This window comes from Hydra vulgaris, chromosome 05 (assembly GCF_038396675.1).
Source record: "Hydra vulgaris chromosome 05, alternate assembly HydraT2T_AEP".
Taxonomy (NCBI): domain Eukaryota; kingdom Metazoa; phylum Cnidaria; class Hydrozoa; order Anthoathecata; family Hydridae; genus Hydra; species Hydra vulgaris.
This window is the reverse complement of record NC_088924.1, coordinates 33,878,141-33,950,229: the sequence shown is the minus strand read 5'-3', so window position 1 is coordinate 33,950,229 and position 72,089 is coordinate 33,878,141. Positions and strand designations below refer to the sequence as shown.

Here is a 72,089-nt window from a genome sequence, read left to right as displayed (position 1 = left end):
TGCTCTGTTAAAGAGTCAAACTTTTTTATACTGCATGTACCTGATTCACAGAGTTAACTTTATGCTATCCATCAAATATAAAAATCATGTTTTTATTGCAAGTATGGTACCATAAATTCTCAATCTGAAATAACACTGAAAAAAAAATGACAAAAAACAAGTGGCTTTTAATTCAAACTCAACTTTTATTAATTAATACAATTGAAACATTTTCCATAACATGATAGTATGTTATGGAAAAGTTGTTGAACTTTTGCTTATGTTTTCAAAATGTTTCTTGTGTTTCTGACAATAGAAATTTTGTTTATAAATAGTTTCAAATATACTAGAATGCAATCAAATGTATTTCTTGAATTTATTGAAGCAATTTCTTTATTTGATGAAACTGTCATTCCCTATTGCAAGTAAAAGTGTTTTGATTCAAGTCAATTAAATGATAAAACAAGACCTCTGAAAAGAAAATTTAACAATTATCATGATGTTTTCTTATACCTTAGGGTATGGAGAAGTAAGAATGAAAACAAGAAGTTAAAAAAAACACTTTAGTCTAGCACTTCCATTATTTTATGAACGTGAAAGTTTATGCTTAACTAAAGTACTTTATTTTAACTTCCTGAAGCAATGCAAGATAAGTTGCATGATCTGATCAGGGGTGAACCCAGACCTTTTTTGGTACTATAGGACCGGTATGAGCGCCAAAAAAATGACTCAAAATATAAATTTCATGTTGTTTTTCTTTTTCTTTTTATATTAAAAATAGAAAAGATAGTTCTTTCAACTGGTAGTTTTCTGCATATTTTAGCTAGTTTATTTAGCCAGTAATGTTTACAAATAAGGTTCGCTGCAAGTTTAGAGTTAGGGTTGAATAAAACTAATGGTCATTCACTGATGGCATCATACAGGAAGCCGAATAATTATCTTATATAAGCCAAGGATAATACAATTTATATTTCCCATTTGGATTTGAATAAATATGCCCGAATTATTTCTTAATGAGTGCTTGTAATATTTATATTTAAAATAATAGATGTGTAGCATTTTGTTAATAATCGATATCTCATTTAAAAAACCAACCGGCTCCTATTTGTTCCATTTTTAATCCAATTATTAATTATTTTGATTATTTTGCTAATAGATATTTAAAACAGATTGAAAGAATGTTTAAGCTATGTATGCTATTACTTTTAAAAGTAATTGCATGTATATGCTATATGGGGCATTTCAAAGACAAAGAAACACTTTTTTGCTGTTTTTTGACTCCCTTCTTAGTATATGTAACATTTTAAACAATCTCTCCCCGCCCTATTTGAAACGTGACATTATTTTTCAACAAATATATCTTTGAGTTTGTACTTTTATGCTAAAGGCTTACTATTCCGCTGTGATTAGAATACAAATTTTAAATATTTTGTCATGTCACACTGTGGCTAACCATCCCATCTCCCATGTGATATTTGGTGACACTTTTAAACACCTCCACCCCATATAAGAATACGTATTATTTGAATAGCCCCTATATAGTTTTGCTACATTTTTTAATATAGCAACAACAAAAACAAAAACAAAAAAATTGTAAGTAAAATTAAGCCCTGTCATTAAAAAAGAAACATTCACTGTTTGGTCACATTGCCCTGTGTGTCTTAATAAAAAAAAAAATTATTTATACTAACTACTTTCTTTATACAAATAGTTATAAAAATTTGCCTTAAATTTTGGGTAAGTTTTTGCGTAAGTTTTTGCCTAAGTTTTGCGTAACTCATACGCAACCTTAACTTTACGCAAATGCTGCGAAAAAGTTGTGAATACCAAATAGCTACGCAAAAAATATTTTGCGTAAGTTTTTCGTAACTTTAGCTCAGCTACGCAAGAGTTACGCAAAAGTTGTGAATCCGCACCCTGAGCAAAAGTTACGAAAAACTTACGCAAAATATTTTTTGCTTAACTATTTGGTATTCACAACTTTTTCGCAGCATTTGCGTAAAGTTAAGGTTGCGCATGAGTTACGCAAAACTTAGGCAAAAACTTACGCAAAATTTAAGGCAAACATTTTATAATTATTTGTATAAAGGAAGTAGTTAGTATTACTAATTCTTTTTTTATTAAGACACACAGGGCAATGTGACCAAACAGTGAATGTTTCTTTTTTAGAGTCAGGGCATAAATTTACTACAATTATTTTGTTGTTGTTGTTGCTATATTTAAAAATGTAGCAAAACCATATAGGGGCTATTTAAATAATACTTGACATTCTTATATAGGGTGGAGGTGTTTGAAAGTGTCACCAAATATCACATGGGAGAGGGGGTGGTTAGCCACAGTGTGACATGACAAAATTTTTAAAATATAAATTCTAATCACAGCGGAATAGTTAACCTTTAGCATAAAAGTGCAAACTCAAAGATATATTTGCTTAAAAATAATGTCACGTCACAAATAAGGCAGGGAGATATTGTTTAAAATGTTACATATACAAAGAAGAGAGTCTAGCAAAAAAGTGTTTCGTATTATTTGAATAGCCCCATATAGCATATACGTGCAATTACTTTTAAAAGTAATAGCATATATAGCATAAACAATCTTTCAATCTATTTTGTATATCTATTAGCAAAATAATCAAAATAATTAATAATTGGATTAAAAATAAAACAATTAAGAGTCGATTGGTTTTTTAAATGAGATATCGATTATTAACAAAATGCTACACATCTATTATTTTAAATATAAACATTACAAACACTCATTAAGAAGTAATTCGGGCATATTTATTCAAATCCAAATGGGTAATACAAACTGTATTATCCTGGGCTTATATAAGATAATAATTCGGCTTCCTGAATGAGGCCATCAGTGAATGCCCATTGGTTTTATTTAACACTAACTCTAAACCTGCCGCGAACCTTATTTGTAAACATTACAGGCTATATAAACTAGCTAAAATATACAGAAAACTAGCATTTAAAAGAACCATTTTTTCTATTTTCAATATAAAAAGAAAAAGAAAAACAACATGAGATTAATTCTTTGAGGCATTATTTTGACGCCCATACCAGTCCTATAGTACCAAAAAAGGTCTGGGTTCACACCTGATCAGATCATGCTACTTGTCTTGCATTGCTTCAGGATGTTAAAACAAAATACTTTAGTTTAGCAAAAATTTCACGTTCATAAAAAAATAAAGTGCTAAACTAAAGTGTTTTTTTTTTAATTCTTGTTTTCATACTTACTTCTCATACCCTAGGGTATAAGAAAAAATCATGATAATTGTTAAATTTTCTTTTCAGTGGTCTTGTTTTATCATATGATTGACTTGAATCGAAAACACTTTTATTTACAATAGGGAATGACGGTTTCATTAAATAAAGAAATTGCTTCAATAAATTCAAGAAATACATTTGATTGCATTCTAGTATATTTGAAACCATTTATAAACAAACTTTCTATTGTCAGAAATATAAGAAACATTTTGATAACATAACCAAAAGTTCAACAACTTTTCCATAACATATTATGAAAAATACATTGTATTTTTCATAATATGTTATGGAAAATGTTTCAATTGTATTAATTAATAAAAGTTGAGTTTGAATTAAAACCCACTTGTCTTTTGTAAGTTTTTTTTCAGTGATATTTCAGATTGAGAATTTATGGTATCATATTTGCACGAATAAAAACATGATTTTTATATTTGATGGATAGCGTAAAGTTAATTCTGTGAATCAGGTACGTGCAGTATAAAAAAGTTTGACTCTTTGACAGAGCAAGTATTGATTAAATCACAACAACAAGTATTGTAGTAGGTTTTCAAGACACCAAATACAGTACAATCTAATAGCTACAACCAGTGTGAACAATATGCTGTCATCTCAAGAGTTGTAATACAACCACAGCAACAGTTAATAGTTCTACTGAATTGTGAAAAGCGCTATTACTCCATTTGGACTAACTGGTGGATCAAGGAACTTTTTATGTGCTCTTTGCAATAACAAAATACAACAATGAGATTTCATATAGAAATACAAAAAAAAAGATCTACCAAAACAGTTTAAACTATTACAGAATATGTTTATTATTTGCAAATAACAATATTATTTACCAAGAAATTAGGCTTTAAAAAACAATGCTCTTTTTTTTAATAATTTAAATTATCCATAGATATTAATATCTCCTGATAATTGAAATAACTAAAAATAAAGCATTATTATTCAAAATAATCTTAATATTGTTAATACCGTTGAATAACTGAAATTTTTGAAAAACATAGCATCGTTATTCAAAGTAAGTTTAATATTTAGGTTATAATACTTTTTTACTTCAATAGCCTGATTACTCAGAGATAACTTTAGCATTATTATACTTTTATATAGTCTTGTTCACATTTATGAATTTAAAAAAATAGATATCTGAAAAAATAATGAACTGATTACATATTTTTGTGAATATTGTATCTATGTTAGCACAAATATTTTTTCACCTTAAATATAAGGTTAAAAAAATATACACTCAATCTATATAATGGATGGTTCACTCTCTCATAGCCTAGATATGAGAGAGTGTAAGAGAGAGTCTCTCTCTAACACAGAGAGAGTGAGAGAGATGCTCTCTCTTTATGCTAGTTATGCAAGTTAAAGTATATACTTCAATAATATTATTGTATATATTTTTGTATAATATAGTATAGATAGTATAGCATAGATTTGCACCATAAGTTAATATAGTATGGAATCATCATATAGTTTTGATGTATGACAATAACTAGTTAATATGTTAACTTAACTTATTTAATAAGTTATTGGCATACTACAAAACTATATGATATTCGTACTATGGTCGCTCTCCTTGTTTTAGCTAGGCTATGAGAGAGTGAACCATCCATTATACAGGTTGTGTGTATATTTTTTAACCTTAAATTTAAGGTGAAAACAAGTTTTATAAAATAAGTTTATGTAGTACATCTAAACTTTTGGTAAATATACTGCTATTGTTGTTGTTGTTAAAAAGAAAAACTATAATTGTATTATTTAAATAAATAACTTAACGCATAGCAGTATAAAATTAAGATAAAATTATATTTTATTGGCAATAACAAACAAAATCTGAAATGTTTCATAATAATAAAAACGCCATTTTTAAATATTATTAGATGATTTAAAGTTACGCCAAACTTAAGTCAGAAAATAGCAGACGTAACTTTTCTTGCGTAAAGTTTGCTCAGCACTTTTTAGGAAAATGTTGTGAATACCGTTTTTTAGACTTTTTGCGTAAGTAATAACTTACGTAAAAACTTAGGAATTTCGTAAGTTTTTGTTTACGCAAGGTTTGTGAATACCACTTTGCGTAACTTTGAACTTAAGCAAAACTTACGCAAACTTTACGCAAATTTTGGACTTACGAAAGTGTTGTGAATCCGCACCCTGATGATCAATTGTTTTCATTTTAATATTTTTAAATGTACTAATTGCTAAAAATATCGATGGTGCTTGCTCAATGCAATTGGCCTGATAAAAACCTGTAACACTTGTGTGCATTAATAATTTTTTGTAGGCAGAAATTCTTTTGATGTGGTATTATTGTTATATCCTCCATTGCTCCTTATGGCACTAAAAAAAACTCCAAAATGGTCTTGGGATAATTTACAGGCAGAAAAATACTTTAAACTACAATCACCAGTTTGAACATAATCGTTCCATATTCCCATAAAAGGCTTACAATCATCCCAATAAAGCCTGTTTTTCTCTGACTTAAATGTATAGGTTCTCCATTGTTAGCACATTTAAGTGTCACTAAATATTCTATTGACTCTCTTATTGCTTTGAAAATAGTTTCTTTATTATATTGTTGAAAACTTTCTTTAAAATTCTTAGCTAATAAATTTCTGCTATTTAAAATGTCAAAAATGTTCTTAATGTTAATGATAAATTTTTCTGTTGCTTCACTGTCTTCAAAATCTTTTAAGTACTGACTTTCTCTTAAATATTCTATTGCTTTTGCAACTTTTTGACTAAATGTTTTTGTTGCTAAATGGAAACCTTCCTTTTCTTGAATAGCTACTAATTTTTCAATGTAATCCCATTTTATTGGTTCATTCTTACAATCGAATATTATTTTGTACATACCAAATGTATTTCTTATAAGTTTTAACATGTGTGGAGGATCCATTATAATATAAACTGACTTTTTTGTAACTGGATGTGCAAGTAGAGTTAACTGATAAATCTGCTCCAAGATGATCAGCCATACTAATATTAGAAGAAACACCATCAAAAGTTAAACTAGCTATAGTAATGTAAGTTTCGCCTAATATTTTTAAACACATTTTTACGAAATTACTTTTTTGAACTCCTGAGATTTGATTAATTAGAAAGGAGCCAATTGGTAACTTCCATGCATCATTTAAACTATTAATCAAAAACATGATTGCTTCTTTTGCTTCAACTTTAGAATTGCCTTTTAGTTCCGAACCAATATCAACATAACTAAAATATTTGTAAAATTTTTTATTTATATAAATAAAAAATTTAAATTTTGTGTATCTAAATATATTAACACAACCTACCCTAAAAACTTTTCTCCATACTATTCTATTTTCTTATGAATTGCCATTTCATCAATCATTAATGAGCAGATACATGATTTTCCATTTTCTTTTAGTTCTACTGATTTCAGTTTCAATACTTTAACTGGTTCAGATTGAAGTCCAGGTCCACATGTGATTACCAGATACCATTTTTGAAGGGTTCTTGGATGAGGAAGCATGTTAGAAAATGCTTTTCTGATATATAAATAAGCTTTTGGAGAATAAAAATTTAGAGTATATGCAAATTTTTTCAATTCCATTGGATACGCTATAATGCAATTAGATTTAAGCAATTGTTTAAATAGGATTGTATCCTACAAAATAAAGCAAGTAATAAACTATCAACTAAAAAAATAAAAATAAACTCAAATGAATGGAAAGCTTAAATACATACCACAGTCTAATAAAAATATGTATAAACCATCTACAATAAATTAACTGATCACCTACAATAAATTAACTGTAATAATAAATCACCCACAATAAATAACCTATAAAAACTTACAGAAAGTTTAAGGGAGGATTCTTCATCAATCATTTGTATTTCCTTTAAATGTTTAAGCAAAGAGTTTGAGTTAAAAACTATGTGTTGAAGTCGTCTGTTTCATTGCTGTAGAATTTTGATTTTTTTTTTGCTTTGAAATTAATTTTAAAGCCTCGTTAAAAGAATGACCATCTCGTAAAAAATGTTTTTTCAAATCATTTGTTAAATATCTTCTCTTTTTTAGAAGAGGTTTTAAGGCTGTTTTTTCCAAATTCTCAAATAGTTCGAATAACTTCTCTCTGTCTACAGGTGTAGCTTCTTCTATTGTTTTGATTATGTTTTCACTTGTTTCACTTATTGTTTTATTTGTTTATTGTTTTGATGTTTTTACTTTCATTTGTGATAATTGCTCTAGTTTCTGGAGGTTTTCTAGATTTCACTAGCTTCACTAAACTGCTTGGAAAATCAAAAATACTTGGTATAGCATCTTTTTTAAGTTTCTTATTTGAACTCCAACCACAAACAATACAAGATTCTTGAGTAAAATGCTTGGAACACATTTTTGAACTCTTTGTTGGATTAAAGTTTTCTCTACGCATTGCAGCAACCCATTTATTCCAAATTGATAAATCTTTTGGAAATCTACAACATAATTCGTCAATAAAAACAACTTTTAACTTTTATCAATAATAAAAATTTAGTATATTTGATTATTAAATATATATGTCATATAATAGTAATTATAGTAAATATAATGAACATTATTCCAAAAAAATGCTCTATTCTATGTGTATCTTTATTGGTTTGAGGAAAATAAATTCAATTTGTCATTAATCAAATTAATGTTTGTTTATACTTTAGCTATAAATAAACAGCATTTTGATTAATGACAAATCGTATTTTTTTAAATTAAGTAATAACTAATTTTTAATTAACTTTTTATTAACTTAAGTTAGAATTTATTTAAATAACAATCATAAGTATAACTATTGTTTATGTATAATTAAAACATTTTAAACAAGCACCAACATATGTAAACAAGCACCGTCAATTGCAAAATCAGGAATTATCACTAAATCTTGTTTTTGAATTTTTAATTACTAATTTTGCGATTAAAACAGTTATTAAAATAAATAATTATTACTGTTATGCATAAGAATATAAGATTCTTGCAAGATATCAAATCATTCTTTATTTAATAAAAGTCTTACCCATGAAAAGATATATCTGTACCAGTTTTATATCTTTCTGTGCTGTTATATGCACTGGAAGAATGCACCATAGTTAAAATTGATAAAAAATGTGAGGTAAATACTAGAGCCAAGAGCTCTTGGTTAAAATATGTTTTTGCCTCAAACTGACGTCACTTCGCAGAATTTATTTTGGCTTCACTTTTAGAAGAGTATTAGGCCGGGTGAATAAAAATTAGCAATTGCTTTTACTCAGTAATTGCTCAGCTTTACGTGAATAAAAACTTTAGCAATTTGGATTGACTCTTTATTCACGTAAAGCTGAACAATTACTGAGTAAATTGCTTAACTTTACGTGACTAAAAATTTAAGCAAAACTGCTTAGTTTATATTCACGTAAAGCTGATCAATTACTAAGTAAGAGCAACTGCTCATTTTTATTCACCCGGCCTATTATTTAACTTGCGCCGTGTCTATTAGTGATCTAAGCTCAGAATTTTGCCGTATTTTTCGGTTACCGGATTATTTTTTATTTTTATACAAATTAAAAACTATTTTTTATTTAAAATAAAAAATTATTTCAAATTATTTTAAATAAAAAATTATTTTTTATTTTTATACAAATAAAATTTTGTCGCAATACTTTAGCGGGCTCTACGTCCCACAGTGGGCCAGGTGGTGGAAAAAAGTATTAAAAAAAGATTCTCAAAAATGACATTATTATATACCATTTTATAGCTTAAACATCCGTCTTTTACAAAATGTATATGTTTCTGTATCTATCATGTCGTAACTGTCTGTAACTATCATGTCGTTTGCATTTTAAGCTGTTAATAAAAAAGGTTTTTTTTTTCAAATTTTTTTTTTTTTAAATTTAATAATATTTTTCGTGTTACTAATAAGCATAAAATTATTATTAATTTTTAAAACTTCATTTTTTTGTTGCATAATTAAAGAAAAACTAAAAGTATTATCTATCATATAAGTTGATTTCTAATAATGGCGTATTTAAAGCACTTTTTTTTTAAAGTGAAAATTTCACTTAAATAATGAAATACTTTTGCGGTCCAGTGTGCTCCAGAAATTTGAGACTTGAAATACCTCAAAAAAATATTGTAGAATGTCTAAAGATGAAGCTCTTTGTTTTCTTTTAGATGCCAGACTGACAAAAGTTTCTTACCAAATTATTCGAAATCAAGCAGTTGAAAAGGGAGTTGATGTATATCCTCCATATAATAATGTTCGGGATGCGAAGCTGTTATGCTACTCTTCAGATATATCTGTCTTAGATTTTTTAGCTGAAATAAAACTGCAAGCTTTGGTGGATTATACAGCAAATAGAATATGCAAGACACAGTATGATGTCCTTAGCACTGAAGGCACTCCAAATGGACTTTCTCTGAGATACAAAATAGGCTTTGATGGTGCCATAGGACAATCCATATATAAATAAACATTGCAAGGAACAGTAAAAAGAAATTTAAACAATGAGCAGGCACTTTTTATTACTTGCTTACTGCCATTGGACTTGAGTGGCTTTTTAAATGGAAAACGGTAGCCAGCTTGACGAAATCTATGACCATCATCAACAATGTACTGTAGACCTCTGGGTTTTAAATTTGAAAAAGAAACGCCACCAGTTTCTAAATCGGAAGAGGATTTTATTAGGCTTGAGATTTTAAGCTTGCAAGATACTGAAGTTGATATAAACAATAAAAAAATCAAAATAAACCATATAATAAAAATTACTGTGATTGATGGAAAAGTTTACACTGCTCTTTCTGATGTTACGAATTCTAGTCAATGCTATGTCTATGTGGGACAAGTCCCAAAGCAATAAATGGTATTGAAAGGTATAAGAATATATATATATATATATATATTCTTGCATAGTAGTTGAAAAGTTAACTGAAACCATAAACTGTAGTTTTAATAAATTTAAAAAAATTAAAATAGTACAAAAACATATATATGTTTGCTACAACATTCAAGAAATATATATATATATATATATATATATATATATATATATATATATATATATATATATATATATATATATATATATATATATTGTTGTTTTGATTATGTAATAATAATCAATTTTTTCGATTTTAGAGTGATCAATATAAAGTGAAATAATCACAAAATAGATCAATAAATAATTAAAAAAGTAAGATGAAAAAAAACAACTTTTTTACGGTACTTAAAGTTTCATGCCGTTTGCGGCACTCATCAGCCATATATTTAAATCAAGAGAAAACCGTTCAAAAATACAATTAAAAAACCGTTACAAAATTAAAGAAAAACAATGGAGTGAGTTCTGACGTCAAATAATAATAATAATAATAGTAATAATAATGACAATAATAATAATAAAAATAAAAATAATAATATGGAAAAACATCTTTTTTAATCGCCAGTGTCATATTGGGACAGAAGGAATCTGTTTCTATGTCTACACTTAGAAAAAATCTCACTCCTTTTATTCAATAAATTAGTACTTTTATAATATAGAATTTCATATTTTTCGGTGAGACATAATTTGCAAGATTTAGATGTTGGATTATATGCTTTACATCGCCTGAGAATTTTCCACTTGACTATAGGGACTAAATTAGCTTCTTTTAACTTCCACACATGTTTTGAGAGTTCAGTATCATTTTTGTATTTAGCAATGTTAAATGATTTAACGTGATTAGCGTATCTTAATTTAAAAGGAGTCTCACTTATCCCAATGTAGGATTTTTCATTAGAAGATGAATCAAGATTATCAGTTGTAACAGTTGCTTGATATACAATGTTGCTTGTTAAACATTTATTAAACAACGGACAGAGATTTTTATTATAGCAGTTACAGTCCTGTTGATTAAGGTTTGTATTGTTGCATAAAATGTATTTGTTGTGCGAATTTATAATAGATTTTACACTTGGCATACAACTGTAACTAACTTTGACTGTGTTCCTGTTAAAGATTTTATGCAGTTTATTATTATTAGGAAAATGTTTGTCAATAAGTTTCAAAAAACATTTTCCCAGGTTGGTGCTAACGTTTTTACTAAATGGAGGGTTAAACCAAATGATGTTGCGGGCTCTTTTCCGTTTTGGAGTTGATATTGTTATAGGATTATATGTTAGACTATATTTATAACCAGACTTTAATAAAGCTTCATTATATAGAGGAATAGTATTTTGAAATATTTCTTTGTTAGATGAATTTGTAGACAATCTAAGTTCAATCGAACGTGGTATTTGTTTTAATATACTCGGCGGGTGATTTGAATCAGCATGGATGTAATTTAATGTATTATCAGGTTTGATATAAGGTTTAAAAGTGCAGTCACTAAGATTTAGAGTCACGTCAAGGTAGTTTACAATTTTCATGTTGCATTGTATAGAAATCCGTAAGCCATTGCATTTAAATATTTCGACAATATGCTTTTTTATTTTTTCCATTTGAGGGCCGCTTTTATTACTAAAAACTGCCAAGCCGTCGTCACGGTATAAACCAATCTCAAGCTTGTTATAAAATTTTGAAATTTGAAAAAGAAGAAATATTCCTACCAGCTCACAAACCTCTGCACCGTCGAACGCTCCCATGGAAACATCAAATAAACCGCTTGATTGCTTTATCCAAACTTGATCATTATTAAAAAGCAAAGACTTTCTTGCATGAAAAATTAGTGATATGTTTTCTTTATTTAATGTTAGGTGTTGCTTCGCAAAATTGATAGAGTTTTTAAGAAGTGTTTCACTGATAGAAGGGTAGAAGTCAATAATATCAAAAACTAAAAATTTATAAAGGTGTTTATCTTTTATGGCTTTAAACCAATCGGTAACATTTCGAGTGTTTTTCCATTGATTTAATTTTAATATATTTCTTAGGTCTGTATTAATTTTAGAAAGAATATCTTTACTAATTCTACCAACCTCGTTTTTAGCAGGATTCAATAAACGGACAGTCGGATTGTTTTCAAAATTATCTTTATGGTCTTTTAAGGTGATAAAGCAATCGGAAGATGTGTTAATGTCAATTTTATTGAAAACTTCATGATTTTTCAAAAGACGTTTACCTTCTAAGTTTACTTTATTTATTATGTTTGAGTTGGATAATTTGTAGTTTGAAGTGATGGCATTTCTTAACAAGTGGTTGTAATCATTCTTAGATAGATTGTAAAGATTGGTCGTTTTATCAGCATACGTATAAGTTAGGTTAGATTTTCGAATACTGTTTATATCTTTATTTAATTTGGAAACTGCTGTGCACCTTTCGAAACTTAATGTGTTTTACAAGATCAATGAGTTCATTCTCAAAAGCTATCATTTCTGTAATTTGTTTTGGATGATTAGATGTTTTTAATCCGTAGTTATAATAAAAATTGTACTTACTATTTGAACTCTTGTTTAAAAAGAAAAACGCTTTCCATCGCATTCTTTTAATTAATGTTTCAGTTTTATCCAATAACTGTATTTTGAAGTCTTTAATGGATGGTATCGGAATGTTCTTGACTGAATATCCAAAGTTTATTTTTTCCATCACATATGCGACTTGATTAGAGTGCTCAACGTATGGAGCAAAAATATTGTTGTTTTGATTATGTAATTACAATATTTTTATTAATATTGTATTACAATATTTTTGCTCCATACGTTGAGCACTCTAATCAAGTCGCATATGTGATGGAAAAAATAAACTTTGGATATTCAGTCAAGAACATTCCGATACCATCCATTAAAGACTTCAAAATACAGTTATTGGATAAAACTGAAACATTAATTAAAAGAATGCGATGGAAAGCGTTTTTCTTTTTAAACAAGAGTTCAAATAGTAAGTACAATTTTTATTATAACTACGGATTAAAAACATCTAATCATCCAAAACAAATTACAGAAATGATAGCTTTTGAGAATGAACTCATTGATCTTGTAAAACACATTAAGTTTCGAAAGGTGCACAGCAGTTTCCAAATTAAATAAAGATATAAACAGTATTCGAAAATCTAACCTAACTTATACGTATGCTGATAAAACGACCAATCTTTACAATCTATCTAAGAATGATTACAACCACTTGTTAAGAAATGCCATCACTTCAAACTACAAATTATCCAACTCAAACATAATAAATAAAGTAAACTTAGAAGGTAAACGTCTTTTGAAAAATCATGAAGTTTTCAATAAAATTGACATTAACACATCTTCCGATTGCTTTATCACCTTAAAAGACCATAAAGATAATTTTGAAAACAATCCGACTGTCCGTTTATTGAATCCTGCTAAAAACGAGGTTGGTAGAATTAGTAAAGATATTCTTTCTAAAATTAATACAGACCTAAGAAATATATTAAAATTAAATCAATGGAAAAACACTCGAAATGTTACCGATTGGTTTAAAGCCATAAAAGATAAACACCTTTATAAATTTTTAGTTTTTGATATTATTGACTTCTACCCTTCTATCAGTGAAACACTTCTTAAAAACTCTATCAATTTTGCGAAGCAACACCTAACATTAAATAAAGAAAACATATCACTAATTTTTCATGCAAGAAAGTCTTTGCTTTTTAATAATGATCAAGTTTGGATAAAGCAATCAAGCGGTTTATTTGATGTTTCCATGGGAGCGTTCGACGGTGCAGAGGTTTGTGAGCTGGTAGGAATATTTCTTCTTTTTCAAATTTCAAAATTTTATAACAAGCTTGAGATTGGTTTATACCGTGACGACGGCTTGGCAGTTTTTAGTAATAAAAGCGGCCCTCAAATGGAAAAAATAAAAAAGCATATTGTCGAAATATTTAAATGCAATGGCTTACGGATTTCTATACAATGCAACATGAAAATTGTAAACTACCTTGACGTGACTCTAAATCTTAGTGACTGCACTTTTAAACCTTATATCAAACCTGATAATACATTAAATTACATCCATGCTGATTCAAATCACCCGCCGAGTATATTAAAACAAATACCACGTTCGATTGAACTTAGATTGTCTACAAATTCATCTAACAAAGAAATATTTCAAAATACTATTCCTCTATATAATGAAGCTTTATTAAAGTCTGGTTATAAATATAGTCTAACATATAATCCTATAACAATATCAACTCCAAAACGGAAAAGAGCCCGCAACATCATTTGGTTTAACCCTCCATTTAGTAAAAACGTTAGCACCAACCTGGGAAAATGTTTTTTGAAACTTATTGACAAACATTTTCCTAATAATAATAAACTGCATAAAATCTTTAACAGGAACACAGTCAAAGTTAGTTACAGTTGTATGCCAAGTGTAAAATCTATTATAAATTCGCACAACAAATACATTTTATGCAACAATACAAACCTTAATCAACAGGACTGTAACTGCTATAATAAAAATCTCTGTCCGTTGTTTAATAAATGTTTAACAAGCAACATTGTATATCAAGCAACTGTTACAACTGATAATCTTGATTCATCTTCTAATGAAAAATCCTACATTGGGATAAGTGAGACTCCTTTTAAATTAAGATACGCTAATCACGTTAAATCATTTAACATTGCTAAATACAAAAATGATACTGAACTCTCAAAACATGTGTGGAAGTTAAAAGAAGCTAATTTAGTCCCTATAGTCAAGTGGAAAATTCTCAGGCGATGTAAAGCATATAATCCAACATCTAAATCTTGCAAATTATGTCTCACCGAAAAATATGAAATTCTATATTATAAAAGTACTAATTTATTGAATAAAAGGAGTGAGATTGTTTCTAAGTGTAGACATAGAAACAGATTCCTTCTGTCCCAATATGACACTGGCGATTAAAAAAGATGTTTTTCCATATTATTATTTTTATTTTTATTATTATTATTGTCATTATTATTACTATTATTATTATTATTATTTGACGTCAGAACTCACTCCATTGTTTTTCTTTAATTTTGTAACGGTTTTTTAATTGTATTTTTGAACGGTTTTCTCTTGATTTAAATATATGGCTGATGAGTGCCGCAAACGGCATGAAACTTTAAGTACCGTAAAAAAGTTGTTTTTTTTCATCTTACTTTTTTAATTATATATATATATATATATATATATATATATATATATATATATATCATATAATATATTTATATATATATATATATATATATATATATATATATATTTATATATACGATGTTGTTTTATTGTACTTAGTTATGATACAAAGTCTCTTGTTCGTTTGAGAGTGATCAATATTAAGTAAATTGTTTACAAAATAGATCAGTATTAATATATAAGGAGTTTGATTATTTGAAAAAATACAATTTTATGATGGAACTTAAAGTTTCATGCTCTTCGGCAATCATCAGCCATATTTTATTCTTTAAATTAAGAAGAAACCGTTAAAAAATAAAAAATAAAGAAATTGACAGAAAAAACATAACAAAGCAATGTAATGAGTTCTAATAATCCTACTAACACTCCTGACAACAAATCCTACATCGGTATAAGTGAAACACCATTCAAAATTAGATATTCCAACCATATAAAATCATTTAACTAAAATACAAAAACGAAACCGAATTATCAAAGAATTTTGGAAATTAAAAGATGCCAACTTAAACCCAGTTATGCTGACATTGAAGAACTTTTTGAAATATCAACCAAAAATGCATCAGAATTCATAAAAAACGATGAAGATAAAGCATTTTTACATCAGCAGCAAGAAGATCCATTAAGTTGTAGATGGCAGGAATTGATCGGAATTTAACAGCTAGGGAGGCACGGAAACGAGTCCGAGAAACTAAAATAGAATTGATGCGTCAAAGCAGTAAAGCGGAACTGATGGAATAAACAAAACTCATTTCTTCTTCATCAGCAGCTGACATTTCAAGTGCTGTGAGTGAGTGAAAGTTCAAGTTCCTCGGATGATGACGAATATCAGACTCCTTCCGCTTCCAGCACATTGAGCACAAATGGTTCAACGAAAAAGAAGGTGAAATTTCTAACAAATAATGTTGTATCGTCTCTTGATCGTGTTAATATTTCTGATTGCCGTGCACTCTTCGTGGTTGGAACAGTTGCTCAGGCTCTTGGTCACTCCCTAAAAGATTTATCATTGTCGTACAGCACAATCCGCAGAGAAAGGCGATCTGTTCGTGAAGCGCTGACTACAGCTGACAAGGATGATTTCTCTCCTCATGATCCACTTCTTCTGCATTAGGGTGGAAAGCTCTTACCTGATATCACTGGTCAAAAAAAAGTGGATAGAATTGCCATCCTTGTGACTAGTGATGAGGTAGAAAAATTGCTAGGCGTTCCAAAGATTGATTGAGGTACAGGTGACCAACAGGCTGATGCTTGCATGAAGGCTCTTAAAGATTGGAAATTGGAAGAACTTGTTTAGGGACTGATTTTTGACACTACTTCATCCAACACTGGGCTTAACATTGGTGCCCGCACAATTATAGAGCAGAATCTTGACCGTAATCTCATATGAATAGCATGCAGACACCATGTCTTTGAAGTCATGCTTTCCACCATTTTCATAACTGCATTTGGAAGCAATGGAGGACCTGAAGTTGAAATTTTTAACCTTTTCCAGAAGCAATGGCCAGCTATCAACAAGGAGGTGTTCACTATAGGGAATGAAGAATTGTATAACTGTGATTTTTTTCTCAAACTCCGTAAAGAAATGGTAGTGTATTATTGTGAAGCAATTAAAGGTCAACAACCCATGGATGATTACTTGGAACTCTTGAATTTGTGTCTTATTTTTCTTGGAGGATCAACTGCAACATCGGAGTTGAATGTAAAGTTTCGGGCACCAGGTGCAACAACAATGAAAATGATTGATCTATTATTACCTAGTGTAATTACATAGTAGTACAGTACTATATTACTGTTTGTTTAACGTTAAACACCCACAATCCATCACATAATAATAAGTAATTGATAATAAATAATTAGAAAATAATTTTTTTTTTTACTTTTTTAACCTCATTTTAAAATGTGACAAAACATGGCAACCCCTAAATATCATCCGATTTGATTCAAATTTTGGAAAATAATTACTATTGTCATATAGAACAAGGGCAAGCTTGGGGACAACCAAAGTTTTGAACCTAAAAATTTTGCATCACCCTAATATATATATATATATATATATATATATATATATATATATATATATATATATATATATATATATGTATATATATATATATATGTATATATATATATATATATATATATATATATATATATATATATATATATATATATATATATATAATAAGAAATTACTTTTAAAAATAACATAAAATAAGTAATTACTTTTAAAAATAACACAATGTTTTTTATCATTGACATGTTGCATAAAAATTATTTACATTTTCAAAAGATTGATTTACAATAAAAAAAACTCTGAAATAAATATTAAAAGCTAGAAAACTTTACAAAGAAATATTAACGGCCAAAAATTATACATAATAAACCAAAATATTTATTACAAAATAACTTCGTAAATAACCAATGAAAATAACCAACTATCAGTAAAAAAATAATAAACTAACAGTAAAATTAAATAGATAAGTTAATAGCATAATGTGAAGTTTGTTTGTTAAGTGAGGGACTTTCCTATTTAATGTGGATGGCTTCTTCTATCTTTAATTTGATTTTGGTTGGGACATTTTCCAAAATCTCAAAAGAATCACAGTTAGCCAGATTTTTGCACTTAATAGATAAATTTAAGTGTTTAAATATATGAGATTGTTTATCACTTTTAAGGTGCTCATTTATTCTAGTTGCCAAATGTCTGGAGGTTTCTCCAATATAACTGGCATTACAGTCAGTGCAAGAAAATTTATAGACAACATGAGATTTAAGCAGTTTATTAAGTGACTCTTTTAAGCAAAAACAATCTTTTATTTATAGTAGTGTATTTTTAGTAGTGAAAATTAATTTTATTAGAACATCCTTGCAATTTTTATGAACAATTTTTGAAATTTTTATTTTAATATATATATATGCTTGAAGACTGATTCTAAATTTACATATTATACTGGCAACAAATTCATGTGGTTTAGACATTGATACTGATAAATTTGAGGCTTTCTGTTTAAAATCTTGTTAACATCTCGTTTGAAAACTAACCAAGATTTGTTAAATCGACTACTGTGTACATCTGATCCATTTATTGCATTTCTGAGAAAGACATCAGGAAGACACACCAAAACAAAAAACTTACCAGCTGGAGTCATTGACTTATTGAGGTCATCCACAGATTATATTAGTTTGTAAATGTGTCTATTGTGTCTTTATAATTTTGGAAATGTAAGTACCTATATGAAAGTGTGGCTGTAAATTAAAACAAATAGTTATGCTCAATCATATTAGAATTATCAAAGTAATTTGCATACTAAGTTTAGAAACATTTGGCTAAAAATAACCCTTCGGTACTAAGCATATGAGTTGCTATGCAACTGGGGTTGCCATGGCAACCACATAAAAATCATGCTCATTCAAATTATAATCATCCAATTACTTTATATATCAAATTTTAAAGCCTATGGATGAAAGGAAAAAAAGTTACGACTTTTTTCCAAAAATATGGGATTCTGGCCCACTGTGCGTCCCCAAGTTTTAGGGATTTAGATTTTTTATTTATTTAAGTAACAAGTTCTAATAACATTTTTTAAATAAAGGGAGTACCATCACTTTTTCCATTTTTGTTTTATTGAATTTGATATTTTATACTCTATTTTAAACTGACTCATAGTCAATCCATTAACTCTATTTAACTATTAGAAGTTCATATTAAATGAATTTATTATAAAATATATATAATTATTGGGGTATTTATTGGAGAAAACTTTTTTTTGTTGTTAGATATCTACACAAACAATAGAAAAATCTAGATTGATAAACCTAGATATAATACATTCAATCTAGATTTTCCATTTTTTTCCTGCAGATATCCATCAAAAAAATAGTTTTCTCCAATAAATCCCCAAAAATTTTTATGGTAATATAAACTATATTATAGTGTAATAGTTTTTGTATTAATATATTTAAGGTATAGTATAGCTCCACTTTTATTAGTGGCACCAATGTTGCGAACATATATTTGTTGAAATATATTTCAATCAAAGCATCGTATTTCAATGAAATGTATTGATCAATCGAAGTCACAACTAAAAAGGTTTTACATAGTACAGTTGCAATGTGTACAAATTATTTGTCACAAACCTAAAATCACCCTTTCTGCTTCCCTTTTAAAAATCAAACTCAACACCTTACAAATGAAAAAAAATAGGAATACACCATCCATCTATAGAATGTTTACAAAAAACAAAGATTCAAAGCTTATAGTTAAAAAAAAAAAAAACTGTCAAGGAAGCTTAAAACTCCTAAATTTCCCGTTGCACATAAGGCAATTTTTAATTTTGCCAATGATATGTGTTATTTTTGAACAAATGCTTAAAATTTCTACACTTTTACAGTTCAAGTGAAAAAGTGTTATTATTAAATGTATGTAATGTAATGTAACTTTTATTAACTTATAGTTCTGCTATAATTTAATAAAATAACTTTTAATACAGGTTTATGTATTTTCAAGTTTTTAATTATTTCATTATATATTCATTGTTTTTGTGGTTCTCTTTAATAAATTCAATTTATGAAATAAATGTTAACTTAGTTAACACTTTAACTATTAACTTTCTTATTTTAATATTTGTAATATTTTTATTTCGTTTTTGTTTTAATATTTGTGCTTTTTTTTAGTTTGATTGCAAAGAATAATTTTATTTTATCTGATGTTGTTTATTGATGTATCATAAATTATGATTTTTTTTAAAATTTATATCATTTATAATCATAAATTATTTTTTTGTTTTGGTGACTTTTATTGTAATTATCATGACAGATCTATATTGCATAATATTTCTTAATATAGATTTACGTTTATGCGTAAAAATGTTTGCTTAGCAAAACACTAACTTAATTAAATGGTTTTTATGCACTTTTGATATTCCTAAAAATATGGAAATGCGCTAAAAAAATCTGTATTTTGAAGTAACTTAATGCTCAGCAATGTGTTTACACATTCTTATATTTTTTTAATACCTGAGCCTCCAAATGCTTACAAGTGTTATGCTTATAACAAAAACAAAAACAAAAACATGCATTTTCCACAAAAAATATTCCCCTCATCGCAAACCTTCACATCACGTTGAATTTCCTGTAGATACCAGATTTAGAAGTGCATGTAATTTTTTTGAAACTAAAGTAGGCTATCCACTAATTTGTGTAGTATAGTTTTTATTGCAAGCCAGAGGAGTTTTTAGCAGTTTCACAGACAAAAACGAAGTTACATATAATATATATATAATTTTTTTTTGTCTTACAAATTGCTCAAAACACCTCTGATTTGCTTTATCCTACACAAATTAGTGAACGCGGATAACCTACTTTAGTTCCAAAAATATTTACGTGCATTTCTAAATCTGGTATCTACTGAAGATTAAACGTAATATAAAGGTTGCCATGAGAAGAATTTGAATTAAATCAATATATACCAGCATATCGATAATATCAATATACAGGTATTTTGATATGATTCACATTACTAAGCTATAAGCATTGCATCCGGTCTCACCGCAAAATAAATAGATAAAGTTTATTTGAAGTTTTAAATTACATGTTCTTTTTTGTCTTTTCATTTTTTTTTTAATTTTTATTTATTTATTTTTTTGCCCCCATAAAGCAACATTCACAAAGCACTTCGTAAAAGCATTTAACAGGAAGTTCACGCAAACCACGGATCCCTATATTTAAATTGCGGAGCGTTTAAAGTTATATCGATTTAAAAGATATTTCTTAACAGTACTTTATAAAAGGCGTTAAATCACAAAAAAATAAATTGTTTTATGATAAAATTATGCAGTATTTAAAATGTCAGTCATTTTTATGTAAGAAAGAGAGAAAAGTTCACCAATAGAGGGATTTTTAAATTGAAAAAAGTAGTTATTGGGCGGGTTTGGACGGCATAAAAACCTATATTAGATTAAAAAGAAAACGGTTGAATTTTACCCCTACGCGTAGGGCTAAAAGACGTACCTACGTATTTTTAGGGCTAAAATACGCATCTACGTATTTTCACAGAAACATACAGAAATTACTTGAAATCACATTCAACTGAGTTATTATTTCTTTGTCTAAAAAGTTACCTTTCCTTGCCTTTTTAAGGCAAGAAACGTAACTTTATAAAATATTTTTCATTATACTCTGAAAGGTTGAACAATATTCTATTAATTGATTGCTGTACAATAGCTAAAACTGGTTTGTGATACAAGATAAAAGTTATTGTTTTTTTGCTAAAAGATATTTTATTTTTTTTAATGGCAACTTTAAACAGCTGCGGGGAAGCGTCAAGTGGTTTGACCTTATTTTTTTTTTTAAAAATGAAAATGTGGTCCGTTTGCAACAATCTTGCCTAAATTTTTTATACCAGGTTTTTATAAAAATGGAATTAATGCTGCACTTTAATTATTTCCAATAACTGTGAAATGGAGTTTTCCATTAATTTAATGGAGTATTAATTCGACGGATTATATACGTTAGGTAAAGTGTCCTAATTCCGGCCACATCTTTACAATTCTACCTCACTCTCCGTATTCACAAGACCTTGCGCCAAGCGACTATTACCTGTTTTTGGCCCTGGATAATCATACGAGGAATTGACAGTTTCGAAATAGAGAAGATCTCGAAAATGAGTTAATTCAATTTTTAGCTACCAAACTCAAGACTTTTATAAAAAATGGAATAAACCAGCTTGTTTCACGATGGGAGAAAATTATTCTTGCTGAAGGAGACTATTTTTCAGCATAAACTTTATTAAAACTGTTTTTATGTGTATTTATTTATGGATCTGCAAAACCGCACGAACTTTTTTGGTTGCCTGATAAATAAGTTTTAAGTGCGTCTTTAAAAAAAGAATTCTGTAGAAAAAAAGGATTGCTCAAAAAAAGATTATTTTACTTAATTAAGTTTTTTTATGTTTTGCTTTTTATGTTTTTTAAGTTTTTTTATGTCGTTTAAGTTTTTAATTTTTTTCTCTATTATTTAGATTTTTTTTCCAGTTAACATTTTTTTAAACTTTATCTTTTAGCGCATTTTTGAAATAATTCAACATTAACATAAACCTTATCATCAAGCAAATGTGTAACAACGTGTGGAATATTATTAACAATAAATCAAATAAATCTTACTTGACGTTTTTACAAAATTAAAAATATTCAGAGGCTTTAACTTTCTTTTAGTTATTTCCTAATTTTCTATTCCCATTTCATTTGCACATTTTTATATTCGCGTTGTGCTTCCCTGCGCACTTGGTTAAAAAAGTTAACATCCAATTATTGAAATTAGCTGTAACGACTTCAAACTGTTCATTCATTATGTTAGTGCAAAACGGAAAAAAGCTGACAAAACAGCAAAACAGAAGCGTGCAGAAAGTAAGTGACATAATGGTTATATTTTATATAAGTACTTCGTATATGGATATAATGTATGTTAAATATACTATTTAATGAAATATTTTTTGTTGATGAAATATTATACAAAAAAATAACGTTTATCATAAACGTTATTTATTTTTCAGTTTCGATTGGCAATCGCAGCAGCACAGTGTGAGGAAAATCATGGAGAAGAGTGAGGCTTGACCTGGAATCGTCGAAAGGGAACAAAAGATTCCATACCAGCCTGAATCCACGAAGTTATATAAGATGCGCATTTGTCGGCAGGAAGACAAAAGATTTCTACCCAAGGGCCATCACGAAGAAAATCACAGAATAAATCTCAGTCAGCTTTACTGTAGTTGTAAGAGGTTCGATAATAGGGGTATTCAGGTGATGAAGAAGAATGAGGTATTAGTTTTAAAGAGATTAAACTGTGATCAGAAGCACCTAAGGGTGAATGTGGAGAAACTGTGCACTGACTAGGATCAGAAACAAGACGTAAGTCGAGTAGAGAAGGTAAATTATTCGAGTTGTCAGGAAAGCGAGTTGGAAAGTTGACTATTTGAGTTAATGATTGTGAAAGACAAAATTTGTAGGTTTTAATTCCTGCAGAATCACTGACACTAGAGCCAATCCATTCAGAGTGGTGAGCATTAAAGTCACCGACAACAATTATATTGGCTGATGGATAAAGAAAGAGGGCTAGATCAATATGATCAGAAATAACATCAAAAAGAGTGCAGTCTTGAGATGAAGGAGAGCGATATAGAACAAATAGAAAGGCAATAGAGTAAAGTGGTGCTAAACGAAATATACAAATATAAATATAAAAATGAAATATATATATATATAAATATAAATATATAAATAAAAATATAAATATAGGAAGATCTAAATTATTGGGATTACGATTAGTTTAAAAAAATTGAGTTTTATCTGAATTAAAGTTCACCAGCCACTGTAAGCCCCATGCTGTATCAGAAGTGAGATCCTTTTCAATTCTCAAATGCCCCCTCCAAACAATCAGAGAGTGTTGGCTTCTTATCATGACAAGTATAGTTGTAGTATCATCAGCGAATAATGCCATCTCAGATATGAAAATATCTGGAAGATCATTAATGTAAATTAAAAAGGGTATATGGCTAACTATTCAACCTTGAGGAACCCCTGAAGTTGCAGAATATGAAGAAGAGTGCTGTCCATCGAGGAAAACTTTTATACCACGATTGTAAAGGAAGGATTCAATAATCTTAAAGATGTTACCAGGTATACTGTAAGAAAAAAGCATATGAAGAAGACCAGCATGCCAAATTTTATCAAAAGCTTTAGAAATGTCAAGAGCTATAGCCTTACCTTTCCACCTTTGTCTAATGTACAATAAAAACTATCGGTTATATTATATCTCCAAAGTTTTTAAAAATAGAGATAACAGATGCCGCTTTCCAGCAGGCTGGAAAACAAGACTCTGATATGCACTTGTTAAATAGTTTCGAAAGTAAAGACGACAGATCTGGAGGATATTTCTGCAAGACTATAACAGGTATGTTGTCCGGACCTAAGGCTGTAGAAGTGTTTAAGCAGGAAATCACTTTAGATACAGAAGCTGGAGTGATACGAATGTCAAGCAATGGATCAACCTGTTTGATGGCTAAATCAGGTAGAATGCTACTAGTGGTTAGTGGTATCAAGAGGTGATATTGATGAAAAGTTCTTAGTAAACAATTCAGCTTTGTCTTTAGGTGAGGTGACGGTCTGAACCATACAAGAGAGCTGGAATATCAGATTTGCCCTTTTTATTGATACTATTATAGATTCTTCAGAAGTAACAAGAGCCTAATTTTTGTGATGAAATACAAAATTTCATGACCTGAGAATCCTTTTTAGAATGGTTTCTAGCAGTAATAGACAGACGCCTGTTCTTTCTGGAGAATTGTTTTGCTGATAGATCTGGAAGTTATGGCTTTGATTGGCAATTGCAACAGCACAATGTGAGGAAAACCATGGAGAAGAGTGAGGCTTGACCTCGAATTGTCGAGAGGAAATAAAAGATTCCATGCCAGCGTAAATCCACGAAGTTATGTAAGAAGCATATTTGTCAACAGAAAGACGAAAGATTTCTAGCTAAGGGCCATCACGAAGAAAATGACTTTAAGGTAGTTTTAAGAGGTACTATAATAGGGGGATTCAGATGATGAAGAAGAATGAAATAATAGTTTTAGAGAGACCGACCTGTGATTAGAAGCACATAATGGTAAATTTTGAGAAACTGAGCACTGACAAGGATCAAAAACAAGACATAAATCGAGTAGAGAAGGTAAATGATTCGGGTTGTCTAGAAAGCGACTTGGAAAGTTGACTATTTTAGTTAGGGATTGAGAAAAGCAAAAATTGTGGGCTTTAATGCATGCAAAGTCACTGAAACTAGAGCCAAGCCATTCAGTGTGGTGAGCATTCACGGACAAGTCACGGACAACAGCAATATTAGCTGATGGATAAAGAAAGCGAGCTTGTTCAATTTGATCAAAAATAACATCAAAAAGAGTGCAGTTTTGAGATGAAGGAGAGTGATATAGAACAAAGAGAAAGGCGATAGAGAGAAGCGGTGCTAAACAAAAGCACATAAAAGAGTTATTTGTGGATTCAAACCTAGTTTCCCGACAAATGGGTGAATTATTACGAATGTAAAAAAAATATCTTACACATCATCGGAGTTGATGCAACCAACTTGAGCCGTTTCAATATTTCTTTTGACATTAAAGAATTGTTAACCAAGATCTGAATTAATATCCTTTAAAAAATCCTAGCCGACACATACCATCCGATAACCACTAAATTACCTCGCACCAATATATATATATATATATATATATATATATATATATATATATATATATATATATATATATATATATATATATATATATATATATATATATATATATATATATATGTATGTATTTATATAAATATTATAGTAATATTATATGTATGATATTTGTTTTTTCCATTTTCTTGAAGCATAAGGGTGGAGAATATTTCTGATGATTTGCTATAGATGAGCAATGGCTGTTGGCATTATTTGCATGTTGATGATTAAAATTGACTAGAAACAATCAGAACGTGTCTGCAGTTTTAATAAATATTTATTCTGAAAGGTTTGTAAATATAATTATAATAATGATATATAGTCTTATTTATTGGAATTATTGGATGACTCATGTAGGGATTTTTTTGAAATTACCAACTTAATGGTTGATAATATTTCGTCCAATTATTACGATTAAAATATTGTGAGAAAATAGGTTTTTTATCTGAAGAGTGTTAGGCAATAATCATTAAAATCTTACAATATATTTAAGTATAAATATTATATAATATTATAAAATAATAATTTTTTTTTATAGCACTTATTGAAGAAAGAAATTATATAAAGAAAGAGTTGCTTAAAGAATTAGTTTTAACAACGGTTTAAAATTCGGAGACAACCGTGAAGACAGACGTTACATGATTAAAGTATTGTTTAGAAAGTTGCTCAATAAAAATGTAATTGTTATGTGCATTTTATTCGAAATAAATATGCATATAAAATTGAATAGTTTCTCTTTTATATTTTTAACAATTTTAAAATAGTTTTGCAAGATTTGCAATGATTCCCAGGCGAGCAAACCCATCTGGGATCTTGATGGAAACCGCGGCCAAATATCGCCAGGATCCCGGAAGGGTTCTTATATGAGGCCCTTACGGGTTAATAGTGTTGGATTTGTTTGGGACCCATTAGGGTAACGCGGTGGGCTAACCCATGTGGCCCCCAGATGGAAACCGCGACCAAAACCCGCGGGATCCCGGAGGGCTACCCACATGGGGCCCAGTTGACAACCTGTATGGATCCCTCACAATAACCGTATCACATTGCTGGCTGGGTAGTCACTTTTAAAGGCTACCAAAAATGATCCACTACGTTACCGATGAGTAAAACTACAGCGGTCCGCTCTAAAGTACTATATAGGTCCACTGAATTTTGCTAAGTTGCCATTATTTAGAGAACCAATAATCTCGTCATTAATAAAAGCTTTATCAAACACATTCGACAACGTGCTAACATAGGAAGAGGACACATATCATGCTTGTTATCAACAACTGGTGATAAATCTAATTATAAGTAATCAGGCAATGAGGCAGGTCATGCAAGAAATAAAAGTTGCAAAATACTGTTTTATCTCAGTAGACTCAACATTTGGTGTTTCACATTCATACCATTTAACATCGATAATTTGATATGTAATAGCAAGCAGATCAGTTAAACTTTTTATATAATTTATTTCAATATATGAGCATACCAGTAAGAGCTTGTCAAAAAAAATAATACTTACGTTTTTAGAAGAGAATGACACAAGCATTACAAACTGTAGAGGACAATCATATGACAATGTATCTAATATGAGTGCAAAACACGGTGGTATGCAAGCCTGAATTTGCAAAAAAAAAACAGTTTAGCTAAATACATTCTATGCAGTTTATTTTTTTGATTTAGTTCATATACTTTTTGTGTTTTTTTCTGCATTAACACACCGATGGAATCTACTTTTTAACTGGCTTTACTCCTTAAGGAGTACTAACAGTGAAACGACTTTCGGATACACGTTAATCTGGTCACCACGATGGTTTTGATGCGCTGCAGAAAGGATACAAAACAGTTCAACAGATTCTTGTCAGTGTGACTGAAACAACATCTGAAAAAGCTGACACGCGATTGGAAGTGAAACGACTTAATGCAATTATGAGTAAGTAAGAGACAAGACTAATGGTCCAGATGTAGTCAATGGTTTTAGAAAGACCCCACAAACAAAATGTCTTCAAAATTCAAAAATAGTTTTGAATACGGCTATATAGATGTTGCAATCCTTAAAAATGTTTGCTTAAGAGCTTTTTCAAGGGAACGTTTAATCTCTCTATTTAAGCTCATTAAAAAGCGATTTTTATGAGTTTAAAAAGAGAGATTAAATAAAGAAAAAAAAGATCAACCATGGACCAAAGTTGTTTAAACACTCTGTCGCTGTTATACATAGAATGCCGAGAAATTCAGCAGCTTGACTTATATTCTGTAATCGAAGAACTTACTAGTAAAAAATCTCAAAACTTGCAAATCTGCAGTATTATTAAAAAATTATTTGCAAGTTATTGCATAGATTTACTATTTTTTCGAATTTGAAAAAAGTAATTTTCATTAAAAACTACTCATTACAATGAATACTTTGTAACTTACAAGTTTTAGAGTTTTCGAATAATAGACCGTAGGCCCTCTTCAAATGCCTCAAGCCAACTTCGACCTTTATCCGACCCTAAATGATTACTATACATACATGAGTTCGTAAACCTTGAGTTTGCCGAACAATTTAAAATACTTTTTTTAATAAACGAAAAAAGAAGTTTAAATATCAGGGGGATACCTATGCTTTAAAATACAGTAAACAGTCAAACCTTACTTGATTTTTAACCTCATGAAATTATTTGGATGGCGCATAACATCAATTAGTTTTTCTTTAAAAATTCTTTTTGTTTGCTTCATTAAAAAATACCTAAACATGAAATTTAATAATTTAGTATATAAAGTACTAAAACCGCTTTTAGCTTCTTATGATAAGTCTTGACATGGATCAGACTCCAGACAATTGAATGTCTATATTTATATAAAATAATCCTTTGCAAAAGAGTGAGATAATTGGAGCTTAACAACAAAAAACACAATCATTTTCGTCTATACTAATACGCATATAAATTCTATTTTACTCGTTTAGAGTAAGTATTCTATTTTACTCGTTTAGAGTAATTACGTATTTAAGTGTTTATGTAATACAAGTTTTTATAATAAATTGTGATTTTAAAAAAATCATAATTTATTATAAAAACTTGGATACAAATATGAAAGAATTATCGTCAAAAATCATCTAAAGACATTTTTGTTGACATTTGATTTGCTTCTGGTTAATTTTGAACTTCTTCAACATTTCCTAATGCAATTGTTACGCTGTTATGGTTTTGTTTTCTAATTTGCTAAAGGTGTAACGCATCCACATTCAACTGCTACTACATTACCCTACCAACTACGTTTACATCATTTAATATTTAAATATATGATCATTAAATGTCCTACTCAAAAACGTTCTAATATAAACATTGTTATGCAGTTTCGTTGGTGCTTCTTTAACTTTAATCCTACTAAATGGTATGTAATTAAAATTAGGAGCCTTATTTTGATAGGAACTTATTATTTTTCGATTACTACAAATTTAAGGTAAGAAAAACTTTATTCTAGTTGTTTTAGTAATTAGGTTTATATTTACCTTTTTTATGCAACCTATGTTGCATAAAAAAGGTAAATATCACCTTTGAATAAAAAAAGCGTCGTTTAAGAAAAATGGTTCATCTCAGCATACTTGCTGAATTTGTTTTTTTTTTCAACATCTCATAAGTAGATGATATCATACTTGATGTAAAAATATTTTAACTATTTTTAACCACATAAATACTTGAGATTTATTTTAGCTAAGGAAAGAGCTTCTATAAACCGTTTAAATAAAATATTCTTGTCGATTCAAGGTATCATTACAGTTGCGATTTGTGGAAAACAAATTCTTTGTTTTAAATTCGTTTTAGTTTTAAAAATAATATCATTTAGAAAATAATCAATTTCTGGTTACAGCAAAAAGAAAGAAAAAAAAAACCGTTTATAAAAGTAGTTTTTAAGATTAAAAAGTTTTTGTTTAGATTTGAAGCCAGTAATAGCAAAGAATATGGATACGGTGGATATGGTGGATATGGCTATGGAAAACGAGAGTCCAGCATAATAAATTTCACATTAGTTTTTATTTTTTTATTTTTTTTATTTATACAATTATTTTCGTTCTATTACAACTCAAGTTCGTAGTAGTAAAAACTTATATACATTCAAAAATAAACAAATTTCAAATAAATGTGAGCAAAAAGAAACTTTTTTAACTTAATTTAACTTAAAACATCACAAATTTTCATAAAATAATAAGGGTTCTTAATAATAAGCGGTTCTTAATTATAAGGGTTCTTAATGATAAGATCAGAAGGTCTTATCATTAAGAACCGTCGTGTATCATTCATGTTTTTATAATTTTAAGTTTTTAACAATGTTGTTAAAAACAAACGTTAAAAAATTTTAAAAAATGAGTGTAATAAACAGTATATTGAACAAAAAAAACTCTCAAAGTTGTAATTAAAATAAAAATACAAAAAGTGAAAAGAAATAAAAAGATATAAGATTTGTATATTGTATATTTGTATATAAAAATTAATATAAAAAATATTTTTTTTAATTAATTTTTTAAAGCAATTTATATTTTCTACACGTGTATTAATTTAATTTTTTGCTAAGATTTTATTCCAAAAATGAAGAGCACGATATATAATTTTAAATTATTCCTGCTTAGTTTTGCATAAAGGTTCAATTAAGGTGCCTGTTGTGCGCAAAGTATATGTAATGTTAGATTTTATTTCATAAAGATCATGAGAAATTAAAGGACATTGTTGGAACTTAATTTTGTACATAAGACATAAAATTTTAAATATATCTAGCTCATATATTGTCTAAATATTCATACTTTCAAAAAGTGGTTTTGCATGTTCGTTTTTATTTGTAAAATTCATTATTTTTAAAGCATGTTTCTGCTTTTTATAGAGTGATTTTAGTTTGCCTTTAGAAGTAGGGGAGAGTGGGGAGTAGTGGGAGCCGGGAGAAGTGAGACATCTCATAAATTCCAATTAGTAGAGGTCGTTAACCAATGGTTTCTAATGTAAACAATGAGACTTTTTCCTCAATATTCAAAAAACATCTCAACATCTCCCTAAGTGTCGTTAAAATCACATTTTTTTAGTAACCCCAACGAACGATTTTTGAGGGGTGAGGTGGGACAAAAAAATTAACTAATATCTAGTTTATCCCACATCATTTTTGTGTAAATATTTTGTGGAAAGCTCGTGAATATTTTAATGAAGATTACGTGAATTAATAAAGATTACGTGGATTAATGAAGATTACGTGGATTACAATTTTATTAGTTTTTAATTAATAGTTTTTGTTGATATATTGTTAATTACTCCACTTCACCTCAGGGCTGTTCTACTTCACTCATCATTGCTGCAGGCCAGAATAATATTTTTTATTTGTATCTATCCACCTTCTAGGCACAACATCTTCTATTTCCTCATAGTTCTCTATCCAAACAGCTCCCAAATCATGATGTAAAACTAAATTATGAAAAAAAAATTTAAAAATATCAACAAAAGCCTTAAGTTGGAAAAACAGAAATAAGTAGCAATAGCAAAAGACAACTGTTTTTTAATTTTAAAAAACTTATCAAGGAATGAAAAGGAACAAAAAAAATTATATATATTAAACTTTGGATACAAGATGCAAATTAATAAAACATAATAAATATAAAATATTTAATCAAAAGAAATTTGAATTTAAAAACCTTTCAATTAATGTTCTGTTTTGTTCGGAACCGGAAAAGCAATAAAAGAAGCTTCGACATAAAGCAAAAACGTTATTATAAGGACTTCGACATAAAACGTTATTATAAGGACTTCGACATAAAACGTTATTATAAGGACTTATAAGCTGAAAGAGAAATGAAAGCAAAAACGTTATTATAAGGACTTATAAGCTGAAAGAGAAATGAAAGCAAAAACGTTATTATAAGGACTTATAAGCTGAAAGAGAAATGAAAGCAAAAACGTTATTATAAGGACTTATAAGCTGAAAGAGAAATGAAAGCAAAAACGTTATTATAAGGACTTATAAGCTGAAAGAGAAATGAAAGCAAAAACGTTATTATAAGGACTTATAAGCTGAAAGAGAAATGAAAGCAAAAACGTTATTATAAGGACTTATAAGCTGAAAGAGAAATGAAAGCAAAAACGTTATTATAAGGACTTATAAGCTGAAAGAGAAATGAAAGCAAAAACGTTATTATAAGGACTTATAAGCTGAAAGAGAAATGTAAGTGTTCTTCAAATATAGTTTAGAAGTTGATTGATACATAAAATAAAACTCTATAACGTTTGGTAAATGTGAAAAATTAGTCAAATTTTGTTATTTTACCCAAAAATAATCCTTTTTTTGTAAGAAAACCTGACGTGAAAGAAAACGTTGAATTGCATTTTCGAAATCAGCGCTGAGAAATATTAAAATTTCACATCATCACACAAAAAGACGCAAAATTCATTCAGGCCAAAAGTCTTTTAAGAAATGTCTTTAAGACGTCTTTTAGTTTTCTGAAATTATTCGGAAAAAAAAGACTTTTTTTGGAAGTCTTAAGAAGACACGCAATTTTTCAAGACGATACAGTCTTTTAAAAGACGTCTTAAATACGTCCTTCAAAGACAAGACCATTTAAAGACCTTAATGAGACGGTCCTAAGCCGTCTTATGTTTGTTGGGATGTTCCTCTTTTTCTTCATTTCAATTCTAAATTAGGTTTTCAAACATCTCCAGACATTCTGCAAGTAACGTGAAATCGTGACATTTTTTCCGGATGGGAAGAGAAGTGTTTGTTTTAAAGTCGTTATTTTTAGAATTACACAAAGTATAGCTGATACAGTGTGAAGCAAATATTGACATTTTTATTCAACGCAAACCAACAAGGCTTCAAGCAACTACTAATGGAGTTGGAAGTTACTGGAAGAGAAAAGATGAAATTTATAAAGGGAGATAATGACAACTTAAAAGATTGCAAATAATATGAATCAGGAAAACAAGATGAAGGGAGTGAATTACGAAGAACTGATGTTCGAGCAAAAAAACTAATAAGAATTTTTGGATCAGTTAGGTAAAGTCACAGTAAAGGGATGAAACTTAGTTTAATGACAAGTAACCAGTGACTGATCTAGGATTTTTTCGGTGTTTGAGATAGCTAGCTTCCGGACATGGAGCAAACTCCAATCATTTCTATGTTTATACTTATCAAATAATGATGCTTTGCAAAAAATTGAAATGATTGGAGGCTGGAAACAAAAAACATTTTTGAAGATCCGCTCAAGATATAGCAACAGTGTTATAGAGATAAAGAATAGAATCCGGAGTAAAAAAGTAGCAAGCACAATAAAAAGATGCAACCTTAGCAGACACTAATTTCTAAATAGATTTGATATATGGTTTCCAATAGATTTAATATATGGTTTAATATAAAGAAAGATCAGAACAGTTAATCCTAGAAGACGAAGGGTAAATAATTCATTAAATATATTGCCGTTCATAAGCATAGGAACATGTATATTATTGCGATAACAATTAGCTGAAAAAAATTGAGTTTTATTTGAGTTACAATTTTCCATTAAATGAGAGCCCCATAATGTAACTGTAGTGAGACCCTTTCAAAGCTCAAATGCCCCCTTCAAGCAATCAGAAAGTGTTGACTTTTTATCAATACAATAGTAAATGGTAATCATCAGAGAATAATTCCACCTCAGATGTGAGATTTTCAGGGAGCTCTTTAATTTAAATTAAAAAAGTATAGGACAAAGGGTAGAACCTAGACAAACCCCCGAAGTTACAGGTGATAAAAAAAGTGCGGTCCATCGAGATTAACTTTTATGCACGATTTGTAAAGAAGGATTTAATAATTTTAAAGATGTTACCTGAAACACCGTAAGAAGTGAGTTTATGGAGAAGACCAGCATGCACAACTTTATCAAAAGCTTTAGAAATGTCGTGACCGAAAGCCTTAACTTTTCCACATCTATCTAATGCACAATAAAACCATCAGATATCACCGTTAACAAATTAGTAGTAGAACGGTAAGATCGCAACCAATATTGATTATTAGAAAGTAAGTTATTAGATTTAAGAATAAGAGTTTTTTAAATTAAGACTCAAAAATCTTGCTTATGATAGGAAAAAGACTAATGAAACGGTAGTTAGAAGAGTCAGATTGATCTCCAGAATTATTGAAAATAGGGATAACAGATGCCGCTTTCAAGCAGACTGGAAAACAAGAAAACGATAAGCACTTGTTAAATAGTTGATGGATTGATAGTTAGTTTATCAAATCCTACCTAAAATAGCTGACAAACAGGTTGATGGATCAACCTGTTTGTTAGCTATATCAGATAGGATGTGATAAGTGGAGATGAGATTGATGAAAAGTTCATAGCAAACAATTCAGCTTTGTCTTTAGATGAGGTAGCAAACTCTGAATCATGCAAGAGGTGAGGCGTAACAGATTTGTCCTTATTATAGACACTATTAAAGTTTCTCCAGAATTCTCGGGATCCTAATTTTTGAGATGAAATACGAAATTTTGAGACCTGAGAACCTTTAGGTAGTTACAATAGATGCAATGATAGGCAGGTTCTGATGATGAAAAAGTATGGGATAAAAGTTTTAGAGATATCAAACCATGATTAGAAGCACATAAGGGTGAATGTGGGGAAACTAAGCATTGACTAGGATTAGAATCAAAACAGAGATCAAGTAGAGAAGGTAAATGATTCGGAATATCTGGAAAGCGAGTTAAAACGTTGACTATTGTGCAAGAGATTGAAAAAGGTAAAAGTTGTGGACATTAACACCTGCAGTTACTGACACTAGAACCAAGCCATACTGTGTAATATGCATTAAAGTCACCAACAACAGCGATATTGGCTGAATGATAAAGAGAAAGAGCTTGGTCAATTTATTAGAAATAACTACAAAAAGAGTGCAGTCTTGAGATGAAGGTAAGCGATTTATAACAAAGAGAAAGGTTATAGAGTGAAGTGGTGCTAAACAGAAGATAAGACTCAGCATAAGAAAAGTTACTTCAAAGTCCACGAAGATTAGTGAATGAAGATTTAGAAAACTTGGTGATGATGATGGTTTTTTGTGTTCTATAGTTTTTGATACCTTAGTCTTTTTTTAAATCGGTTAAAGAACCTGACTCAAAACACAGATAGCATTCAGTACACTATCCAAGCAATTGCCTTTATACTATTAATAAACCCTAAGTCGTAAAAGAAGGGCTTCAAATATGATCTCGACAATGCACACTAAAAGTGCGAACAAGGATGCTATCCATGCACAACACGGCACTGTTAGTACTCTGATATTTTACAGCTGTAAATGGAATCAGCCCTTCTGAGAGCAACTACAGAGTTTGGGAAACTTGACTACCAGCCGGTCTCAGAACTATAAAGCGGAGTTTTAGAGTTGCACCATCATTAGGAGATAATAGAATGAGATCATTAGGAGATCATCATTAGGAGATTGTAGAATCGACAGTATAATGCTACAGCTGTCGGATCTAGATTGCTAATGTTCACATTGTTGGTAAAAACTTTTGCAAATATTAGTGTAAAAACTCCTCAACTATTTTCATCGAGTTGTTGAGGTGCATTAAAAGCAATTTTGTACCATACTCCAAGTTTATTATTAATAGATTACCGTAATATCATTTATCACAAACATATCATTCTTTGAAGTATTATCCCCTTTAAGAGAATCCACTAATACAACTATCAAGAGAATATTCAAGAGAATCCGCTAATACAATTATCAAGAGTGTTTAAGAGTGTCTAGTGATTCTTGTTAACGAAGGAAAAAAAGAATCCGCTTTTTTATAAAGCTAACCATCAAGGTTTTTTTCATGCCATCGTTGAGCCAAAAAAGAAGGTTGGACATAAATTAGGCCTTGTTAGAAAATTGAGGTAAGCATGGATTAAAACATCATTTAACCACTTATCTAAACTAAGTGTTGCTATATCTTCACTGTTAGTTGTGCAGCTACCAATAACAAATTTTTCTTGGGGTAACAACCCAACAACTAGTGACTCAGCGTTCAAGTATTCTGTTTAAGTAATTTTTTATATATGTTGTAGCGTTAAATTCTTCATGATTCATTGAGAAATTTTATTATTTTGCATTGTTGTCATAGTCACTCTTGGAATCAGGAGCTGCATTGACATCACAATATCCAGTTCTTGGTTGCTTTTTTCCTAGCCGTTGTTTGACAACACGCTTGTTTTGACGTAGCTGCGTTAAGTTTATAGACTTCTTCTTGACGTTACTGGTGCACCAACAAGACGTTGCACAGTTCTAATATGTTAACATGTTTTTACTGGTCAACATAAACATGTTTTTTCAGTTCATTTAATCGAACCAAATGTACATCGTAAAGGGTTGTCCATAAAGTACGTATGCTTTTATTTCAACCCTTCCCCACTCCCTTCCCTCCCGCATTTTGCCATACGCTTTTTTGAGATCCCTCTACCTCCTTAAAAGTATCTATGCTTTTAACCTACCCATGCAACATTTTATAATATTTTTTTTAATTGAGTGTCTCCTTAATTTTATAATTGACCCACTGCACCCTCCCCTCAACCCTCTCAGATAAGCTTATTGCAGACCTCCTCACAAAAAAACGTTTCACAGATAGATTGAATTGAATTGACCTGTTATTCTCAAGAACTGTCTGAGTTCTAATGTTTGCTAAATGCTCAAGTATCTTATTTATACTTAGTATTTTCTGACGCATTAAGTATGACTAAGTGTGAACGGTAAGTTCCATTTGGCCTCTGTTGTACTTTAAACAAATTTTCTTCTTTTTTTGGTTTCAGTACTTCCTGGATACTACAATTAAATTATTTTTTAAGTTTTGTATAAAACACACACACCTACATATTGGTTTCAATAATTATCTCATCGTTTGCCAGATAATGCAATAAAAACCGTTTAATTTCATAATATAGACACTAAATATTTTTCTTTACTAACTACTTCCTTTTACATAATTTGTAAAAGAAAGTAGTTAGTAAAAAATATTGTAAAAACCAAAAATTCGCAGATTTTTAAACATTTTTTGAAAATCTGTAAACCATTAACCAATAAAAAAATAAACAAATGTCTTTTGCAAAAACAAAGGTTTATAGTAAAATAAAGAAAAGTCGGCTTTAAAGTTAGGTCGGACCGGGATTTAGGTTATTCGGCCCTGTCGGGTCGGGTTTAGACATAACCATAAATCGTAACTTTGATGTTAATTTTTTTTACATTTGTTCCTAATTAATATTTAAGTTGCTCGTTAACTTAAAAACAAATGTGAAACTATTTTTAATTACATCTGCCGGCGGAACAGAAATTTTTCCGCCTCCATTTTGGCGACCGCAGTCAGATTGGAGGCAGAAGTTACTGGAGACGGCCTCCAAATGATTTTGCCTCTAAAATTGAATAATTTTTAATTACTGAGTTTTATTATTTACAAGAGTTTCAAATGCAAGTTTAATACTTTGTAGGTGTTGCATTGCATACTTGTTTTTAAATGCATCTGAAGCGTTTAAAAACAATAAAACAGTCATAATATACCTGGCTTCAGTAAATGTGGAGTTTACCCAACAGACCCTAAACCAGTTCTGAATCATATTCCACACAGCGTTGGAAATGATGAATCAGTCAACATATCAGTTGTTGATCCATCATTTCCATCCTATTAAATTCCAGAGATGTTTTACCGTATTGTTTTATTGGCCTAAATTTGGATAAATGTGACTTTCATTTTTCCAATCAGTTCAACTTTTGCTAATTCTACGAGCTTATGTCTTTACAACTTTCCCTGCCCTAAATATATGCTATTTAAAATTATAAACATAATACTAAAGTTTTTAGAAGTAACTCAATATTCAAACTTAAACAGAATATTTATGATCAAAACAAGAGTATACAAATTTTTAAAGACAAAAAAAACAAAGTTCTTAACATTGCATGTAAGAAAAGATTTCTGCAAAACATCCTACCGGTTAGACAGTTTAAACAAAACAATTTATTAATACCCTTCAAAACGATAAATAATATATACCTAAGCAGGGCCGTCCCGAAGAGGTCTCTTATGGGCGATGGGGGGGGGGGGGGGGAGTCGAATGTATTTTTTTGCCAACTAAAGACACCAAAAAAAAAATAACAAAAACGTCCTCGATATTTGAAATTTCCCAACTATAGTTCAAAACTTGCCAACTCAAGTGCTAAATGTACAAATATGCCAACTCAAATGAATATATGACAGCTATGCATATATGGCTTTGTTCCTCAGCCATTTTTTAAACGACTTTGAATCAATAGGTATCTAAACAGGTGTATGTGCGGATAAGAAATCAATCTAGAATATCGAAATTGAGTGTATCTTAAAGAACCCTAATGCACAATCAGTGAACTAAATCTTAAAAAGTTAACAAAACAAAAATGAAAATAAATTTAAAATAGTGACAAAAATAAATAGATAAAACTAAAATAATTATTATAAACAAATATTAAAAACAGTATAAGGCAATAAAAAAAAAATAAAGACGAAAACATTCTACTCAATTAAGTTTTGTGGCTTTTTCAAAACAGTTCAATTTAATTAGCTTCCTTCAATTATTTTAATAGTTTTTTTTTTTATTCTTCAATAGCCAACTTTAAAACGTCAATATTAGCTAACGGACGTTTTTTTACCATTTGCGGCATATTAATTAGTGAAACAGATTAATTGGAGGGTATAAAAACAAAGTAATTTTTTACTTAACCAACTTGCATTTCACAAAAAAGATGGATCGTCGTAGTATGCTCGTCATTTTCATATTTTGCATTCAAGTTTTTGTAAGTATCAAATTAATTTATTAACATTAGACAATATAAAAAAATAATAAGTTATTATTTTTATTATTATTTTTTTAATCAACTATTTTTAATCAAAATTAAAATATATTATAATAGATGCAAACAGTAATATAACAGGTTGTTTTTCAGCTTGATGAAGCAGCTCCAAGCCATCGTGAAAAAGATATAGTTCCTGATATTAAGTGAGTATGACTTTGTTGCAGTTTTTTTAAATAATTAAACAGAACAATGAATGTTGCTCTGTTTTGTGATTTAAATTGCAAATTGAACTTACAACCGTGAAACTATTCGCAAACCGAAGACTTTAACTTTCAAGATAAAAATTCAAATTAAAGCATTCTTTAATTTCAGAAACGAGGATGAAAGTAATGGCGGAGGTGGATATGGCTATGGTTACGGAAAGAAAGAAATGTAGGACAAATGTGAAAATATTTTCAAAACTTATTCTAACTTTATTAGATTATTATCTAGTAAAAATTGTTTTTATTTAGAAATAAAGACGAATTTAATGACGGCGGATATGGCGGAGGATATGGTTACGGAAAAAGAGAAACGTAAGTTTTTTGCATAAATTCATTCAAAAAATCTTTTTATTTAACGATTAAATAAAAAAATATTCTTTTAGAGAAAAAAACCAAAATGACGGAGGATATGGATATGGTGGATATGGCGGATATGGTGGAGGATACGGTTACGGAAAAAGAGAAACGTCAGTTTTTTGAAAAAAATTTTTTAAACCAATTTTTTTCTAATGATTAAATAAAAAAGTTTCTATTAGGGAGAAAGACCAAGTTGACGGAGGATACGGATATGGTGGGTATGGCGGATATGGTGGAGGATATGGTTACGGAAAAAGAGAAACGTAAGTTTTTTGCAAATATTCTAAAAAAAAAATTTTTTTTAACGATCACTTAAAAAAAAAATTCTTTTAGAGAGAAAGACCAAGTTGACGGAGGATATGGAGGCGGATATGGTGGAGGATATGGTTACGGAAAAAGAGAAACGTCAGTTTTTTGAAAAAAATTTTTTAAACCAATTTTTTTCTAATGATTAAATAAAAAAGTTTCTATTAGGGAGAAAGACCAAGTTGACGGAGGATACGGATATGGTGGGTATGGCGGATATGGTGGAGGATATGGTTACGGAAAAAGAGAAACGTAAGTTTTTTGCAAATATTCTAAAAAAAAAATTTTTTTTAACGATCACTTAAAAAAAAAATTCTTTTAGAGAGAAAGACCAAATTGACGGAGGATACGGATATGGTGGAGGATACGGTTACGGAAAAAGAGAAACGTAAGTATTTTGCAAAAGTTATTTTAAATCTTTATTTTAACAATTAAATAAAAAATTATTCTTTTAGAGTGAAAGACCAAGTTGACGGAGGATATGGAGGCGGATACGGTTACGGAAAAAGAGAAACGTAAGTTTTATAATTGTTCCAAAAAAAATCCAAATACTATTTATCAATACTTTTGGTTTAAAATTAAAGCAGAAAACTATGGGGGATGGGGGGGGGGGTTAGCAACAAGTATTGAAGAGATTTATGGGGAAAAGGTATATTAGGGAAGTTTTTTGTAATTTACAGCTAATTTAAGTTTATGCGTAACCCCTGTAATTAATAATTTGTATTATTCTTATCAATAATATGATTTATTAAAATTTTTACAATAAGATATTTCCGACTATTTTGAGTATGCTTGATAACATGTAACAAAAAATATTTTTTATTTTAGTACAAAATGAAGATGGAATGCATTTTAAATTCTTGTATTTATACATCTTATAATATGTTTTTGATATTAAATTATAAATAAATATTGTTTGCTTATTTTCATAAAAGTTCTTGGTCGCGGATTCACAAAACTTTTCTTCAAGTCAAATATTTGTGTTAGCTTAAAATTGAGTTTTCGCTGGATTCGCTGGATTCATAAAACTTGCGATTAATATTTTGTAAACTTGACTTACGCGTCCTTTTACGGTAATGCTCAGCTCAATTTACATAAGGATGTTTGAATTGTGCGTATATTGTTCAACCATGGCGCAGTAGTTAGAGTACTGGCCCAGAACCAAGAGGTTCGACGCGATCTCTAGCCCAACAAGCGATCTTTGGAAAGGAAGGAGGCGTGAACTTTCTTGTTAAATGCTCTTCCATGGTGCTCTATGATAAGATCGTAAAAACTTTTGGGAGCACCTTAATAATTACAAAAAATATATAAATATTTATGGACGTTTAAGTTGTTGTAATGGATCAGAGGCGCTGCTAAATCACAAAATCCTATGCGCTTTATAATTTTTAGCGTTTTTTTTTTGTTCAAAGTAACCGACAATTTTGCTCTTTACTTCTTTCAGTAAACATTACTACCCGTAAAACTCTAAATTTTAAAAAATATAAATGCATTTTATGTAACTAATAATATTAAATGGCTTTTAAAATGTTTAAATTGTTATGAAAGCTTTGTTTAATAAAAACTTAGAAGTAAAATAACTTCGACGTCAAAAGTAAAGTTATTTTAAAAAATCAACACGCATGCAGAGGATTGTCCACAGATTACGCAATGCTACATTTATTTAAAAACACAGTAGAAGAGGAGATCTTAAGCTCAATTTAAGCAGAGATTTTCATTAATGCACAACTTGATTTTTTGTTTGAACTAATGCATTACTTGATTTTTTATTTCACTTAAGGTTCTACGAGGGAAAACTTGTGATCTTTTTGGCTTTGTTTACAATTCCTGAAGTTAAAAAATTTTTTAACGTGTTTAGGTGGTATAAATTAAAAATAGATCGAACTAGAGAATTTGCAAACACTACTCACTACTATTAGATTTCAATAATCTCTTAAGGGTTTAAATTTTAAGTTTGTTTTTAAATAAACTTTAGTTTTTTTCTTTAAAAAGAACGGCAGAGAAATTTGATCTCTCATTTTGATGGAAATCAATTTAAAAACCTTTTGTTCGACGGCATTCGAGTAAAATTCCTTAACTTTCATCAATAAGATGCTTTTCCAAGCGTAGATTTCAAGATATTTTAATTGCCCAACTTGCCCCCATAATCAATTTTCCGGGGCTGGTTGATTATACCTACCCTACTTTACATAATTCATATTTTTTTTTAATGGGATATTTGAGATAATCGTCATTTTAAAATGAAATAAAATAAAAGTATTCCCACGTAACGCAGTTGTTACCCTATGTTTTGCTATTGTTAATTATAACAATTAATAGCGAGGATATCTTTACTTTTAAACGTTTTAAGCGTTTAACGTTCTTTAAAATTTTATTTATATACTGATACTTAGTTTTTGTTTTTTTAATATAGTTTAGTTTAGTTTGTTTTAGTGATCAATAATATAAAAATATTTAGAACAATTTGTAATAGATTTATGGACTTTTGAAAAACCATAAATGTTCGCTATTTTTCAAATACCAACGAAGATGTGCTGCATTAGCACCTCTATACTAACAGTCTTAAGATACTCGTGCACATCTGCGACACAAGTATTATACTTTTAGAACATAATAGAATACTGGAAACATATGTGAAGAGAGTTTATTTCAAGTTATCTTTTAAAATTTTCTATTAATTGATTTAAATGTTCATCTAGTCGATTTTTGAACATGTTCACCGAAGTCGCGTCATTTACTATTTGCGGCAGGGTATTCTACTGCAAAACAACACGGTTCGTGAAAAATTTCTCTCTTGGCATGCATGCGAAAAAATATATGGATTTTCTCATAGTTTTGTTGCAAAAGTTAGAAACAAACATGGTTTTCATTCTTTCAAAGCACAAAAAGTGCCCAACCGTTCTGAAACTCAACAAAAAAGTGCAAGAACCCGCGGCAGAAAATTGTATGACAATTTTATTTCTAAAAATTTCTGTATTATTGAAGACTATGAAACTTATATCAAGTACGATCATCAACAAATTCCTGGTGCTATTTATTATATTGCCAAATATAGAGGAAAAGCAGATTAGAAATTTGAATCCACAAAACATGACAAATTCACTAAAAAAGCTTTACTTTGGCAAGCTATTTGCAGTTATGGCAAAAAATCAGCACCTTATATTTCTCAGTCCACACTTTCTGGTCAAATACATGTTAAAGAATGTTTAAAAAAACGCCGTTAACCTCTCATTAAATCGCACAATAACAGACCTGTGTTCTGGCCTCATTTTTTCATTATTGTAAATTAGCTACGGAATGGTATAAAAAGAATAATGTGAAATATGTGCCTTAAACAGAAAATCCTCCAAACTGCCCAGAATTGAGATTTATTGAAAAGTACTTGGCTATTATTAAAAGAAAAATGAAAAAAACAAAAAAGCTTTGCAGAAACATTAAAGATATTAAAATATCATTTAAAAAAGCATCAAATAGTTTTGATTCTTATTCTGTGCGCAAGCTTATGTGCCCCACTAAAGCAAATGCTCGAAATTTTATTATTACTTGGTTCGAAATAAAAATTGAGCAGTACTTTTTTTTTTAGTTGTTTTTCTACTTTCACATTTATTTCGTGTACACGCTTTACTCTTTGCTGTGAAAGTCTTTGATTATGACCAAGCATAATATACTTTGACGACAAATGATGACTGAATGGTACGTGAAAGTTTACTTCATCGATTTCAAGCATAAATTTGAAGATCAGAATTAAACTACCCATTATTCTTCTTCCTTGAAGTGTCGTAAGACCTAACATGACTCTTCGCTGCTCAGCGGTGCAATGCTTAATCTCAGAAATGGTTTTTGTAGTACGGTTTTAAACTTTTTCTAGCGCTTCTATGTCTGCCCATTGGTACGCTTGGATAGCGTACTCAAGGTGAGGACGAACATAGGTGGTATACAGCTGTTTCCACAGTGAACAACTACGACTGCGAAAAGTTTTTTTTAGCCTCCCTAAGGAGTGGTTAGCATTCACTGCAGCTGCTGAAACTTAAGCATTAGGTTTAATGTCCAGCAATGTGATCATTAAATGGATTTGTCTAAGTCTATTTACAGACTCTCCGCGTCCCGGTCAGATTTTATGACATCAACAGTTTAGCAGTTATCAGCGTAGAGTTTGATCTGATGTTCCAATTTGTCTGGAAGACTATTAATGAACAGAACAAACAATAATGGACCCAAAACCGAACCTTCAGGTACGCTGCTAATAACGTTTTTCCAATCTGATGTACAATCTCCAATTATGACTCTCTGCTGCCTTCCTGAGGGCCATGATTCAATCCATACGTGAAGCTCCTCTTTAATTCCGTAGTTTGAATTTTGTGGAGAAGTCTATTATGTAAAACTTTGTCGAAGGTTTTTGCCAAATCCGTGAAGATTACGTCTGTAGCGTATCTCTGGTACATAGCTTCTGTTAAAAGATCAAGTGTTTTCAGAAAGTTTGTCATGCACAACTTTTTGAAAACAAAACCGTGTTGGTTTTTTGATATAAGACCGTTTATAATAAAATGATTTAAAATCTGGTCTCGAACGAAACGCTCCATATATAGCATTACTCACTAGGTATGCTAGTGAGTGATACTGGTCTGTAACTAGATGCTTTTAGTTTGGAGCTCTTCTTGAATATCGGTGTTATATTTGAGTGCTTCCAGTCATCTGACACCTCACCTTTAGAAAATGAAGTCTGAAAAATAAGAGTAAGTGTAACGAAAAACACTGCTGTACACATTTTGAGAAGCCTTGGATGGACGCCGTTGATGCCCATCGCCTTATTTCCGTCAAGGTTTTTAAGTCTTTTTTGTACTTCATCACGTGCAATAAACTGCGTCGTACATGCCATTTCCGTCCTTGATTTGAAATCTGGCTTTGGACCTTGCGGCTCGATTACGAAAACCTATTGAAAGTAGTCATTTAAAATTCTGCATATTTCCTCCTCATCAACTGTGCTTTCACCTGTACTGTCCTCTAAAACTCGTATTTGATGTTTAACTTTTTGCATTTTGTTAAAATAGGCGTGAATCAATTTTGGATTATTCTTTAAGGCTTGAACTATTATTGACTCATAAAAAAGCCCTGCTTTTTTAACTTCTTTAAATATAAGAATAAATATAGAGTAACTATATTTATTTAAGATTATTTAGTAAAAAAAGGGATAATGGTATTTTTCAATGTTTTTTTGGGAAGTTAAAGTCTATTGTCAATATATGGACATTACTGACTTCTTCCTTGGAATTTTTTAAGTGGCGTAAATACTATTTATAACCATTCTTTTTTTGTGAAAATAAAACTTTGGGACTCTAAAAAGTATTTTTCTAATCAGTATCTAAAATTTCTGATGCAAAATCTTGTGTACTTGTATTAGCAATAATTAGATTATCAATGTTTACAAAGCTTCAGAACTTGTATGTCATTGGGCAGTACTTATTTGTAAAACTGATGGATACATATTATACAAATTAAGTGCAGTTTCTTTTTGATTATTTTGTCTACGTTTTACCAAAATAATAATTTCAATATTCAGCCATTCTAGTTGTTACGGATAAGAAGGAGTGTAAGATGTGTATAGTGAATGACAAGTTCACTGACTAATCGAGTTTTTATCGGATATGTGCACTTATAAAAGGTTTTTTATTGTTTTTTTTAATTTTTTAATTTTGTTACTTAGGTGCCCCAAGAATACCTAACGGTTTGTCACAGAGCACCGCGGAAATGCATTTAACTAGGAAGTTCACGTCTCTTTCCTTACCGTGACGCGAAAATATGTCCAGAGTTCGTTTCGAACCTGGATTTCCTGCTATTAATGCAAGCACTCTAACCACTGCGCCACGGCCGCCAAATCATAACGCTTACAAGCATACCTAGGCTCATATTTTGTTAAAAAATAAGCATATATAACCATTTTGTTGAGACTTGATAACAAAAAATTAAATAATATTTTTAATATGTTTTTTTTAAATTTGAACCGTTTAAATCAATAAAAGAAAAATTTATACCTTTATACTTTGCAACGCAAATCGTGAACTTATTATGTCATTGCATAGCAAAATATAAACTTCTATTAAAAACATAAGAACGTAAATTTTTTAAAAATTTGATTTTTGAAAAATATTTGCAAGTTTTTCGAAAATGTGTGTGCTATTATTTTCTCAAAAAAGTATCGAAACAAGTACATCTTATTAGCAATATGCTCAAGCTCAAGCATACTTTTGAGGGTAATAGAGCTTTTTCCATAAGCATACCCGAGCCTGTTTTGAAAATTTCAAATGCTTATTAAAAAAAAACATATTGTTTCAAGGTTGAAACAATAAATGTTTTTTTTTTATACTTGACTACTTACAAGTAGTCAGAAAATATAAAAAAGTTTAAAAAGGTTTAAAACACCGAAAAAGTTAAAAACAATAAAAAGTGAAGGGTTTTTTTCTGAAATTTTTAAGGACCTGATGCCAATCTTCAGGAATTGCAACATCAGCTTTTTTATTAACTTTTTCCATTTGTAATGATTGCATTCCATATAAGAATGACATCCTATAGTAAATGACACTTTAATACATTTAAAACATTTTTGAAAGTGAACCATCCAATGCAAGAAACGAAACAAGGTGTAATTTTGTTTGTTCCTGCATATCCATCACAAAAGAAATGTAGTTAAAAAACTGTGTCAGAAAGATGATTAAAATGAATTACCAGAATTTACCATTGCCTATTAAATCAACAAATCATGTGAAATAATTACCAAATTTGGTAATTAATAACAAAATGATATATCATAGAGCAAACATCATTGCCTTTTCTATTGTTTTATCGTATGTATAAAGAAAAACTTCATCCCTGGATAGGATGAAAAATTTCATTAAATTCATTAAATGAAAAAATCTTAAGCTGCCTTTGAAGGCAACTAAAGTTTTTTTCATTTAATATATACATCCTATTCAGCGATGAAGTTTTTCATTATACATAGGATGAAACAATAGAAAAGGTGATGATGTTTGCTCTATGATATATCATTTTGTTATTAATTACCAAATTTGGTAATTATTTCACATGATTTGTTGATTTAATAGGCAATGGTAAATTCTTCTAAACATCAAAAGCAATAGCTTTAAACGTGTCTGAGTTTTTCGCATCTGATCTCTGTTACCGCTCCTTTGTTTGTTTGAAGTTCATGCTCTGTTTTAAGATTGGTCTTTTTTTTTATCAAGTTTGATAATAGCTTTACCAACTGCATTTAAAAGCTCTTAATGTATTTTATATTTACAATGAACTCATCACCACCTAAACAAATATCTTTTTGTAAAAAGCCAAGCCAAATATTAAATTTATTGTTAAAAACTACTCTGCATGTTTCGTATCCTTCTTTAACAGTTGGGTAAGCATATTTGAATAATTCGAACAATTTAGAGACATAGATTTTTAGATAAATAATTTTTTTTGTTTTCCAAAGCATTATGAGATGACCTTACTTTGAAAGAATATATACGTTTTTGGATAGCATCGCTGTCACTTTCTATTAATTTAGGTGGCCAATTTTTATGTTTGCCTCTGCCGTCAATTTGAGGACATGGGCGTCCGCAGGATTTTTTTATGTTTCAGATAGGACATTTTTACATATTGTGCAAACTCCACACTTAAGTATGTTTATACCTATACCAAATGAGAAAACCTTGGAAAAATTTGGGCTGGTGGAGGCCTGGGAACAAAAAAAATCAAGTCAAAATTGTTTTGGCGATGAACAAGATGAGGTTTAAAATCGAAAAGATAATTCGCAAGCATTTGGTAATTTTTTAGACAATAATTAACTGTCACAATTATTGCAAGTATTGTGACAATCTTTTTCACATTTTTTTCCATACTTGTTTCATTTTTATGAATAACTGCAATGCTTTTAAACAGTTTCTTTCTATTGGAACAGTAAAATGTGGCACTTTACAAACTGTTCTGAGGTCAGTATTTTGCTATACAACAGCTATAAAATAAATGGATGTGCTAGCAATGTTTCAAAAACATCTTACGGGATATATCAGCTGAAAATTCAAGTTTCGATCATGTTGCCAGTATCCAAGCAGTGAAAAATATTTTACATACAGTTCAAAATCCAAAACCAATTAATATTTGCAAAAATGAATTAAAAAAGATTTCCTTATGCAACGATTTGTTGTTTATGGTGCAAATTAAGATCAAAAAGATATTTATGCTGTCAGTTCATATGGCTCGTAAAAAATAAATTGATTGAACCATACTGTATTACGAGCAGAGATTTTAAAAAGACAGACTACTTTTCTTTCATCCTCTTTTTGACAAAAAGTCAAAAAAAAGGATGAAAAAAAAAATGAAAAAAAGATAGCAGCGTGTACTATTATTTGATAAAATAATTAATTTTTACAGACACTTGTCTACCAAAATATTTGATGACTTGGATGATGTCTGAAAGAATTTACGAAGAAAACATAATACCCTTGCGGTTTCTTTTGTTGTGATAATGTTTGAATATAAGCTATTTTATAATAAACCGGTCCTATAGTTAACAATTAGTTGAACCTTACTTCTGGCAAAATTCACCAGACTTGCTTGGTCTTACAGAGACTAATTATAATTTTAATTCTTCTTTAGATCTTAGTAGTGATGGCTTCTATCCTTTAATTCTCAAAGACTCCAATTGCCATATTCTAGGCTTGGGCCTATACGTGCACATTAATTGACCATTTTGTCGAGAAATCAGGTTTGAACCCTCTGACCATATTTTTATTTGCTTCCGCTTAAAACCTTTTTTTTTTGTTCATTATCGTTCTCTTTCTTCTTTACACTGCACCCTTTTAGACGCGGTCTCTGATCAAATAGACAAAGGCCTTTCTTTTATCTTTCCGCAAGTATTGTTGTTATTGGTAATTTTAATGCTTATCACATTGAATGACTTGGCTTTTTTTCGAACATAGAATGATCTCTATAAATCTTTTATCTTGTACTTTTTCTTCGGACTCATCCTATCATTGAACTACTTAGAACTGACTGGGATATTTTTTGTGATTTTCTTCGTGATGGTCCTTGGGGTGATGTCTTTTTTCATTCTACTAATAAATGCAGCTCCTAGGAATAGATCCAGGCAATCCTTTATCTTATCTCAGAAGTTAGAATTTAGAGACTTTTGGAAAATCTTCAACGGTGTCATTAACAAAGTTTAGTCAAAAATTCCATCTTTAATTTATGGGACTGATCTTATAACCTCTTCCAAGGATTAGGCAGCACTATTAGCAAAGAAATTTTCCTCTAATTTGACTTTTTAATATAAAGGCTATACTCTTCTCGTCATTTCATTTAAACAGGTTAACCGACGGTTAGATATCTAAATTATTCTGGCTTCCTTAGTAGTATAAAAAGAGCATTCCAGCTCATTTTATTTTTAAGTATATCTTTAACCATATTCTCATATCATATTTCAACTATTATGCTAAACATATTCTCATATCATATTTCAACCATTATACTAACCATATTCTCATATCATATTTCAACCATTATGCTAACCATAATTTCTTAGCTAAAATAAAATAATATAAATAATGGAAATATAACATAATGGAAATATAAAATAATGGAAATATAAAATAATGGAAGTATAACAACCATAATATATTAATATAATATGGTTAAATCATAACTATAAACTCAGACCTAAAAAATAATTTTAAAAAAAATTTAATTTAATTTTTTATGAAAAATTATTTTTGTAATTTTAAATCAATTGTTTAAGTTAAACATAAAATAAAGCATATCCTATTACAGTAAAACTTCCAGATTGTCCAACTTGTGCATCCCCAGAGTTTAATGTAACTACTAATCTTCTTCCAGTAGCAACACTAGGCATGGAATCAGTAAAATTTCTGTAAAATGAGATAGTAGTTGTAGATCCAATTACTGTACTTGTTTGATACAATAGTCCAGATGATTCATTAATAAATGAATTAATATTAGCACCGTTCCACGAAGAAAGATAAAAGTCTTCTAAACCAGATGAGCAGTATATGCATAAACTATTCGAATCAAATCCTTGAAATACTGTGTAACCCTGTCTGTTATATGCTGTCCAAGGTTATACTGTCCAAGGTTATACTGTCCAAGGTTATACTGTCCAAGATTATACTGTCCAAGGTTATACTGTCCAAGGTTTACAAGTATTTACTGGAGAATTGTAGTGTCTAATAATATATATTTTTTACCATAAGTTGTGTTAATAAATCTAAATGTTTCTGAGTATATACTAATAGAAGACAATGGTTGAGATATTGATGTATTCCTTGTAATAAAGGGTTGTATTAATTATTTAACGTTGATTAATAAAGGATTAAGAAAGGGTTGTATCCAGTATGTAACGTTTTGACTAGTTTTATTGCATAATTGAATTACTAGACGTAATATATAATTTTTCTTATTATTCAAGTTAGGTACTAATTTTTCAACTTTATCAACATTTATTCTTTCAGGTGCGAGAGGATAATCATTATGTTCATCATGAGATGTTTAGGATAAAATAAATCGACTTCTAATATACATGGAATTGATTTCCAGTTTTCTATTTCATTTTCATCCATTTATTTAAAACCATGTGTTGGAAGTGGTTTACTCATTGCCCATCCATATAAATTATTAGCATCTAGATACAGTATATAGGTTGATGGTTTGCTTTGATCATACGCATCACCCATGTACTTATTATTAGAATTTCCTAATCTATTTGATATCATACTAATTCCACTTTTTATACCTTTCTTTATCATTAGTATTATATCGTAATCACTTAGTAATTCTAATTATATTTCGTTTTTTTTAAATGCTGTATCCCAAGCTAATCCTGGTGCTGTGTAGTACCAAGCAGGATCTAAATCATAATGATTCATACAAACATCTCTAAAATTTTCATATACATCAGCGAGTAACAATACATCTAAAACATTGTACAAATCATGATAATCCCTAAAAGTTTTGCAATTAAACTCTTTCCATACAATTTGTGCATGTGAGTAATCGTCATCACTTATTCCTTCACTTTTTAATCTTGAAAAGATTCCTTTGACGGTAATTGTGCCTTATTAAATCTATTAACAGAATCAACCTTATCATATGGGTATACACCTTTTCTTAGTAATAAATCTAATTTTTTACCTGAATATAATTTTCCTATATTTTTGCATTGATCTTTTTTTAAATTATTTGATAATCCATCTAAACTATCAGACATAAATCTATAATCTAAGAAACAAAGTTCACGTTTAACTTCAACTTTCTTAGCCTCATTATCAATAAACTCGCGAACTTTAATTTCTCTACAAAAGCTAATATACTTATCGTCATTGTTTGGTATACAACTCAACTTTCTTCCTGATAATTTCTTTATAAATAAGTGAGAATCATAACCAGATAAATTGTGAAATTATACTGGAAAGAATTTTGGAATTTTATAATTTAAATTACAATTTTCATGTGCAGCACCTCTATATTTTCCAGTAATGTGACAGTGGTCACGTACTTTATCATTTTCAAGTTTTTCTCCACAAATGTGATATGATATTGCTGCATTAAAATCATGCTTGTTTTCATCAGTAAATATCATCCTTTTTAGAAATTTAATCTTGTTATAAGTTTTTATGATATCTTCTTGTAAACTACCAACAAAAGTTTATGCAACATCATCTGTTTTATTAGTTGAAGTAAATGTAACCCTGGACTACTTTGATAAATACTTTTGTCAAAACATTTAACATAATAACAGAATGAACTCAGAATATGTTTTTGATAGCGTTTAGTATAAGATTCATTCGGATTTGGTTTACAAGTGTCTATTGGTTTAATAAAACTTTCAAAGTCAGCATATACTACAAACAGAACTCTCATTGATTTATTGTGATTAGTAAATTGCATTGTTAATTTTGGTGGTGGAACCCTAATAAACAAATTCTACAATAGTGTTTTTTACAATAGTGTTTATTAGATGTTTGTGATAAAAGTAACTTGCTTAAATTTTTTATTAAACAGTAATGATTAGTTTCACCATTTGAGATTAATAGTAAATCTATTAAATGTTTGCGATCATTTTTCTTTGATACATGCAAAATATGAACTTCTGAGTTTTCATAACCATATACATTGACACTGATATCTGTATTATTCTTCTCAAATTGTGTAATTTGATTTAATAAAACTGGAATTTCTATTTTATCCCAGTTTATTTTTTCTGCTTGATTTTTAAGCTTTTTATCTACTCTTTCAGAACTTTTATCTTTAGGATTTAATGCTTTTGTGACACACCACTTAAAACATTGATTATCTTCATTCTTTATATTAATTATCGCATTTTTAGTTGCTAAATTTTTATCAAGTAGAATGTATGATTTAGCCCTAATAGGATTAAACTTAATAATATTTATATCCATCTTTTTAACAAAAACAAATCTCCAACCTGATCCTGCTTGTTGATATAATGATAATGATTCTAAAATAATCTGCTTTGATATTTCATAAAACTCATCTAAATCTGTTGTTTCTAATACAACTTGATTATTCGTTCAAAATGGAGCAGATGTGATTATAGTTTCTCCTGTTTTAATATCAGTACGCTCCATTTCACAATAGAGAACTATATAAACTTTTAAATTTTTATTTTTTTTAGTACTTTAATAGCGCTATTTTTAGCAGTATTTATGAAGGATAAAGCATCGTAACCTTCTATACCTTTAGCTGTAAATTGTTTTGTAACACTTTTAACAGATGATTTCTTTAATTTAAATTCTATTGGGGTATTGTAAAACTTATTATACAAGTATTCTACAATAATAAGTAATATTTTTATATTTTGAAATCTCCTGCTCTTTTGTAATTGTCAATGTTCTATATACAAAAGTTGTAGGAGTTAAAATTTCAGAAGATGTCGTATCTGGAATAGGTTCATCGAGTGTATTTTCTATTTTTATATAACAAGATTTTATTTATTAAAAATATTTACAAAGCACATGTAAACATTTTTTAGGCATATATTTATATAAACATTCTATACGTCTCCACCCTCTAACTCTCTCTCAGAAATTTAAATATTTCAATCTTAAATCCATTATCAACTTTTTCATCACGTAATTCAAGATATCTCCATCCATCCTTAGTATCTTGCATAGCACTATAAAATGATTTATATATTTTAACTTCTCCAGTTTCCATGTTGGTAAATTTTACAGCGACTGGTTTTTTCTTAACTGTTCTTAATCTTTCATATTTTGGATCTATTTCTTTTTTTTTTCTTGTTTTTCACAATGTATTTTAGGCTTGATTGTTTTTTTTTTCATTTGCTTCTTTCGTTGAATGTATTCTAGGTTTGCCTACTGGTCTTTTATCGTTTACTTCTTTCACTTCAGTCATAATTGATTCTTTATCTAACAACCCATTATCTATAGCATTCATTAGCAATAAAGCAATATTTTCAGATGTTTTTGAAATGTTATTTTCTTCTAATAGATTTTTTTAAACTTTTCATTGTGTATTTCATTCTTTTTAATATATAAAGAAAAAAATTTTAATTAATTTTCAAAGAAATTTAATTTTCAAAAAACTTAATAAACAACATTCATTTTATTTCCGTCTGATTGAAATTCTATTACTCTACCAGATATTACAAATGAAATAGCTTCAGTATCTGCTGGAACAGCCGCATTAAATGTTGCTTTAATTTGTACATCTATTGTTGATGATTTTAATCTTTCTGATTGTTTACTAACTTCGAAAACAAAAAATTGGGTATAAATCTTTATAGTCAGAAGGAGTTATATTGCTGTGTGTGATCAATTCATTCCATAAAATTTTTCATTAAACACAGCTGCATCTCTATAAGCTCTTGAAAATTGCTGATTTGGGAATAAAAAATTATAATTAACAGCAGGATATCTTTCTTGATTAAGCATAATGCATATATTTTTCAAGTCGCAATGATCAAATATTAAAGCATTAGCATTTTGGTCTCCATCCTTATTTGTTTGAAATGCAGCAATTATGTATCTCGGTCTTTCAGAAGATATCTTTACGCTCAATCTCCGAGAAAATGAATTAGCTTGTGCAACAGGTATAGTATCACACTGACGCGCTTGAAAACTTACTGGAAGTGTCACTTTTGATTCGATAGATTTATAAAGACTAATCCTTTCTACATCTGATAGGATCACATGTGGTACAAACAATGATATTTTATTAAGATTAACTTTTCCTGCAGCTGCAGCAGCAAGCTCAAAGATTGCGTCATCATCACTTTTTCTAAAAAGAGTTATTGTATGTTTATAGCCATAAATAACATTGTCGTAATCATCACAGAATCCAAAATTGTGTCTTAAAAGTATGCAAAAGGAAAATTTTCCTTTTGTAGTTGGCTTCTTAATTATGTATGCTTGTCTTAATGCAAACCCTAAGTTATCAGTAAGTACTGGTGTTGTTGTAATATCTTTATACCACAATTGATTTAATCCTTGTGCTAATTGAAAGTCATTTGGGTATTTAACATTGTAGTTGCTTGACCTGGGTGATAAATAGTTACTAAATAAATAGTTAAATAGATAAATAGTTGGCTTGATAATTGGTATGATATTTGACTGAATAAATGCATAATACCATTATTTGTAAGCGTCACTGCATCTGTATTAGCATAAGCTGTTCCATCAGCAAGTTTAACAAGTTGTCCTTCAAATAAGAGATAAGCTCAAATCTTTCAATTACATTATCTACAATTGGTGTTTCTGTAAAATTTAATACTTCGGAAGTTATCATTTTTTTTTTTTATATACATTATAAAAAAAAATTTTTTGATTGACAATTCTTAAAAAACTAATTATATAAAAAATTTCGCAACTCTACTAAACAAGTATACTCATTAATTTAACAATATAAGCAAGTCGAAGGCCGCGTCTTTTTTTAACTAGATCTTCTATTCTTATAGCATTTTCATTTGATACTTTTTTTGATGATCTTATTGCAGAACCCATCATCATTTTATTTATATTTGTTGATATATTATCTGCATTATTTTTTTAGGATCTTTCAGATCCATTATTAATCAAATCATTAGATCCAACTAAATTTGAAATTGTTTCATCAATTTTTTTATTAATAACAGGTTGTGAAACTATTTTTGAAGATGCTTTATCAATTATGTGATATCCTTTTTTAACTGCAGCATTTCTAGCAGCTTCTATTGCTGATGTTGAAAGTTCTTTTCCTGCTGATTTAGCAGCAGTTATGCAGTTTTTTCTAAATCAGTAGCAGACAACACAGCTGATGATACTCTTGTTACATTTGACGTTTTTCTTTGTTTAAATAATGTTTCTTTATATATGTCTTATTATGAACAATTAGCATTTTTTATGTACTATATATTTTTTTATATGCACTGATATATAATTTTAAATAATTTTGTATTGCTTTATACTGTTTAATATCCATTATACCTTGTCATAATAATTCATCACAAATTGCAACAGCTTCATTTCTTGCTCCAGTGTAACATGTTTTCCATGCAGCTACACGTAAATCAAGCATTTAAATTAATGCTTTAGGGTCGCTAGGAAGAATTATAATTTGTATTTTTGTTCCTACTTCTGTTCCTCTTGATTCACGCTTCTTATTTTCTTTTATATCTTCCGAATGGGGGCTATTATTTTTCTGTATTTTCCACTACGAGATGACTTTAGTTTGTACGGGTTTTTAGTAGTAATTGCATCTGTTTGTATTAACATATCTCTATAATTTTTAAGGTCATCTTTATTATATATTCCCTTATCAGGATTAAACTTTGTTAACAACTCCCAAAGACCAGGAGTACCATAATATGTTTCATCATCAATAATTATATTATCATCACTAATATATATTGGCTTTTTTCCAACATAAAATATGTTACCTTTAGAATATATTCCAAAGGTAGTATCTGTAGATTTTTCATTAGTAGTATATATTTTAACCTGCTGCAATGTTTCCTATTCTCATACCTTTATTTTTTTCATGAAAATGCAATAGTTCTTTAGAATCAGTTATCATTATCTCTCTATTTGCTTCAGGATAAGAATTTGAAAAAGTGAGTGCAAATTTATTAGCTTGATCTTGCAATTTATTAATGTTTTCTTTTATTCCATCTTGACTATCAATTAATGGCTCATACAATTTTTATAAGTTTAACTGTAAATTAGTTTCACCCATCGTTTCATATAAACTATTATTCTGTATTCTTTTTTTTTAATATCTAAGAAATCTTTGACAATTTTGTCTCTTTTTTCAGGATTTTCAATTTTTAGAAATGACATTTTGCTTTTTTATAAAAAAAGATAAAAAAATACAACATAACAATTTATGTTGTATTTTATGTTTTAATAAACTCTTTTAATAAATCCTTTTAATAAATTCTTTTAATAAATTCTTTTAATAAATTTTTTTAATAAATTCTTTTAATAAATTTTTTTAATAAATTATTTTAATAAATTATTTTAATAAATTATTTTAATAAATTCTTTTAATAAATTCTTTTAATAAATTCTTTTAATAAATTATTTTAATAAATTATTTTAATAAATTATTTTAATAAATTATTTTGATAAATTATTTTAATAAATTATTTTAATAAATTATTTTAATAAATTATTTTGATAAATTATTTTAATAAATTATTTTGTGCTTTTACATCTACATTTTTACTAAATCTGCTTTTGAGTATATTAATTGCATCATCTCTTCCTTGTTTAATTAATGATTCTTTAGTTTGTTCATTAATTAATTCTTTTGAATTTGCTCAAGTATGGCTTTAAATTTTTCAAGTTCACTAAGTATTAGTTTAAATTCATTGTCATCTATATTTCCATCTACTAAAGCTTTAGAAATATAGTCACTTATTTTATTTAGTTTTGAATCAGCGAGTACTTTAATCTTTTCATGCTTTTCTGCTTTTAAGTTTATTTTTTTATTAACTTGTCCTCCTATTAATGATAACACACCTGCTTCTAATGCTGCACCTTCACATGCGATAACTACTGGTGCTGCAATTATTGTTGCTAAAAAGCCAATTCCAATAGTTCCAAGTGTCATTGTGCATACTAGTAATAAATTATCAATTGCTGAAATTATTTTTACAGCTCTATCATACTTTTTACTTAGCATATTTCTCTTTTCTCTCTCATGCTCTATTTCTTTTTTAATCTCACTAATTGTGTTTAGACGATATATATGTGCACTAATAATCTTATTATCTTCATTAGGTGCACTAGGAAGATTTTGATATATTTTATTGAAAGTTTTATCATCATTTTCACTCTTTGCATGGATATTTGAATATATATTATACATTTTAATAAGTAAAAATAATAATTTTTAAAAAAACATTTTTTAAAAAGTATAAATTAACAAAACATAAACTACATTTTTAGTTATTACATCAGAATCAGAATTATTAACAACATTTACTATGATATCATCAACAGTCTCTGATATTACAGAGTTTTGTAAACTTAACATTTTTAATTTAAGTTCTTCTTTTAGTGAAACTAACGCAAAACCTTCATTAACTACTACACCAAACTTTAAAAGAATATATTGATGTGATAGAGATTTTATTGTAATGTCATGTTGTGCAAATGATTCATATTTTTTCTCAGTTATTAATACTGAAGGGTGCTCCAAATCTTTGTGTACCTTAGAATGAAGGAGTACTTTTATAGGTTTATCTGGTATATATTTGTTTATAAATTTATGTATTGGCGGATTATTTCTTGGCATTTTATTATACATATAAAAAAAATTTCGAAAAATTATAGAATCATATTCAAAAATGGGATATTAGCAAATGGTGAATTTGGTCCTAATAATAAACCTGATCCTGTTGATGTATATCCATTTCCATTACGTAGGTACAATCCATCACCTACAGAACTTCTTTTACTCCATGGTCTCAAATATAAACCATATCCTGCAGCTGTCATTTTAACTCCTTTTCCATTCTTTTTTAAGTACACAACACCCCTTCCAGTAATTTTATTAACCTTAGCTGATGCAGCTGCTGAACCTACTCCTGTTAATAAACCTATTGCAAGTGCTGGAGCAACGTTTGATAAAAATTTTCCAGTTGTACCAAGGAAAAGTAATAGTGCTCCAATAAATCCTCCCTTTATTTGAGAACTGTGAGCTAGTTGTGCTTTACTTAGAATATTTATTAAGCCTTTAAATTTTTCATATGCTCTTTTAATTCTATTCAATTGATAATCTGTTACAGCTAATACATGCTCAATACTAGCTCCATAACCATCTTCAATTGCTTTTTTAAGTTTTTCTAATTGCCCTTGCGAAACATTTATTTTAATGTTAATATACTTACTCATTTTTATATATAATATAAAGTAATTTTTAAAAAAATTACAAAAAAAATTATTTACTATTACTTAAATGTAGTAGTTACTTCTTCTCCTCGTAAATTCAAAAGATTTCCATTTTGATCAAGCAATTTATTTTCCATTTTTGATATTGTTTTTATTGTTACTGGAAAATAAATTAAGTTATACGGCTCTAGAGCAATTTTATAACCAGGACCTACAGTTAGAAAAAATGAATACATAACGTTATGAGTTCCTCCATTTATATACAATGATCCTATTATATCACTGGTTACTCGTATACTAATTAACATTCAATATGTTTACTATATTAGTTGATATATTATAGCCTGCTGAATATATTCCACAGTCAAACCAAAAACAGTTCTAATTGAATTTGAAGTTGTAAAATCAACTTTATAACCAGCTGCAATAGTTAAAGCTGATCTTAATGTATTATTATTTTCTTCAATTTTAATATTTGCAACTCCTGAACTTGCATCACCGTTTCCTGTCATAATCAATTGGATATAATTATTTATATCATTATTATTAAAACATTCATCTGCAACGTTTATATCCTTCCAAGTTGATCCATTATCGGCGCTAAATCTAAACTTGTTGTTTGTAGAATTAATATTAGGAAAACTGTAATATGTCTCTAAACTAACTAGAGCCATTTCATATTCTCTCTGTCTTTTGTGCAAGATAAAAATAATCTACATTACTATGACTTCCTCTTATATAATATTTTTCACACTTATTTTGCTTTGTTAATTGTAAATCATCTAATATTATCAAATTATTCTCATGAATCTCGAAATCTTCAGGATCATGTACATCTTATGCTGTTTCAAAAAACTTGCACTCCATGCCCGTTTTCTCATTTAAATTTTTTGAAATGTCTTCAATTATAAGCTCAGGGTTTGCATTTAGTTTTACTATTATGTCTTGTAACTTAAATAGATCAAGAATAATTTCTTTTGGTAATTTTTTTTCAAAAGATTGTTTTAATATTTTGTATTCTGGTTGAAAAAGAGATTTTCCAAAAATTTGTAAATTACTATAGTCTAACTAACCAGGTCTCAAAAGTAAATTCAATAATAAAGTAGTTTTTCCACAACCACACTTTCCAAAGATAATTCCTCTTATACTCTTAGGAAACTTCCTTTTATTATATCTCTCATTGTTATTCGCATTCTATGAAAAATCTATAATATCCATTTTTATATATTTAAAATTTTTCTATAAAAAATATATAAATAATTATTTTATTTTCTATATATATAAAAATGTACTGTCTCAAATGTAGAAACAAAACAGATACACTAAACTTACAAAATGTTGTTAGTAAAAACTATAAAAATATGCAACGTGGAACTTGTGCTATTAGCGAAAAAAGTAAAAAATAAATTCGTATCAGCAAACGAAGGAGGTGATTTAGTAAGCTCAATTATTTCAGCAACAAGTAAAATAAAACTACCATGGTCACAGTTCCCAGGTGAAATTCATTTACCTGTTATGAACTTTGCAGGTCCTGGTACTAATTTAGATGAACAATTGAACCTGTCATTTCGAAAAGGGCACAAGTCCATTTACTAAAACTTTTCAAAATCAACAAAAATATGATTTTTATTAAAATAATGTCTAGGTTGCTAAAGAAATTAAACATAGAAGTAGATAAATAAAGAACGTATATAACTTATGTATTTTTTATTTTTTATAAAAAAAACATAAATCATACAGAAATTTTTAATTCAAACTTATAAACTAAATGCTAAAAGTTTTGGACTTATGTCCTTTTCGAAATGACAGGTTCAATTAACTTCTACTGACGCATATAAAAAATGGAGTAAACCTGTAGATAGAGTTGATAATGCAGCTTACCATCACAATCTTGCTTATAAATACTTCGATGATACTGCAAAAAGAAATTTAGCTGATAAAATAATGATCGAAGAAATGGATGCTATTAAAAATCCTACAATACGTGAACGAATTGAACGAGGTATTATAAAATCTATTATATCATCTAAAGCAAAGTTTTGATTAGGTTCTTTGAACCCATATAAATTAGGTGTTGAAAAAAACCACCAACAGTCAGTAAAAAAGACAAGGATAAAGAATTGAAATAGACTGACAAACTTGCAAACAAACTTTATAGACCAGTTGTAAATCATTTTAGAAAAAGAAAAGTTATTATAAATGGAATTGATGAAATATGGGCTGCTGATTTAGTTGACATGGAATATTTTTCCAAATTCAATGATGATATAAAATACTTATTAATGGTGATAGATGTTTTTTCGAAGTATGGATGGATTGTTCCATTGAAAAGTAAAACTGGAGTCGATGTTGCTATAAATAAAATTTTTAAAGAAGAAAAGTGTCAAAAAATATGGGTAGATAAAGGCTAAATTTTCTAATAAGCATGTTAAAGTGTTAGGTTTTGAGTTATACTCAACTGAAAAGGAAGAAAAAAGTTGTGTAATTGAACGTTGGAATAGAACAATGAAAAATAAAATGTTTAAGTACTTTTCAGCCAATTTTGCTAGAAAATATATTGACGTTTTATATAAAATGGTAAATAAATACAACAACACAAAGCATTCTTCAATTAAAATGACACAAGTTGAAGCTAGCGATAAAAAGAATGAAAATATTGTTTGGTTAAATCTAAATGGAAATGCACGATCAGAGTCCGTAAAACCAATGTTTTCAATTGGTGATAGAGTTAGGATAGTTAAAAAGAAGGGAACGTTTGAAAAAGGATACACACCGAGATGGACTAAAGAAATTTTTACAGTGACACAGGTTTAGCTCACAGATCCAACAACGTATAAAATAACTGACGATAATGGTGAAGAAATACAAGGTACTTTTAATGAACAAGAACTGCAAAAAACTGACCAAAACATATTTAGGATTGAAAAAGTTATTCGTAAACTCAAAAGCAAGTCAATAGTAAAGTGGTATTGGTATCCCAAGTCGTTCAACTCATAGGTTGACAATAAAGAATTAATTAGTCTGAAAAATGTGTAATAGGATATGCTTTATTTTATGCTTAACTTAAAAATTTGATTTAAAGTTAAAAAAATAACTTTTTATAAAAAATTAAATTTAATTTTTTATAAAAATTATTTTTTAGCTCAGAGTTTATAGTTATGATTTAACCATAATATATTAATATGTTATGGTTGTTTTTATTATTTTTATCTTTTTTTATTTTAAAATATTTTTATATTTACATTATTTTACCTTTATATTATTTTATTTTAGCTAAGAAATTATGGTCAGCATTATCGTTGAAATATGATATGAGCATATGGTTAAAGATATGCTTAAAAATAAAATGCTCTTTTTATACTACTTTTCTTACTCTCTTTCTCTACTTACTTTCAGCCAATCAATATGGTTTCTCAGTCTTTCTCTACTTACTTTCAGCCAATCAATATGGTTTCTCAGTCGTTCTCTACTTACTTTCAGCCAATCAATATGGTTTCTCAGTCGTTCTCGACTTACTTTCAGCCAATCAATATGGTTTCTCAGTCTTTCTCTACTTACTTTCAGCCAATCAATATGGTTTCTCAGTCTTTCTCTACTTACTTTCAGCCAATCAATATGGTTTCTCAGTCGTTCTCGACTTACTTTCAGCCAATCAATATGGTTTCTCAGTCTTTCTCTACTTACTTTCAGCCAATCAATATGGTTTCTCAGTCGTTCTCGACTTACTTTCAGCCAATCAATATGGTTTCTCAGTCGTTCTCGACTTACTTTCAGCCAATCAATATGGTTTCTCAGTCTTTCTCTACTTACTTTCAGCCAATCAATATGGTTTCTCAGTCTTTCTCTACTTACTTTCAGCCAATCAATATGGTTTCTCAGTCGTTCTCGACTTACTTTCAGCCAATCAATATGGTTTCTCAGTCTTTCTCTACTTACTTTCAGCCAATCAATATGGTTTCTCAGTCGTTCTCGACTTACTTTCAGCCAATCAATATGGTTTCTCAGTCGTTCTCTACTTACTTTCAGCCAATCAATATGGTTTCTCAGTCGTTCTCGACTTACTTTCAGCCAATCAATATGGTTTCTCAGTCTTTCTCTACTTACTTTCAGCCAATCAATATGGTTTCTCAGTCTTTCTCTACTTACTTTCAGCCAATCAATATGGTTTCTCAGTCGTTCTCGACTTACTTTCAGCCAATCAATATGGTTTCTCAGTCTTTCTCTACTTACTTTCAGCCAATCAATATGGTTTCTCAGTCGTTCTCGACTTACTTTCAGCCAATCAATATGGTTTCTCAGTCGTTCTCGACTTACTTTCAGCCAATCAATATGGTTTCTCAGTCTTTCTCTACTTACTTTCAGCCAATCAATATGGTTTCTCAGTCTTTCTATACTTACTTTCAGCCAATCAATATGGTTTCTCAGTCTTTCTCTACTTATTTTCAGCCAATCAATATGGTTTCTCAGTCTTTCTCTACTTACTTTCAGCCAATCAATATGGTTTCTCAGTCTTTCTCTACTTACTTTCAGCCATTCAATATGGTTTCTCAGTCTTTCTTTACTTACTTTCAGCCAATCAATATGGTTTCTCAGTCTTTCTCTACTTACTTTCAGCCAATCAATATGGTTTCTCAGTCTTTCTCTACTTACTTTCAGCCAATCAATATGGTTTCTCAGTCGTTCTCTACTTACTTTCAGCCAATCAATATGGTTTCTCAGTCGTTCTCGACTTACTTTCAGCCAATCAATATGGTTTCTCAGTCTTTCTCTACTTACTTTCAGCCAATCAATATGGTTTCTCAGTCTTTCTCTACTTACTTTCAGCCAATCAATATGGTTTCTCAGTCGTTCTCGACTTACTTTCAGCCAATCAATATGGTTTCTCAGTCTTTCTCTACTTACTTTCAGCCAATCAATATGGTTTCTCAGTCGTTCTCGACTTACTTTCAGCCAATCAATATGGTTTCTCAGTCGTTCTCGACTTACTTTCAGCCAATCAATATGGTTTCTCAGTCTTTCTCTACTTACTTTCAGCCAATCAATATGGTTTCTCAGTCTTTCTATACTTACTTTCAGCCAATCAATATGGTTTCTCAGTCTTTCTCTACTTATTTTCAGCCAATCAATATGGTTTCTCAGTCTTTCTCTACTTACTTTCAGCCAATCAATATGGTTTCTCAGTCTTTCTCTACTTACTTTCAGCCATTCAATATGGTTTCTCAGTCTTTCTTTACTTACTTTCAGCCAATCAATATGGTTTCTCAGTCTTTCTCTACTTACTTTCAGCCAATCAATATGGTTTTCAGTTCTTTAGTTCTACAGTTGACTTGTCAACTGCTGTAATTGAAAGATTTTATTGTGCATTAGACGGAGGAAGCGAGACAGGGACTAGGGATGGCATTTTTACTAATTTTGATGTAAAAACGCAAATTACTTTTAAGTGTAAATTACTTTACATAACTCATATAAAAATATATAATTTATTTACATTTAAAAGTAATTCGTTTTTTTTTACATAAATAATATAACATGTAAAACTCAATTACTTAAGCTAATTTTTTTAAATGAGTACCTGTTACTTGAAAAAGTAATTTACGTTTACAAGTAAAAGTTATTTGCACTTTTACTTTTACTTGTAAATGTAACTTACTTTTAAGGTAAGTCGTGTAAAGTAAATTACTTTAAAAAGTAATTTTTGTAATAATTATGTAAAAAATTTACATTGAAATGTAATTTACTTTTTAAATGTAAAAAAAAGTTATTTATGAAGTAAACTTACGTAAATATTATATTTAGAAAACATAACACTTACTTTCAAAGTAAAATAAAACTGCATCATAACAACAAGTTACTTTTACGTGTAAAAGTAATTAATTAGCAATAACAGTTTACATAAAAGTAATTTGAAAAAATTTTTTATTTATTTTTACAAATAAAAGTAAATTTTTCCTTTGAAATCTTATACTTTATTTTTTAAGTAAGTAAAATATAAGTTATATTATTTACTTTCTCAAAGAACAGTTATTTCATGTTGATTTAATATAAATTTTGATAAAGGTAGCGTATTCAAATCCATTGTCTGTTTGACGGCACTTCTGGGTAATACTTCAGGTATTACACTGATGTATGTGGGCAGTGTTTGTGGTAGGGCATTGGGAAAGGATTTATTTTCACGTATATCATAAAGGGTAGTTCTATTACAATCAGGGGCAAATATAGTCAACATTCGGGCATACCAGTTGTGTAGAGACGGGCTCCCTGCCGCATGAGTGTTTATAGGGGCTGCCAAATAATCATTGATTTTTTTTTTTTTTTTTTTTTGAGCAGAAATAGGTTAGTGATCATAATGAAACTTTAGCGGGAGGGATGGGGGGAAAAGGGGACATAATTTCTAAGCTATGGGTTTTTCATGCATGTGTAAACCTTGACTAAGTCACTGTTTGTTAGAGCGCGCTTTTTTTCCGGTTTTTTGACTTTGTGTTTGCCTTTTCAAACAAGTATTTTGTTTTGGTAATATGACGCAATATAACATTTTTGGTTATATTTTGCGATTGATTTTTCACTACCTTCCAGACTAGCTAGAGCTCTGAAACTTCCTGCATTTGTGTAGATTTAATAAAAGTACATCTTAAAATTGTTTTCAGAGCCAACTGGAGAACTCCACTTTTTAGAATCTCTTTTTTTTTTTTGACTTTACTTTGATTTTACTTTATCTTGACAGCATTTGTGTAATCCCCATGAACATTCATATTAATTTTGTTTCCTGGGCAAGGGGGGTCGTACCTTATTTTTTTTCTCTAATATTTTGCTTTTCTTTATATTTGGAGTTTATAACTTTTTAAAAAGAAACATTTTTTGCTAAAAAGCTTTGAAAAGGCATTTTTTTGATTTATTCGTTTTAGTATTAATTTTTTTGTCGGGAGGAAATAAGTTAGTGGTCCTGATTAAAGTTTACTGTAAAAGAGCCGGGCATATTTGTAGCTAATCTGCTGCTTTTAGTTTCTCTTAATCAGCGTAGTTGTTGTTAGAGCTGTCCCGAAGAGGTCTCTCATTTGGGGGAGGGGGGAAGAGTCGTATGTATTTTTTGCCAGCTAGAGACACACGCACAAAAAAAAAGGTCCTCAATATTTGACATTTGCCAATTATACTTCAAAACTTGCCAACTGAAATGCTAAATGACTAATACGCTAACTCAAATGCATATATAACAGCTTGGGGGAAGGGGGTCCTAGTCAGCCAGGTCGTAACAACCACTCTAACAGAAATAAAAATTAATTTTTTTTGTTTATTTATTAATAGCTATTTATGAAAGTAATGTCTGGAATGAACTAATTTCAATTAGTTTATTCCAGACAACAATTATACCGTTATCATTATATTATTTAACAATTATTCTAGTTGGTCATTTCCAGAAATAACTTTCATTTTGGTTAGATTTTTAACAGTAACCACGCTAAATAAAAGAAGCCAAAATACAAAACTTAGAATAAAATTGCAAAATGCAGAGCCATTTTCAAAGCAAGAACAATAGGCGGGTGTATAAAAAAAAGCAATCGCTTTTACTCAGTAATTGGTCAGCTTTACGTAAATAAAAACTTTAGCAACTTTGGTTAAGTTTTTATTCACGTTAAGCTGAGCAATAACTAAGTAAATTGCTTAACTTTGCATGAATAAAAATTTGAGCAAAACTCCAACAGTTTTTATTCATGTAAAACTGAACAATTTCTGAGTAAAAGCAATTGCTCATTTTTATTCACCCGGCCTAATAATCCAGACAGTCTTTTAAAAAAAACTTTTAAATAACTGATGTAAATAACGTCAAGATCAATTTTTTTTTTTTTTTAATTTTTTTTTTTTTTTTTTTAATTAAAGTTTAAAAAGTAAAAGTAAAAGTAATTAACTTAAAAAAAAAACTTTTCATAAATAGAAAATTTTAATTTATTTAATATAGCGAATTCAGCAGGATGGCTCAAAAAAGCAAACTTTCTAATTTAAAATTGTATGGTCGATTGTGAAGAAAAGTGTCTTGATGTTATTTTAACCTAGAGTTAAAATAACTTCAAGTTCTTTTTATTTCAGTAAATTTTTGTTACTTTTTTTACTTTAAATTTTCAAAAGTTTAAAGCAAAAAAGTTACCAAAAGTGCAAATCACAATATTTAAACAACCAGAACATATTTAAAATCAGGCCCGTACGGGTAGCAAGTAGAGATGGGAATCGAACCCTTTTTTTAAAGTTCGGGTCCGGTTCGGTTCGGTTATATCTAATGTTCGAGTTCGGTTCAGTTCGGTCTTAAGCACAGTTCGGGTTCGGTTCGGTTCGGTATCAACACAACTGTTTTTTTATTAGTTACAAAGCTTTACATCCACAATGATAAAACACAAATAAATTAAAGTAATATTAAGTAGTTAAAGCATTGCAAATAACTTGAATAATAATAATTTGCAATGTTTTTATACTGCAACTTCAAAAGTTCAAAAAACAATGCTGTTGCTAATAGCTGCAGTTAAAGTGCACAAAACATTAAAGCACTTTCTGAACACAGATAACGGTAGCTTAAGTAGCCTACTGTCAGTCTAGTAATCAGGGCTGCATGTTGTATTTGAGAAATATCAGCATTTCCAATGTTTCTGGGTTTAGGCGAGCCCTGCGCTCACTCATCGTCACCCCACACACTGAAAACACTCTTTCACTGGCAGTACTTGTAGCAGGAATAGCCAACAACTTTCTACCAATCAATGCCATCGTCGGAAGTTTATGTTCACGGTCATTGTCTTTCCGGAATTGCAATGCATCACACGCTGTCACGGGCAGTGCCAAGTATTTGTCAAGTTCATGTCTTGTGTCATTACTGTTGGCGTTAGACAATGGAGTGGCAACTGTTTTTAAGTCTGCCAGCAAATCATACGATTCAAGATCAGCTTTATTCTTCTTTGCAAGAGGCCGCTGATCTGAATGACTGCATTCACTAAAGCTGTCTATATCTGTATTGCCTGAGTCCTTTCGTATCACCTGATTTGGTGAAGAAGAAATAATTTTGTCCACCATACTACGCATTTCTGAATAAACAAAATTGCGATCGTCTGTGTTGACAAAAGACAAGTATTTGTAAGAAGGAACAATAAGTTTTGATAGCTTGTGCAAAGGATGAATAACATACTTTTCATTCAAACTGGACAGAAAAACTGCCTTCAACTCACGCATACTATCGCTGTCTGAACCATTGATCTTACAGACTGATCGAAGATAAAAAAGCATTGGCCATACATCAGGGGACGTCGGCGCATTGTCATGTGACAATTGTACAGTAGCCTTGTGAAAGAGATGCAAAAATTCTACGACGTCATACAACAATTTTTCATTAACGTTGTTCAGTTGCTCAAGTTTGTCAAACTGCTTTGAATCAGCAAGAATTGACTTGACATGATCTAACTGGCATGACAGTGATTGCAAAAGAAAAAATTGACTGTTCCAACGAGTCGCAACATCCTGTTTGAGAGTGTGATTTAGTTCCTGGTTTTTCCCACTATGTTTAAAGTAGCCCACCATTTCCTTTGAAGTCTTGATCATTTCATGAACTAAATTAGCACCAGGGGATTTCAAAGCTTTTTCAACAGCTAAATTAAGATTATGACCTGCACAACCAAGTCTAACATTGTTGCGATAAGCCGACTTCATATTACTCCCATTATCAGTCACAAATACCAAATTGTCACTTTTTATAGTCTGAGGGAAAAGTTTTTTAAGTATTTCAGTTGTCTTTGCTTTTACGGCAATGCCAGTCTTAGACTTACTAAACTCAAACAATCCAACACACTTACTTATAAGGCAATAACTGCTGTTAATGTAATGTGCTGTAAAAGTTTGATAAGAGTATTTTAGAATGTCATCGGTCCAATGATCAGTTGTTATTGCGATATGAGTAACCCCAGCAAGTTCGTCTTTCAGCTTTCGAACACATTCGTTGTAGAACTTTGGTAGTAGTGTCTTAGACAGCGTTGTTCGATCACACATAATATCCTCAAGTTTCACTGATCCATACTTCGATCCAATATCAATCATTGTTTGAGCAAAGTGACGGAACCCATCATCTTGAACACACGAGAATGGCTGAATGTCTTTTGCAATCATGTAAAGGGCTGCACGTTGAGCATATTCACAAATGTGTTTAGGAACCTGTAAAGTATAAAGCAATAAACAATAGACATTAAACACATAGCAATACATAATGGCCTTTTTTTTTTTGTACTACAAAAAACATTGTATTTCTAAAATATTGCTAACAACTATATTTATATAGTTATAAATATATTTTGATATAATATATAAATAACAAATAAATATATAGATAACAAATATATTTTGCTATCAATGGTAGCAAGTGAAAAGTTAAAAAAGTAAATAGGAAAAAGCAAGATCCGCAAACTATATTTATTAACCTCTGTCTTTTTAGGTAAAAAGCTTGTCATTTTTAATTGTCCAGGTTCTGAACTGATCTTATTGATGTGTGGTGTATTATTTCTTTGTAAAGTTGTAGTATGACCAATTGGCACTGACAACCATAATCCACACTGATTACAAACGGCAAACTCCTTGACAACCTGTTGATCATAACATGATTACTCACAGTTATACAAAAATCAAATAAAGTGTATTACAACTAAGGTCAATTGACTCTATTTAGCATTTGATATTCAATTAATTATCAAACCTGAATGCTGCTCAGTTTGGCATTGTGTGCAATATGCAATGCCTGAGTGATGCAGGTGATTATTGATTTATTGAAATATTTATAAAACTAAATAATTTTATATGCCGTAAGTATAGCTACAAACCTCATCCCCAACTTCAACGCAACGGAAGCGTGTCGAGCATTCACTCTTTGTCCATGATGCAGGTACTAAGCGAGCCACTCCGTCTGTTATCAATTTCTCCAACACTTTTTTAGTCCATTTACGAGTTAATTTACTGTTACTCATTATTACTACAATATTATGTAATTATTGCAATCATTAATTACTAAGATATGAATAAAAACTCAGAACATTAACAACACCTCAATATTGCAAATATTTAGAAACAACATTTCCATTTTGGTTGGTAATGTTATGAATTGTAGACTTATCGCGAGGTTAGAATTATTTTGTTCTATTTCCCATTTTAAACGTTGGGAGAAAATTTTTCATTTTTTTCTAAAAGTAAAAATTACTTAAAATTTTAGCTAGTTTTTAAAGAAATAATAACTTATGCTTTAAATAATTTTGATTTAAACAAATTATTTAGAAGAAATTTAAAAATTAAAATATATTTTAAAAGTAATTATTAATTACTAAAATTACTAACTCAATTTCTTCCAACACTTAATATGAGAGATAGAACAAAATAATTCTAAACTCGTGGTATGTTATACATTAGGTAATGAATTATGTTATGTATGTTACACATTAGGTAATGTAGCATGTTATGTATTGTAGTGATGTGCGAATTGCAAAATTTTCACTTTTTCAAGCCTCTATTTAGCTTGGTTAGGGCAAGAACAGTTGGTTTGATTCGGTTTGTTCACAACAGTTTTAAAGTTCGGGTTCAGTTCATGTGGTTGATTTTTAATTTTTATAATTTTTTATTTTTCTAAATTTGCCGTTACAAATTACTACTTTTCTTTTGTAAAGTATACTAATAAGATGAATGCCATTTATTAATATAGAAGAATAAGAGATTTGAAGAAGTAAAGAATGGAAGCAGGAGTAAAATAAGGAGCTAGCATCTGCTAAGGTTGTTTCACTTTGACGTGCTTGTCAATGGTTGTCAATGACAAGCACGTCAAAGTGAAACAACCTTAGCAGATGCTAGCTCCTTATTTTACACCTGCTTTCATTCTTTACTTCTTCAAATCTCTTATTCTTCTATATTAATAAATGACGTTCATCTTACTGAACCCTCTACTTTACGTCTTCTTGGATTATCATACGCGACTGAATTCTCATGGAAACTATATTATAGTTTCCACGAAAGTTTATTACTCCTTGTTTCATTCTTTAGATCTACAAATCTCTTATTCGTTTCCGCATGGAATACGGTTGTCATACTTGGGCTAGTCTTCTAATGATGCTCTTTCTCTTCTAGACAAAGTCCAAAAACGCATTGCAAACTTAGTTGGAACTGCTCTATCTGCCGAGATTGAACCACTCTCCTATCGTCATAAGGTTGCATCACGATCACTGCTCCATCAAGCTGTCTCTCTACTTCCATCAAATAAAACTCATTCTCGCATGACTCTTTATTCAACAAAGTTGCATCCTTTTACAGTATCTCTTCCTTCATACTCTAATAACTTTTATTCATCTAGTTTTCTTCCTGCACTTTAATGCTTTAAAACTCTCTCCATTTTCATGTTTTTTTTTAACTCATATAACCTTCAACTTTTCCAGTCTTCTGTCAACCAACTCCTTGTTCTTTAACACAATTTTTTGTTTTCTAGTAACTCCTAACTTAATAGTGATTGCTTGCAGCTTTGTTCAAAGTGAATCAGTTAAAAAAAAGAGAGAAAAAACTCTGCTTCACTGTTGTGTATAGATGTCATCAAAGTTTTGTTGATGTACTCTGTCTTGCTAATGTTATTTTATTCAAAGTAAAAAATAATTTTCCTTGGTTTTAAATGATTTTAAAAAAACTTTGAAAGTTTAAAACTCGAAAAAAAAAAGTTTAAATTTTAAAAACTTTAAATGATTTTCAATATTTTTATGCTAAGTCAAATACTGCATTTTCTTATCATGGCGACTTCTTAAAAAATAAATGTCATTTTTTTAGAGAAATAGCATAAGAGGTGAATACTTAACTTTATCATATAACTATTTGCTAAGTATTCAACCGACAACCGACCAGTGTAAAATCGGAGAGAGCTTTTTTGGCAGCTGGCTTAATCTGCATCAGAATTTGGTCAATGATGGGAAATAATTCGATCAACAATCTATGTTTTCTGAGCTCTTATATCAACAACCAACTATAGAAAAAGTAGAACCCTAAAATTTTATGCTTTCTTCCTCCTTTTATGATTAATATACAGTGTTTAAAAAGTATAATGAGACAATTATTTTAAATGGCGAGTTTTAATCAAAATTTTCAGTTTGTTCATAAAAAATAATTTATTACTTATTTAGTAAATGATGTTTTTAAGATAGTTGCTAGTATCATTTTTATAAAAAAAATGCATTTGAAAGTATTTTTAAGTTTTTCAAAAATCATTTTTAATGATTGAATGAAAATAATAAGACACATAACATATATAATTCATTAAGACAACTTAGAATTAATATTCTGTGTGATCGCCTTTAACTTTTATAATAGCATTTAAACGTTTTGGTATAGATTCCACTAATTTTTTTGTAATATCAGAACTTATTTCATCCCAAGCCTTTGTAACAGCAGTTTCTAATTCTTCCTTTCGCTTCAAGTGACGATTACCTATTTGTTTATCTATAACCGACCATAAATTTTTAATATGATTTATATCTGGACTTTGTGCTGGCCATTCAAGAACATTTATGGATTTGATTTGTAAAAACTCTGTTGTTTTTTTCAACTTATGTTTCGGATCATTGTCATGTTAAAATAAGAAATTTCTACTTATTCTTAATTTACTCGCTGATGAAGTCAAATTATTATTCAAAATAGCAATGTACATATCCGAATTCATTGTATCTTTAATAAATTCAGGATTTTCAACACCATTCCATGACATACAGCCCCATACCAGTATATTACCACCTTCATTTTTTACGGTTTCTTGCATGCAACTTTAAGGGTAAGCTTCGCCATTTATTCTAAGAACATTTCTACTATCAAAATGTACCAAACTAAATTTGGATTCATCCTACCACAGTATTTTCTTCCAAAACAAAATTGGCTTATTAACATAAGTTTTAGCAAATAATAATCGTTTTTTGTTATGTTGCTGTGTGTAGCTTTTAAACCCATTTTCAAGAAAACGATTACGAATTGTTTTATCAGTTATTTTGGTTCCAGTGTTATTTTCAAAATATTCTGCAACTTTTCTAAATGACTCGAATCTATTTTTTTGAATAATCTTACAATCAAGTGATCTTCTAACGGTAGTCTTACATTTGTGCCCACGCCCTTTCAAAATCTATACAGTTTGGTGACTTCCAAACTATTTTAAAATGTTTGAAATGGTGGAACGTGGAACTCCTGTCTCTTTTTCGATAGTTCTGTAAGTTTTTTTTTTGTTTAACAAAATCCTAAATTAATTTTCGTTGATTCTCATTCAAATATTGTTTTGCTGGAGCCATGATTGCTGAAATATATAATTTGCTCCTAAATATTTCATAAGATAATTTTTTGGAGAAAAATCTTATAAAATATTTAGGAGCAAAT

General features: G+C 29.3%; 3 protein-coding genes and 1 long non-coding RNA gene across 4 annotated transcripts; 2 read left to right on the top strand and 2 right to left on the bottom strand.

The window, feature by feature from the left end:
* The first annotated feature begins 38,211 nt into the window (after positions 1 to 38,211).
* Positions 38,212 to 39,397, top strand: LOC136080336 (uncharacterized). Its single transcript, XM_065796953.1, has 7 exons — positions 38,212 to 38,359; positions 38,510 to 38,562; positions 38,732 to 38,791; positions 38,872 to 38,934; positions 39,006 to 39,089; positions 39,159 to 39,242; positions 39,313 to 39,397. Exons 1-7 carry the CDS (start codon positions 38,309 to 38,311, stop codon positions 39,395 to 39,397), a joined length of 480 nt encoding a protein of 159 aa, XP_065653025.1. The 5' UTR covers positions 38,212 to 38,308.
* A 56-nt stretch (positions 39,398 to 39,453) lies between these two features.
* On the top strand, positions 39,454 to 39,800 carry LOC136080034 (uncharacterized). Its single transcript, XR_010638395.1, has 3 exons — positions 39,454 to 39,537; positions 39,608 to 39,673; positions 39,741 to 39,800. It is a non-coding gene; the product is annotated as an uncharacterized LOC136080034 (long non-coding RNA).
* A 10,323-nt stretch (positions 39,801 to 50,123) lies between these two features.
* LOC136080335 (uncharacterized) lies at positions 50,124 to 52,521 on the bottom strand. The gene is made up of 7 exons (XM_065796952.1): positions 52,380 to 52,521; positions 52,042 to 52,134; positions 51,322 to 51,802; positions 51,032 to 51,253; positions 50,750 to 50,924; positions 50,476 to 50,701; positions 50,124 to 50,380 (listed from the first exon to the last, which is right to left on the bottom strand). The coding sequence occupies exons 1-7, from the start codon at positions 52,519 to 52,521 to the stop codon at positions 50,124 to 50,126; spliced, it is 1,596 nt and encodes a 531-aa protein (XP_065653024.1).
* A 617-nt stretch (positions 52,522 to 53,138) lies between these two features.
* On the bottom strand, positions 53,139 to 54,332 carry LOC136080334 (uncharacterized). Its single transcript, XM_065796951.1, has 3 exons — positions 54,212 to 54,332; positions 53,956 to 54,024; positions 53,139 to 53,818 (listed from the first exon to the last, which is right to left on the bottom strand). Exons 1-3 carry the CDS (start codon positions 54,330 to 54,332, stop codon positions 53,139 to 53,141), a joined length of 870 nt encoding a protein of 289 aa, XP_065653023.1.
* Between the last annotated feature and the right edge of the window lie 17,757 nt (positions 54,333 to 72,089).

Bases quoted from the DNA above. Each gene is read 5' to 3' on its own strand.
- LOC136080336 (XM_065796953.1), top strand. From the start codon at position 38,309: ATGGATCGTCGTAGTATGCTCGTCATTTTCATATTTTGCATTCAAGTT. The intron at 38,935-39,005 runs GTAAGTTTTTTG...ATATTCTTTTAG, and splicing joins GGTTACGGAAAAAGAGAAAC to AGAAAAAAACCAAAATGACG. The intron at 39,090-39,158 runs GTCAGTTTTTTG...AGTTTCTATTAG, and splicing joins GGTTACGGAAAAAGAGAAAC to GGAGAAAGACCAAGTTGACG.
- LOC136080335 (XM_065796952.1), bottom strand. From the start codon at position 52,521: ATGGAAACTGGAGAAGTTAAAATATATAAATCATTTTATAGTGCTATG. The intron at 51,254-51,321 runs GTTACTTTTATC...TTTGTTTATTAG, and splicing joins TTAATAAAAAATTTAAGCAA to GGTTCCACCACCAAAATTAA. The intron at 50,925-51,031 runs GTTACATTTACT...ATTTCTAAAAAG, and splicing joins ATTTATCAAAGTAGTCCAGG to GATGATATTTACTGATGAAA.
- LOC136080334 (XM_065796951.1), bottom strand. From the start codon at position 54,332: ATGATGATGGGTTCTGCAATAAGATCATCAAAAAAAGTATCAAATGAA. The intron at 54,025-54,211 runs GTATACTTGTTT...TCTTATTTGAAG, and splicing joins TTATATTGTTAAATTAATGA to GACAACTTGTTAAACTTGCT. The intron at 53,819-53,955 runs GTATTATGCATT...ACTTTCAATTAG, and splicing joins AGTGACGCTTACAAATAATG to CACAAGGATTAAATCAATTG.